This window comes from Nannobrachium achirus (genome assembly GCF_963921795.1).
Source record: "Nannobrachium achirus genome assembly, chromosome: 24".
NCBI classification, from domain to species: domain Eukaryota; kingdom Metazoa; phylum Chordata; class Actinopteri; order Myctophiformes; family Myctophidae; genus Nannobrachium; species Nannobrachium achirus.
The window spans coordinates 16,862,775-16,934,863 of NC_137831.1; the positions used below are offsets into that span (position 1 = coordinate 16,862,775).

The 72,089-nt window shown below is 42.0% G+C and overlaps 2 protein-coding genes across 2 annotated transcripts; both read right to left on the reverse strand.

Moving 5' to 3' along the window:
* Positions 1-11,933: 11,933 nt before the first annotated feature.
* Positions 11,934-19,082, reverse strand: pjvk (pejvakin; the record flags this gene model as incomplete). Its single annotated transcript, XM_080720893.1, has 6 exons — positions 11,934-12,238; positions 12,762-12,905; positions 14,653-14,773; positions 15,722-15,863; positions 17,163-17,358; positions 18,869-19,082. 6 exons carry the CDS (start codon positions 19,080-19,082, stop codon positions 11,934-11,936), a joined length of 1,122 nt encoding a protein of 373 aa, XP_080577019.1.
* Positions 19,083-34,705: 15,623 nt separating this feature from the next.
* On the reverse strand, positions 34,706-35,077 carry LOC308280103 (elongin-C-like; the record flags this gene model as incomplete). Its single annotated transcript, XM_080720366.1, has 1 exon — positions 34,706-35,077. The coding sequence occupies one exon, from the start codon at positions 35,075-35,077 to the stop codon at positions 34,706-34,708; it is 372 nt and encodes a 123-aa protein (XP_080576492.1).
* Between the last annotated feature and the right edge of the window lie 37,012 nt (positions 35,078-72,089).

Below are 72,089 nucleotides of genomic sequence, written 5' to 3' on the forward strand. Positions count from 1 at the left end.
CTATTTTAGATTACTGCTGTTCTTGAAACCAGTGCTTTGTTCCAGATGCACTGATAACAGACATGTTCTTGTATTCAATTGTCCAAAAGTTTAGAAAAATAAATCGAACTGAACTGAAAACTAAATCCTAAGAGTTTTCTGCTCTACATTTCAACACAAAGTTATTGAAATCATTTTAGTTAAAGGCTCCTCTGTGAATAATTCCCTCCTAACATTGATCACAACCTCTGGGTTTATGTACTGTACTTGTCTATTCTTATGTAAGATGGCTTCTAATAGTGCTGTTCTTCCTTACAATGCAACAACTGCTCATAGTTATACAGCTCACATTTATACACATCCTTTTGGTAATTATTACTTGAATAGTAGCCTATACATGATGAACTCAATAAACAGTAAAATTACATGCATATTACATGGCATTCAAGAGGTTGATACCCATTAAATGTGTAGCTTTAAAAGGAAGATTAATTTATTTTCACACATATGAAACATTAATTAAGTCCAATCCAACCAAACTCATCATCAGATACATTCATTCTCATTACATGATGCTGATCAATGGTGACAGTTCCCTGTCATACATATTGATCACCATTCTACTGCTGGTTCAGCTAAACCCATCCCTGTCATACATATTGATCACCATTCTACTGCTGGTTCAGTTAAACTCATCCCTGTCGTATACATATTGATCATGATCAGCTCAACCATCTCTCACTCCCAACTCGGTCCCCTTTCCGCAAAAATATCACACCTGCAGCCCATAATCTGGGTGGGATTTCTGACACAGACCTATCATTTAATAAACAAGTTACAACAGTTGTCCAATCCTGCTACTTCCAGTTCCAGCTGAGGAATATTGAAAAGATAAAGTCATTTCTGTCAACCACCGATCTCGAAAAGGTAATTCAGGCCCTCATATCATCACGTCTCGACTACTGCAACTCCCTTTACTCTGGTCTTAGCAAGAGAACATTATCCTGTCTACAACTAATATACAAAACTCTGCTGCCAGATTGCTCACAAACACAAAAAAATAGATCACATTGCCTGGTTATTTGCCATTAACCAGGCAAATACGGTCTGCCCTTCACTGGCTGCCTGTAAGCTCCAGATGCGACTTATAAATTCTGCTCTTCACTTACAGAGCCTTGCACGGGCTGGCCCAACCTATATTCTGGATAGCCTATATGAGTCAGGGTGCATCCTTATGTCCTCTCGAAGGGCTTAAATACAAACCTGGTTACCCGGGGCGAACGAGCCTTTGCCTCCCGAGCACCCAGATTGTGGAATGCACTGCTGGTGCACCTTAGGCTAGCTTCATCACTGACTCTGTTTAAGTCACTTCTTAAAACACACCTCTCTACACCAAATGTTTTTCATGAGTGTTTTGTCTTTGATGTGATAGAACACACTTTTTTGTTGATTTTAGTGAATCAAATTGAGTGTGTTGTTTGTAACCTTGTGTGTTTTACTGTGTTGTATGTTGGTTTTAACCTCGCTCTGTGCAGCACTTTGTAACTTTGTTTTGAAAGGTGAAATAAGATTCATTATCATCATCATCATCATTCGGCTGGTTCAGTTAAACTCATCCCTGTCATACTGATCTCATTGTTCTGACGGTGCAAAGTACAGTAGTGCAACATTAGCCTATAAGTTAGCAGATGTTATTGTTAATTTGAACTCCAATGTGACGTATATTTCTAAACAGCGATGGTGTTTTCTGGTTCTGTTCTGAATACATTGAGGCCAAATGATGCCAGAGAGATGGAAAGAGGAAGGACAATCATTTGAGCTGCTGCAGCACTTTGAGTGAGAGGCGGGGCTGCAACATGTGGGCAACAGAGTGTGTGTGTGTGTGTGTGTGTGTGTGTGTGTGTGTGTGTGTGTGTGTGTGTGTGTGTGTGTGTGTGTGTGTGCGTGTGCGTGCAGTGGAAAGTAACTACATAGATTTACTTAAAGGGGCACTCCATCACTTTTCAACCTATCTTCATATAATAGGTCCTCACTAATGTTCATGATAAAATATCAAAAAAAATATCCAAAAGAAGAAACTTCATAATTTCATACTTAATAATTCCATGACAATATTTTTGTTCAATAAGGTTTGGTTTTATAGATGGAAATGTGTCTGTTTGTTGTGTGTTTCCTTACTGTTTAGAACGGTCATGTAGTGCGTTACAAAATCATTGTCTAAACGCCAAAAGAGGGCCATCATTTTAATAGCTTGGACTTTTGTTTTTTTGCTGAGTATCTCCTGAGCCACATTAAGTTGAGTAGCCCTGCTGTAGCGTGTGTTGCATTCGTATCCGTTGATCTGTCATAGAACAGGGAGAGTCATATCAATAGCTACATATGATTATGAATACGATAATCAGGCTATAACATGTAGGTATTTGTGACAACACTACAACTATACTATAGTGTTGCTGCACACACTAAAGTGTGTGTTCATATCCCCTCCACTACACCAGTGGCTGTTGAATCTCTCAACACCTACTGTACGTACATAATGCACATTTTCAATAATAGCATGATTTTTCCATGTCAGGAGTATTAAATGTGGGAGTTTCTGATGGAGCCTTTATTGACCACTACTGTAATTGCACCTTCCCAGTCAGTCTGTCACGTCACATGTCACACTTTTCTCCCACTCATATCCGCCACCGTTGCCCCGATCCATGCCAAACTTTGCACACACACTCCCTTGGCTGCCAAACCACAACTCCTCATTTCTCACATGGCCCTCTTCTAGCGCCACCATGAGGCCGATTCTTGCAAGACACATTTTTGGACACTGCTCCTACAGATTTTGCCCTAAAATCACTTGATATGACTAAATGGCCGACCCCACCACGTCAATTAAAATGGTTTTGGACACATCAGGTTTCCACCCGACAACAACGATATTAACTGTTATTAACACTTGATTAGATCACCTCTGTGATCCTAGCTAATAGACACTGTATCCACATGATACTGTGAGATATTTATTACATAGATACTGTACAGAACCACATGACACTGTGAGATATTTATTACATAGATACTGTACAGAACCACATGAGACTGTGAGATATTTATTATATCAGTGGTTCTCAAACACTTTTGGCTCAGGTCACCCCTTTGAATATCTATTTCATCCTCGCCACCCCTGGATTCCATCGTTACTTAACAGTAGGCAGGCCTACCTTAAAGTTATGTCAAATATTTAAATCTTTCCCCCTAAGATACAGTTTAGGTCAGGAAGGGAACTTCAGAGAATATCTGTTTCCGATCTTCAAGCTCACAACGTGTCAGAACATGACACGTTGTGAGCTTGTAGATCTGCTATTTTTGGTGACAAGAGTTGGTGATACCAAGTCCAGTGCAACTCAGGTCAGTTTAAAGTGGTTCAACTGAAGTGATGTTGATGAATTCCAAATAATATCAAAGGATTCTGAGGCCCCCCTGGACCTGTGCCACGGCACCCTAGGGTGCCACATACGGCACCCACTCTGAAGAACCCTGTATTAAATGTCTTTGCTATTAAACATCTTTGTTTCATTGTTTTCTGCTGATCTTTACCTCTGTCTGAGAATATGTTTAGTGTTCAACCTGGCCTCCAATGTATAATGGAACCTCTAGTGAAATTACCTGGTTTAATGCATGATTAGCACACAAGCACACACGCACAAACACAAATGTGGCAAAGTTGCAGCCACAAGCAAGCTTCTTTTTATACCCTCACATCTCCTGCATGTAACTCTGGTGACATCTAGTGGCATTTAGCTGCAATGTAATTGAAAACTCCTGCATATTATTCAACTCAAGTCGATGTTGAGCTGATGTTGACAGAGTGAAGTGAAAGGGTTAAAACATTACCTCCAATTACAGTGGTTCAGGAGCTAGAGAAACTGAAAGAAAGTGCCCGGTTCCATCCCTAGCTACCTCTGATTCAGTGTGGAAGTGTCCTTGAGCAAGAAAGACACTGAACCCCTAACTGCTCCCGATGGGCAGGTTGGTGTCTTGGATATAGGCCTACTGTAGGCACAATAAAATGCACCGTTTACACATCCTTCTGTTCGTATTGCTCTTATGGGGTTAATATGTTTATTTAAAATACATAAATATATATAATAAACCACTAAATGTCTCTACATCTCCCTCCATTAGGCTGCTGTTTGGAAAACCTAACCTCTCTTCTGTCATCTTGTCTTCTGTTTAGGCCTCTGTAGTCTACTGTTAACGTCACTGATCATGATCATTATAGAATCTATAATGATGATTACAATCTATTATATTTATTGTAATAATGTTTACTGTAGTCTACTGTTAACATCATAATGATGTAATCCAATAAACTGTTTAACCAACTATTTTATACTTTGTTTGGTTATTAAAAACTTTGCATATATATAGCCCTAATATATATATATATATATATATTAGGGCTGTCAAATGATTAAAATTTTTAATCAGATTAATCACAGCTCAAAAATTAATTAATCATGATTAATCACGAATCGAACTATGTCCAAAATATGCAATTTCTTTATGTATATTGTTGCGGTAATGGCAAGCTAAAGGCAAAGATACATTTATCATAGAATATGTAGGCCTATATATATGTTTATTATCATTATTGTTATTATTACCCCTATTTATGCATTATTTTACCTTACCATTTATTGTGTAGCAATAGCAAATATTTATACAATAGGCCTATGGCTACACATGACTTTTCAGGCTGTGACCCCCCAAAATAATCATATTTGAACTGGGGAAAACAAGCGTTTGTAACAGCTGCCATTAATGTTGTGCTGTTGATTGCCTGTATAATTTATCTGGGTCAAATCGCGCATTTTCAACGAGGCGATCGATCGTTAAGCTAATGTCATGCCTGGCAGTGCCGTGCGTCTTTCATCTGATCCAAGTAAGTTTGGAGCACCCAGGCCAGCCCAGCACCCTAACAACATCGCGGATTTTAGGAACAGAGGTAGAAGTAGGCTAGACTATATATTTTTTAGATGTATTCTATTCTCGTATATTCTCTTCATAAACAACTCAACTTTAGAGCTGTTTTCATCATTACATGATGAAAAACAAATTTTGTTCTCTGGTGACAATGCTGTGGACATTTGTACGTGTTGTTTTCTTTAGCCGGTGGTTCTGCTACGGACGGCTCTGTTGCGTTTGCTCAGCAACAGGTGGCTACTCCTCCTGCCCAGAGACGCAGAGACGAGCCTGCAGTGTGCGTGTGCGCGTGCACACCGCATGTGCGTGCTCAAAGCGCGAGACAGCGGCCGCAGCATTGTGGGGCGGTAGGGCTTGAATAGCGCTTGAATAGTGACCATCGAATGCTCACTACAAATCCAAATGCATTGTGGGATACTTCAGTACACTATATTAGGGTACAAAAATGCTCACTATACATTCGGACACTAGTTCAAAATGGCGGAGCCCCCTTTTAGTATACTACATTAGAGAATAGGGTGGATTTCGGACGCAGCCCTGGTCTTCGTTTACTAAACGGGCCGTTACCGGTCGGGAGCGGAAGAGCTCCTAGGTTTTTCTGTAGTCCAAAACGGACTACACTTTGGCCGGAAACAACGACCGGAAACAGTTTCAACCCAGTTAGCGCATGCGCAAGTAGTTGTCACAAATACCTACAAGTACGGGTTAAAACTGTTTCCGGTCGTTGTTTCCGGCCAAAGTGTAGTCCGTTTTGGACTACAGAAAAACGTAGGAGCTCTTCCGCTCCCGACCGGATCAAAAGCCCGAAATTGGAAGCCAGCCCAGGCTAGTCATAGGTAGGCAGTAGCCTGGGACGGCTTCCAATTTCAGGAGAATTATATAGCACATCATCAGTCATTCAAAATTATACAGCAAGCCTAGTAGGCTAATCTAGCCCAGTGGTTCTCAATCTGTGGGTCAGGACCCTAAGTTATTTTGGGGGGTCCCCACTCCCCAGATGATTAGCTTTTAATGTGAAACATTGTTTTCCTCAATCAACAGTAAACAAACCAACATACAGTATAAGTGTATGAGGTATCTGCACATTTCTAAAGTGACAATTTAAGGACTTTTAAGACCCTTTTATAAAATAAAATAGCATTCTCCATATTGTCAAACATTAGAGGCAGACATTTTGAAAATAGCCCATCTACAGGTATATGTTGCGAGGCGTTGTGAGCATGTAGGTACGTAGATCTGCTGTTTTCACAATAGAACCGTGTTAAACAAAATGTAATGCCTCAAGTCTTACAACTCCAAGTGCTCGTCCAGGGTGGGGGGGGGGGGGGGGGTCCCCAGTTAGAATAATTATGCTTATTTTGGGGGTCACGGCCTGAAAAGGTTGAGAACCACTGGGCTAAAGAGAAGAAAAGCCACCGTTGGAGTAAAGTAACTAAGGCTCAATTAGCTACTGTACTTAAGTACAATTTTGAGTTATGTTTACTTTTCTGGAGTATTTTCAGTGATTTTACTTCTACAAATATTGCAAATATTATAGCCTACTTTTACTCCACTACAATTATTTGAAAACTTATAGGCCTACTGGGTTATTTTGTATAGATGGTTTATCTGTATTGCTGAACATACATTAACCAGTACCACTAAGGGCACGGTCACACATCACTTTTATTCTACCTATGAGGGCAGATTCTGCCAATGCATTTCAATGGAAATGGAGTGTTTACACTCCATTGCATAACACTGTTACGTGTGTTGGAGAAATCCGCAAATGGCAGCAAACCACTTCATTCCCTTTGAAATGCATGTCAGAATCCGCCCTCACAGGTAGGCCTAGAATAAAAGTGACAGTCTGAAAATAGCAGATCTACAAGCTCACAACGCATTGCGCTGCAACACGTTGTGAGCTTGTAGATCGACTATTTTGTCAAATCAGCGATTATGACGCCATCAAGGCCCGCCAAAATAGGTTACATTTTAGTCGACAAGATCAACTGCTAAAATCTTATGATATTTAGTCGACTAAAACTAAGACATTTCAGAAGACTAAAATATGACTAAAACTAAAATGAACATTGGCCTAGATTATTATAATAAGTACGGGTGTGATTTATTATGCCATAGAACTGGCATGTGAAATGCTTAGGTTTATGTGATAACCACAGGCCTTATTTTCTGCATATAACTCAAACACAAGCCCTGTGGGAGAAAGGTAATTTGGTGAGCCGCCAGGTGAGGGAATTCCCACTGCAATCTCACGCTGTCTCACCCTGCACCGTGGTTTTAGGTCTGCTAACAGACAGCCTGTCTAGACAAAACCTCTCTGTTCGCTGTATGTACGTCTAATTTCTCTTTTGGGTCTTGAGCTAAAGGTTTGGGAACCATGCATTGATGTACTGCAGGGGTTCCCAAACCTTTTTGTCTCAGGGTACCCCTTAAATATTTTGTTTAATCCGAGGCACCCCTACATTATCATTTTCACTCCCAGCACCTTATATTTATAGCATATCGTCGTGGTCCAAAAACGTTCGTTTTGTATTTATCATCTATAAAATGTACTAAATTAGTGAAAACAGCAGATCTACAAGCACACAACGGCTCACGAGGCGTTGTGTGCTTGTAGATCGGCTGTTTTCACTAGTTTTATGCGAGACAGTCTTGTATGATGAAGCAGCGCTTTGCTTTACCAAAAGACCTACACATTTGAAACTTGGAGATACAAGGTTTCTGCCCGACAGTGACGATATTTTAGTGATTATGTTGCGAGGAAAACGTTGAGATAATAGCCATTTTGGTTAGAACTGACTGACTGAAAATAACTTTGTACTTTTTGTCCAAATAAATTCCAAATATTATCAAATTATCTCGCGGCACCCCATTGTGCCCTGTCACCCACTTTGAAAACCCCTGATGTAGTGAATGCAGCATCAATACACTTAAAGCTGCACTATGTAAACTTCCTCTTCTACCCCGGATTTGAACCCTGTTTGTTTCCTGCTGAAAGTCTTACCATTGATTGAGCTAGTCAAGCCTGCATGCTTGCTCAGGGGACAGACTGAATCTTGACCATCAGGTCAACATTCGTGTTAGTTCCATGTGTCTAGGTGAGACATGACCTTTGACATGCACAATCTGTCTCAATCCACAGGTTTCCAACACAACACCCCATAGTGCATTGCGCAGACGTTGTACCAAGCTTCCGGCGCCGCAGCCGATTGTGATTTACAAGCTCACAACGGGCTGCATCTGCGACGCGACGTGAGCTTGTATGTCTGCTGTTAAACCGGAAGTGTGGTCCAAATAATCTCCAGTAAACTCCCGCGGAAACAGGTGGATAGAAGAGCAGGGAGACAAAAATAACGACCCACAATCGTATTATATTGTATTAACATACTCTACCTACCATACAGAATGGACAAAACTTTACATTTTATTCATTTAAAAAACAGTTACATAGTGAAGCAGGGCTCTAAGATCAGAAAACAGCAAACTAAAAACAATACTTCTTCCATAAGTGTTTTGTAAACGGACCGCTTACCAAAAATACATTTTACAGAAGATTTTAAAAACACTAACACTGCCACGTATTAATTAATTAACTTATCCATTCGCTGAGATGAGGTTTTCAATGTTAATTTCCTTTTTGTTTTGCTGGCAGCTGGAATGCACCATGTGACCAGTTATAAACAAAAACAAGTCAACCGGAGCAATGAATAATAGTGGACACACTCACACACTGTGCAGCAGGGGGAATCATCACATAGATAGATCCTCCCAAAACAAATCTTTCATTAGTTCCTCGTTCTAGTGTTGATTTTGACAACAATATTTGATTTAGTTTTAGTCATAGTCTTTTGAATGAATTCTGTTTAGTTTTAGTCGTATTTTAGTCACCTGAAATGTTTTACTATTAGTCTAGAGTTGATATATAGTCGACAAGAAATATTTTGGCAGGCCTTGATGGCTGATTTGACGCTTGGTTGAATGCTGAAAATAGCTGATCTATAAGCTCAAGCTATGAGCTTGTAGATCTGCTAGTTTCAGAGCGCAACCAAACATAGAATGACCTCTACTGAGTGAGTTCTACTGGATCTATTCTCCACTAGTCAGTCCCTACCTAACATTTTAGATTAGTTTTTATTTGTTGACGAAATTGTCAATATATTTAGTCTTATTGTCATCATAGCTTAGTTTTTGTTTATTTTTTATTTTGTTTTTGTCAGTGAAAAAAGGGTTAGGGTTAGGGTTAGGGTTAGGGTTACTATCAAAACCTCCACCGGCTGTCAGTCTGTCTGTCAGTCAGTCCGTCACACGTCACGTCACACTTTTGTCCTTCTCATATCTCCGCCACCGTTGCCCCTATCCATGCCAAACTTTGCACACACACTCCTTGGCGGCCAAACGAAAACCTCCACCCCTCATTTCTCACATGGCCCTCTTCTAGCGCCACCATGAGGCCGATTCTTGCAAAACTCATTTTTGGACACTGCTCCTACAGATTTTGCCCTAAAATCACGCACACACAGTATCTCTAAAGTCATGACATCAACATGGATCTGTCCAATTTTCCATATTCCCTCCTGATTGACTACCATTGCCTTCAAAAGTTTGTGTATGCGACCTGATGGGCTCTTATCTCCCAATTTAGGGAGTCTTACTGGGTTGTCATAGTTTCAGTCTGCGAATCAACACCTCGTTCCCTCTTGCCTCAGGGCTAAACAGACACCACAAACAGGACTCCAAACAAACGGGATTGAAAGGACGTGACACACTTGGAGGGCCACCAGCCTTCTTCCTCTGGTCAGTGCCTGGCCCTGGTGGCCTTTACTTGATCCTTTCTCCTCCATTTTTAATTCCCTCACTGAGTAATTCATGAACGCTCTTTGTGTTCGTGTGCACCTCTATAGCCCAGACACAAGCCAGTTCACGCGTGGAACTGTCCAACACAGCACAGCAGTGGTTCTCTTTTCAGGCCGCAATCCCCCAAAATAATCACATTTGAACTGGGGACCCCTCCCCAAGTGATCATATTTGAACTGATTACTTTCAATGCAGTAATGGCCTTTTCCTTTTCTTTCTTTCTTTCTTTTTTTAGGTATTAAAAAAGCGCTTAAAGTCCTTGAATTGTCAATTCACTGTCATCTGGGGATCCCCGCAAAATCATGTCGGGGCCTCCCTGGGGGTCCTGACCCACAGGTTGAGAACCACTGCTTTAAAGTACTGTAGGTGGTGGTTCTCAACCTGTGGGTCGGGACCCCCAGGGGGGTTCCCAAATTATCTGGGGGGGGGGTCCCCAGATGATTAACTAGATGTGCAACATTGTTTTCTCACTCGACAGTAAACAAACCAACATAAAGTTTAAGTGTATAGAGGGTACGTGTACATTTAAAAAGTGACAATTTAAGGACTTTTTAAATACCTCTAAAATTACAAATTAAACATTGTCCAAATTGTCAAATATTAGAGGCAGAAATTGTGAAAATAGCCGATCTACATGCTCACAACGCCTCGCAACGCTGCTATTTTAACAATAGAACCGTGTTGTACAAAATGTAACTGTTAGTGCTCGTCAGGTGAGGGGTCCCCAGTTAAAATCTGATTATTTTGGGGGTCACGGCCTGAAAAGGTTGAGAACCACTGCAGTAGCCTACAGTACATTAAAGTACAGTACAGGGGTTATACTGAAACCAGTGTCACACAGTATTGTATTTTATTGACACATTGTTTGAAAGCGTTGGCTGTTGCTGAGGAGTTGGCTTGACAGGATGAATGAAAATTATGCATTGTATTTACTGCTTGTAATTATTGGCTGTATAAGGTCCCACAGAGGAGGAACAATAAAAGCCCTAAAGTACTGTAATATAATTGACATTATTGTTTTAAAATATACAAACAACAGCAATGAAATGTGTTGGGAAATACTTTTCGTAATCCTGGAAATATATATTTTAGGTAGATTTTGGCTACACAAATATTGTCTCACATAGGATAATCCATTCCAAGATATAACATTTGAACTTGCTTCTATGAACCCATTTAGACCAGGAAAGCATCCTCGTCACTTTAGAGATTTACCTCGTCACAGCAGATTTACCAGCTCATAGCTATGAGCTTCTAGATCTGCAATTTTTGTGAAGATTTGTGCAAATCATTGAATATCTATATTTTTAAAGCAAACTTTTTTAACTCAAATCTTAGCCAATGGGGGTTCCTGGAACAACATATTTTGAGATGGGGGTCCGCGGCCAAATACATATAATTTTGTGGGTCCTTGACATGAAAAGGTGTGAGAACCACTGATCATAGAAGACGTTTGTAGAATCGGGTCCTCAGGTCTTAATGGGTCAGTGGGACATCCTCACATCACATACGGTTCAGTACGATCACCCACACAGGAAATGTTAGTTGTGAGAGAAAACGCAATACACGCGATATCCAGTGTCGCCAAAGGCCAACGGAACCATTGGCTTAAGTCTGAGTTTCCTCTTGCATTATAGATCCCCTCAGTTGACCTCTATAGGACCCATTCCTCCCTTTCCCCTTGTCGCCGCTCACGGTCCAGAGTGATTTTCAGTGAGACAGTGAGCAACGAGGTACAGTAGGTCAGCGGCGTTCAGTGTCACTCTTCACCTCACAACATGACATCGGACAAATTTACTTTGGGCCTACAGCTCGCATGTCGGGGGGTCTAGAGGTTTCGAGCCCGCAACCTTTTATCGAAGCAAGGCAGTGGTCTCTAACAGGCAAATGAACTGCCTCCCACTCCGCCCCAATGCCCTCCCTCCCTCCCTCCCTCTCGCACACTCACCCCCCTTCCTTCATTTTCACTATAGGGTTCCATAATGAAGTCCACATAACCAGCTCTGACAGTGCGGGGTTCCCGAAACGGTTCCAAACGTGACGGAAACCGATCCCCCGACGTTCCTCGACGTTGGACCACGGTCCCCTCCTGTTCCGGATCCCGATCCCGTCATTTTTCACCTAAGCGTTTTATGCCAGAGGTCGAAGCAAGGCACCACGTGCAGGCGCACGTACTTCTGGCCCCCGGACGTGCACTCCAGGCACCCGTAGACGGTCTCGCGCTTCAGGTTGCCCATGCCGCAGAGCGCGCAGGGCCCCTTGGGGATGTTGTGGTTGAGGAGGTTGACGCGCGCGTGCGAGCTGCTGTCCCGGCCGTAGGTGGAGGACAGGTCGGTCATGCTGGCCGCCTTCTCGTAGTAGTCAGTGACCACGTCGTCCATGTAGGTGTCGGAGTGGGTCAGCTCCTGGAACGTCTGGTCGTCTGGGGGAGAAGAGAAGGAACACAGCCGTTAGATTTTACAGTGATACAGTTTACAGTTTAGGCATTTAGCAGACGCTTTTAATCCAAAGCGACTTACATACAGATAAACAGGAACTTAGACCATGTGTTCTGAGGGCAGCATTAAGTCACATCTGCTTAATTGTTCTGAGGGCAGCATTAAGTCACATCTGCTTAATTTGCACTGTTCATTTGTTCTCATGTAAGCCCAAGCTGCAATAATGTTATTGTGGGAAATACCAATACATCTTTTTGTTATTTGCACCTGGAAAATGACCAGTGTCCACCTGTAACTGCACTGTTAATTTCATACAATACTTGGTTTCAATAAATGCACCCAGTACATACTGGGTTCAAACTGACACAAAATGTCGATTTATTCATTCTGATATTTTTGAAAAATAGGAATACAGGCCTTCCTTCTATACAAGCCTCCTTTCAATAAAAGCCTGTGCCCGCTACTCTTGAGACAAATTATAAGTTATAAGAAGATGCAGTACCATACCTGCCCTGAAGGGGTTGCCGTAGACGATCCCTGAGAAGAATCGGCGAAGGCGACCCATGGAGAATCGCCCAATGAAACCTCCTAGTTGCTTCCTGATCTGTTCCTTCTCAAAGCCTCCGCGCGACTCTGGGGCCACGCAGATGTCTGGACAAGGAACCCAAGGATGTATGGATCAATTAAGGCAAAAACTAATCAGCAAAGTATTCTACAGTATAGATATTATTATTCTGTCTGTATGTCGTCTGTCTATCTTACACTTCCGGGTTCTCATTCAGAGTTAAGTTAAGGGGGTCCTTGCAAATAAAATGTTTGAGAACCACAAGTACTGGACTCCTAATATGCCATAGTGTCGTAGTAAATCATGTCATACTGTACATATTCTAGAAGAAAACTTGAAGACTTGGCATTTTGTAATTGTGTCTCATGAGCAAAATAAAAACATTAACCCTAACACTAATGGTGTGTAGAAAATCTAAAATGTCCCACGGACAAGACCAAGTCATTGCCATAGACACATTTGTCCGTGTACGGACATATTGATGACCCATGTGACTATGGGTTGGGGTTATCAATGTATCAGTCTGATCAATGTATTGGGTCAATGTATTGGGTCAATGTATTGGGTCTGATCTTGATGATTATCAATTCATTATTACTAGTATGTATTATTATTTGTTGTACTTGATTATGTTTTAGACTAGCGTTAATCATTCATCATTTGCGGGCGTTAGCAATGCACTGCTGCACAGGTTATAGTGTTACACACCTGCCACCTGCCACCTGCACATAACCATCCGTGTGTGTGTGTGTGTGTGTGTGTGTGTGTGTGTGTGTGTGTGTGTGTGTGTGTGTGTGTGTGTGTGTGTGTTTGTTGGTGTGTCCGTGTGGGTGTGCATGTGCGTGCGTCAGTGTTATTTTGTTGACTAAGACTTTGAGATTTTGATATTTAGTCGACTAAGACTAGACTAGACAAAGACAACATCTTTGCTGTCAACATTAACACTGCATTAACTCTAAGACTAAGACTAAAATACTGAGATTTTGATAAAAACAATTTCAGAAGACTAAGACTAAAACTAAAAGAATTTGCTGTGAAAAATAACACTATGTGCTCAAAGTTTTCAGGCTGTGACCCCCTAAAATAAAACTGAACTAGCATTTGGCATGTTGTTGTTTGTTATAGTCATCAGGCGGCCGAAACACCGGTGCCGTGCACCTCCAAAATGATTCCCCTCGTATATAATTGGTAATTGTTTTGTTTCTTTGGGTTTCCTTTGGGTCATATTTTATTCTGACTCGTAGTGCGACTAGCGACACTAAACTAATTGATTCGCATTATGTGGGGAACAAAAACAATGCGACGCCAACCGGAAACCAACCACCGGAACCACTGTTTATTTATTTGTTTTCCTTTTCTCCAAACCGGATCACACGGCTAGTTTTTAAAACAATTACCAGGCTTTCCTCCGAGGTGACGCAAGGTTAACTGAGCCTGACTTATGCTTGGTGTTACATCACTGGAACACATGTCACTTTAGATTTGAACTGCTTTAACCATAATTTGTATACTTTAGCTATTCAAAAATAGCAGATCTACAAGCTCATAGTGTGGCACCGAGTGTCGCGCTATGAGCTTGTAGATCTGCTATTTTGGAAAAATCTTGTTAGCGCAAATCCTTGAATAGCCTATACATATTTTTTAAAGTGAACATTTGTAACTCAAATCTTTCTTTTCTTGGGGTCCCTGGAACAAAATATTTTGAGATGGGGGGGTCCGCGGTCAAATACATATAATTCTAGGGGTCCTTGACATTAAGGTTTGAGAATCACTGACATAGAAACATAAGTTTTTCAGAAAAACCCGTTTAGATTTAGCGAGACTGCAGCGTACCAAGTCGCCCGTCCATGCGTACGAACAGCTCACAGATGCTGAAGGCGATGGTGGTGTGGGCGGGGATGACGATGGCCTTGTCTCGGCCCCTGGGGTTGTTGCGTCCGTCGTCGATCTGAAACTGCAGAGAGAGCCAGTGTTAATTTTGACAGCAAATTTAGATTTGTTGCAGACATAGACTTTTGAATATACAGTATATATTTTTAGTCTAGGTTGAACTAACTCACAAAATTAACAGTAGTACAGATTTAATCGACTAAAATCTTGATATTTAGTTGACTAAATCGACTAAATGTAGTAGATTTTGTTGACAAAAATGTGTTTTGTCCGGCCTTGATGGCGTCGTAAATCGTAATGCCTGATTTTACACGTGGTTGCATGCTGAAAATAGCTGATCTACGAGCTCACAACATGTAGATCGTCTATTTGTATCGTCCACCTTTCTACCGTCAATTTGTAGATCTGTCAGACCATTTATATTATACTAGAGGTTTGTGCCTGCTCCGCCTGTTTTATAGTAAGATATGATGTCACGTAAAACCTGACCAATCACGGAGATTGGCCCATCTATAGTCTGGTTGGCTGAAATGCCCATGTGATTGGCTACGGGCAAGGTATGGCAGCTGCCATACCCTGGCAACAGAGGGAAAAAAAATGATGTACTAAATTCATCGTGCCTGTTGCTAAGGTATGGCAACATGACTGGTGTCTTGCACGCGCGTGAAGGCACGCATGCAAGACACCAGTCATGTTGCCATACCTTAGCTCTTGCTGAACTGAGGCCACTGGCGTGCGTGCGTACGTGTGTGTGTGCGTGCGTGTGCTCACCCTCATGGTGGTGTGCGTGTGCGTGTGCTTGTGTGTGTGGGCATGCGTGCGCTCACCCTCATGGTGGTGTGCGTGTGCGTGTCGTGTGCGTGTGTGTGTGGGCGTGCGTGCACTCACCCTCATGGTGGTGTGCGTGTGCGTGTCGTGTGCGTGTGTGTGTGTGGGCGTGCGTGCACTAACCCTCATGGTGGTGTGCGTGTGCGTGTCGTGTGCGTGTGTGTGTGGGCGTGCGTGCACTCACCCTCATGGTGGTCCCTCTCATCCCAGCGTGCACGGTGAGAGAGCACTGGCGCGTGGTTCGGATGCTCTCCATGACGACGCACAGGATGCTCCGCCCACTCTCCCTGGACTGACGAATCAGACAGTGATCCATGTCCACCTTTCTACCAAACAGGAAGTGGAAAGACGGGAAGGAAGAGGAAGAAGAAGCTTTTGAATGTTCTCAGCGTCTGGTGTAGTGGCATAGAAGTAAAAGTACTGAAAATTGGCAATCAACATTATACTTAAAGGAGCTATAGTCAACTTTTTCATTGCAGGGCCGACACTTTGTTTACATCCTAGTCTATAGACTAGACTAGAATGTAAACAAAGTGTCGGTCTGACGATGGCCAAAATGATTATTTTATCATTATTTTTGTGGTAATATTTGAACAGAAACACATATATGAAGCTTATTGTTTTATAAAATCTTTTCGAAACATTATTTTTATTTTAGCATCCGTTTTTCAAGAAAAAGTTGACTATAGCTCCTTTAAGTACTTGAGTAAAAGTACTTATAGTTACTTTACACCACTGTACATACTGTATGTCATTCATCTATTCCTGTATGAGACAAACTCATGGAAAGTGATGACACTGTCACTGTCTGCACCTTGACGTCCTTCTCGCCCATGACGATGAAATAAATAATTCATCAAAAAACAATAGATCATTTTTCTTTGATCATTAAAAAAACATCAGCACAGCACAGGACTGGCTGAGCCTACAGTTAGCCAATTAGCCTTAAGTAATGGAGGTACACTCTGGTACAGTACAGGCTACGCTGATCAGATGAACACCAGCGAGACGCAGCGGTCGTATATGGCCGATAAGACGAGCTTCAGATAATGCGTTGACAACGGTCATGTCTGCACCCAGTGCTGTGTTCTACCTGTAGCGCAGGTGTACAGAGTATGCTGTGAAGACATTTCTTTTTAAAAGCGTATGCCCTCGTCAACCTTTCAAAGTAACGTATCTGATAGGCATTCACTGGCGTATACCCTGGCCACACGAATAGCCGTATTCCCTCAGAAAAAGTCTAGAGCACACCACTGTCTGCACCAGTGTTGATTTTGACAGCAAATAGTCTTTGGAATAAAATTCCATTTAGTTTTAGTCATATTTTAGTCATCTGAAATGTTTTATAGTGTTAAGCCGTGTTCAGACTACAGCTATAAAGCTATACAAATAAGCAAACTAAAAAACCATGTAGCTTGGTAAAAACCATGCAGCTTTATTTTATCTATATCTAGTTTTAGTTGACTAAATATCATGAGATTTTAGGTGACTACAATGTGTCTTAGCTGGCCGTGATAGCGCCGTAATGACCTTATTTAGACTTAGCTGCAGATTAACACCCTACGACTTCATCATACTACAGCGTCATCCTGAAAGGATTCAGAATATACACGTATATATTGTACCTGGAGTTGAGCTCCCGCAGTAGGATGGGCACCTCCACCTCGTGCTTTGTGACGATACCGAAGGAGGCCTTGACCGCCACGGAGTCAGAGCCGTCGATGTTGAAGCCCACATCGTGGATGAGATGGTTCCCCAGTTTACCGTTGACGGCCACGTCCGATTTATCTTCATAGTTCAGGAGCTGGTAGGAGGACACCCCTGGTGTAGAAAACACATTGCAATGAAGTGTTGTAATAATTGCGACCGTATAGGTTGCAGTTTACTATCAGAACCGTCACAGCTTGACCGTATCCGACCGGACGGGTAACACCTGACACTGTAGTTCCCCTGACACATCACTGTGACATTACAGGTGACAGCATAGTGATGTCAGTAATCAGAGCAGGGATCTCCATATATGGGCATAAACAGGTGACTCACAGTGATGTCAGCTACTCAGGGCAGGGATCTCCATTTATGGGCATAAAAGGGATTCTGTTAGGGATCTTCATATATGGGCATAAAATGGATTGTATCCCAGATGATGCCCTGTTAGGAAAACTAACAGAATGCATATATGGCCAAGACAGATGGTGCGACCTCGCCCTTTAGGGCGAAGTCGCTTTTCGCCCTTAGGCATCTTACTGGTAATAATAATAACTTTATTTGCACTTTTCAAAACAAGGGTTACAAAGTGCAGAACAGCGATTGGAGCTTAAAATATATGAATAAAATAACGTGTCTGGTATAACCTGACACTGGTATAATCCACATAAAGTAGACTGACTCTGGTATAATCCATAAAGTAGACTGACACTGGTATCCACAGTAGACTGACACTGATATAATCCACATAAAGTAGATTGACACTGGTATAATCCACAGGGACTGAGCATTGGTTCAAGGGTCCGTTGGTCCGACCAGTTTAACATTCACCAGGTTAGCATTCACTAACGTCAGTTTTACTGAGGTTAGGGTTAGGGTTAAGGTTAAAGTTTAGGTGGTCGGCATACCGGCCCATCAGCATATTGACGTGCCAGACGTGGACACATAATCTGCAAGTATGCCCATGAAGAAGAGCAACGAAAAAAAGTCAAGTTACTTGTTATAAAGGTGAACCTTAAGATTAACATTAATGTTAACAGTCATTGTCAAATTATATCTGCTGCACCTGTGTAGCATAGTACTAGCCAAATTCTATCAATAACCACATCGTTATGTCACATTTCCACTGTATTGGCCATTGCTGTGTAGGCCTACCTGCAGCAGGGGTGTCGCACCAAATTCTGTGCCCTGGGTACTTGTGGTGCTGCGCTGCGAGCTTGTACATCTGCTATTTTTGAAAAATTGTGAAAATGTATCCAAGCCTTTGAATATTTCAAAACCTTCTAAGGTTTTTTATAAAACCCATGTTTCTATGTCAGTGGTGCTCAAACCTTTTCATGTGAAGGACCCCCAACATGTTGTGTATTTGGCCACGGACCCCCATCTCAAAATATTTAGTTCCAGGGACCCCACAGAAGCAAAATCTTAGTTTCAAATGTTTGCTTAAAAAAAATACATACGTATATTCAAAGATTTGCACATTCTCACGACTTTAAAAAAAATAGCCGCACTAGCATGTAGATTTTCAATAGCTAAAGTATAAAATAATTCCAGACCCCTCCACCTTGGGCCCTATAGTAAGTAACTCAGTCCCACTTTTCCCCTCCCTTGTGACGCCCCTGACCTGCGGTGATCTCCTTCTCGCCGACCAGGATGTCCTTCAGGGAGAAGGCGGTGGAGGCGTACTTGATCTTCTTCCAGAAGTGCCTCTTCCTCCTCCGCCTGGTGACCAGGCTGAGAGGCTGGTAGTGGTCGGCCTCGCTCAGGCTGGGCACGGGGATCAGCCGCCCCGTGTCGCCCACCTGCTTCACAAAGTTCTTAGTCGCCGCCGCAAACATTTCATTTGTAAGTGTGCGAGAGCTCAACTCCTCAACTCCTGCTTTTAAATACTGAATAAAACAAGTGAATACAGCTAAAAAACAAGTGAATAAAGCTAAAAAACAAGTGAATTAAGCTAAAAACAAGTGAATAAAGCTAACAAAAAGTCGCTCCTCGTGTCACACAGCTTGTTCCATCAGCAGTGCTGTACCTACTGCGTGTGTGTCTCCTCCCCCAATGGGTTACCCGTTTGCAAGGTACCTCTTTTTTTTTACTCGTACATGTTCAATAATGCATGTGCCGTAAGGTGATATGGTGCATGGTGTGTGTGGCTGCGTGCGCGCATGTGTGTGTGTGTGTGTGTGTGTGTATACGCGTGTGTGTATGTGCGTGCGTGTGAACCTGATCTCCCCTAGTCGTCCTTGTCCCTGTTCCAGCTGTCACACGGCAGCAATTACAGGTGAGTTTGTCAAACGTGTGACTTAATGTCTGTCTTAAGACTAGGACATGAGTTTCGCCAAAAGCTGCCTGCAATGGACTGTCAGTTAACAAGGCCTGAGGCCGGTTCTACAAATGCCTTCTAAATCGGTAGTCCTGCACTCTTTCATGGTTTTCTGAACGTGTTCGAAAATGTGCACGCTCGCATCGTGGCACAATTAAAATCTCAAGTAGGAATAGATTAATACATTATTTTCCAAAAGCTTCTTTGAGCTAAGGGCACCTAAAGAAGAAATCCTTTTCTGAAATTATTTTGGCATATGCAGGCAAAAATAATTCCAGTATTACTACTCATGTAAAACAGCACACATACACACACACACACACACACACACACACACACACACACACACACACACACACACACACACACACACACACACACACACACACACACTAGCTCTGGATGATTCTTGTAACTATATTCATAGTGCCCTCCGTAAAAGGCCTTTCTGATAAACTCCCTTGTTAAAATGAATGTTTTCTCATGTACTTGACCTGCATTTAGAAGCTTGTCATGAAGCTTTTTTCTTTTTCGTTTCGTGATACGTTGAACATCTGCTTCAGTTGTGAACTATTCTCTCAGGAACCGTACTGGAACCCTGGAAGTATTTTTTCCCCCTCTCGTTCTTTTTATCTCTGTGGTTGGAGTAGGCGGTTCTGTTGTCTTTAACCCATTTAGGCCTAGAATTATTGAATGCTTTAACCAGTGAAAAATAACAGATATACAAGCTCACAGCGCGGCACCGAGTGCCGCGCTGCGAGCTTGTAGATCTGCTATTTTTGGAAAAAGTCGTGAAAATGTGTGCAAATCTTTGAATATAATGTATTTTCAAAGCCAACGTTATGTAACTCAGATTTTGCTTCTGGGTGGTCCCTGGAACTAAATATTTTGAGATGGGGGTCCGTGGCCAAATAAATATAATTTTGGGGGTCCTTCACATGAAAAGGTTTGAGAACCACTGACATAGTAGTCTCTCAAGAACAGACTAACTGAGCTCCAGTTAAGTTAAAAGGACCTTTTCTTTGATGATGGCTGGCCAGATTGCTGACATAGAAACATAGGTTTTTTTTAAAAAAAAGGATTCAAAATACACTTATAGAATCCGGTCAAAATTCTAGTTTTCACGATTTTTCAAAAATAGCAGATCTACAAGCTCGCAGCGCGGCACTCGGTGCCGCGCTGTGAGCTTGTATATCTGCTATTTTTCAATAGTTAAAGCATTCAATAATTCTAGGCCCAAATGGGTTTTAAACAACCTTTATAGAGTTGGGTAATGTCCACCTTTTTTATTTTATTTACTCAAAAAGGAAGGTACAACACTGGTGGTGGAGCTCACCGATGGTGTAAAGTAACTAAGTAGGCTACAAATACTTCAGACAGTACAAGTAACATGTTTAGTTACCTTAACTTTACTGGAGTATTTCCAATTCTCACTTTTACTTCCATACTACATATCTCTGAGGAATATATTGTACTTTTAATCCACTCCAATCATTTGAAAACTTTAGTTAACTTACTTTGTAGATTTTGATTATTATTACAAAATAGACAGTAATCACTTCAGCCCTTATAATACATTTCGGCCAGCTGAAAATAGCCGATCCACAATATTCTATTTTCAAAATCATTGGATAAATTTTATTAATTTGAAAACGTGTTAAAAGGGATGATGAGTACTTTCTACGTTTGGTACTTTAAGGACATTTCGATACCAACACTTTTGTGCTTGTCTTTTACTCAAGTACATTTTGAATTCTGGAATTTTACTTGTAGGAGTCACCATGCACTTTAATTCTACCAATGAGGGTGGATTCTGCCAATGCATTTCAAAGGGAATGGAGCAGATTTCTGCCATTTGCGTATTTCTGCAAAACACAAACAAACCAACAAACAAAATAAAAAAACGCTCCATTCCCATTGAAATGTCAGAATCCGCCTCATACAGTAGGCAGAATAAAAGTGCGGTGTGACCAGGGACGTGCTGGCCATTGGGAAAAGCGGTACAACTCCCGAACGGCCGGTTTATTCCCGGCCGGTCCAGGCCGGCCATTAGTAAACAATTAAAAATAAAATGTCGTTCCATTTTGGGGGCTAGGCGGCCAACAAAGTAAATCGTCACTGTCGGGCAGAAACCTTGTAAATTTTTTCGCAAAGCAAAGCCCTGCTTCATCATACAAGGCCGTCGCACAAAGGTAGTGAAAACAGCAGATCTACAAGCACACAACGCCTCGCGCAGTTTAAATCATTTTTTAAATGATAAATACAAAACAAACGGTTTTGGACATACAAGGTTTCCACCCGACAACGATGAAATATAACTCATGTAATTGGCCCACTGGCTTGTCACTTGTCATGATCTGAAATGGCAAATCTTTGAGTAGCAGCAGCGCCATAGAGAGAGATCTCTCTCTATAGCGCGCAATGAGGGCCTCTCCAACTCTTTTTCCCGGGCTGAATCAGGGGCCCAGCACGTCCCTGGGTGTGACCGTGCCCTAACAGAGTATTTCCACGTTGCAGTATCGATACTTTTTTCCACCTCTGAAAAGGAAGCTATAGGACAGGTAGACCACCACTGGTGGTGGTCTTCTGAGGGGGAGGAGCTCACACATATAGGGCCATCTCCAGGGCAGAGCCTTCTTCTTGTGGCTCCAGCTGTGGCGTCTAGTCTGTGGGCTTCTGTAGCTCCAAAAATACTCCACGTTTGAGGGCTGTAGAGGGAAAAGCCACAAGTGGGAGGAGGCTTCCTCTCCAAAGGAAACTGCAGTTGCATAGAGACTGTGTTACCTTACTGTGCCCTTTTTCTCCTTGTAATTTAGCTTCTCTTTTTTTTTTTTGCCTGAGAAATGCCATGTAATCAGTTTGGAGCGCGGCACGAGGGACTGTCAAGAGTTCTTATGTCCAGTCTTTATTTGTCCTGTCCTGTCCTGTCCTGTCCTGTCCAGGGATGTGCAGAGAATGTTAGAGAGGCAGGGGATGACATCTCTAAAAGGACCTTTTGGTGGAAATATCGAAAATAGCAGACCTCCAAGCTAACAACGTGTCGCGCTGCGACGCGTTGTGAGCTTGGAGGTCGGCTATTTTTGGTGCTTGATACCACACTGCTAGTTCAGTGTGGTATAGTATAGAGGGTATGCAGACTATGCACGTCCACTGGGACCCGCCCCCCTAATATAGACTGAGTGGCAAAACACTGCAGCATGGAGCATTGGAGTTTGGAAGTGCTAGTTGCACCTGTTTCTAATTTGCACATAATGCAGGAGGCAGCAGGATGTTGTGTTGTTGAAAACGAGTGCTTCCAAACTCTGACACACAAAAATAAAAACCTGCACAGAATGTCTTTACACTAAGTAGCTCATAACATGCCTAAATGGTGGATTTTTATGAAACAAAAACTTTGCAGATAGAAAGAGGATAATTCAAGCTTTCAGAACAGCCGCAATGTTGGTGAGTTAACTTTGTTTAATACAATCAGATAGGACTTTTCTGTTTGGATGTATGGGCTGTCAATGGCAGAAATGTTTTTTTTTGCCACTCAGTAGGCATGTTCCCACATAACTTCCAGTTTTTGCTGTCAAAAACAACACTGAATCACATGAACCCTATAGCGTCCCTATTGGGTTGTGATAAAATCACATGGCACAGACTGGACTTGTATCGTGGCATGGCCTGTGGGTCAGGACCCCCAGGGAGGCCCCCACATCTTTTTTGGGGGTCCCCAGATGATTAACTTAATGTGAAACTTTATTTTCTCACTCAACAGTAAACAAACCAACACACAGTATAAATGTATAGAGGGCATCTGCACATTTCTAAATCGACAATTTAAGGATCGACTTTTAACTCTTTTACTGCCACAGAATTGAACAAAAAGCTCAATCCACTGCCAGCTAAATTGAGAATTGTCGCTCATCTTTGAAGGCCTACTGGAGAAATTTGGTTTTGACTATAAAGACAACAATTATATGGCAACGAAGAATAGAATGTCTACTTTGCAACAGAAAAAGATTTCGAGTTTTTATCTTGTTCTGTTCATTAGCTAGAAGCTGCAGAATGTGGCCTAAAAACAGCTCTTTGAGAACATAAAGCTGAGAAAAATGCATTTTTGTGAAGAATACATTTTCAGGCAGAAATCTCTCTTTAGCCTTTTATTGTTGGCTTCAGTAACATCACACCTATGATCAGTGGTTGTTTACAAACAAATTCAAAAAAATAAAAACAAGAAAAAGTGTCTTTTTACACACTTTTAGTGTGTAAGAGAAGTAAGAGCAGTAGTAAGAGCAGTGCAGAACATTGACACAGTGACATGAGCTTCAGCCTGAATCCTGCTTCAGCTTTCAGGGTTCTCTTTATCTCACTGTGACACTACTGTGACACTACATGTCTACAGTACAGAGTGTATATGTGTGTGTGCGTGCGTGCGTGCGTGCGTGCGTGCGTGCGTGCGTGCGTGCGTGTGTGTCATTCAGCCTGCACAGGGCCTGGGGCTCCATTCTGTTTCACTCCAGCCAGGCTCCTCCGGAAGGGCTCCACCGGGTCTGCTGAACTCGTACACGAGCCCATGGTCGATCTGTAAATTATACAAATACATAATTACTATAAAATACATGAAAAATAGTACACCTTCAAGCTCACAACGCGTCACAGCAGAATGCGTGGAGGTTGGGGGCCTACTATTTTCATCAAAAGGCCGTTTTAGAAATGTCAACCCCTGCCTCTCTAACATTCTATGCACTTCCTGCTTACCACACAAATATATATATATATATATATATATATATTATATATATATAGTAATTATGTAAAAACAGCATTCATGGTCTGGAGAGGGCACTTTTTACAGATGGATAAAAGGGCAGGGGCTCAAGCCCCCTTTGATGTCTATGTGAGCATGTGCATGGTGCTAAGTCTGATTTACAGAAAAAAGTTTGTTTTTTCTTTACCTATCCTTGTCCTTGGACGACCACGATGTGGAAATGAAGAAGTAGGCTCATCATCATCGTCGACTCATCATCTAAAATCATAGCCAGGAAAATATCAAATAGTTTATATCTAAACAAATCAATTTACAATTTTGACATTTAGCAAATGACTTACAATAAGTTCATATATAACATAAAATGCAGTTATAGTAAATAGTTACCATGCATTTACTGTCACAGTGAAATTCCCTTTATACCCTGTATACCTATATAAAATGTCACAATGCAACATAGCTCTGTTTACACAAAGCTGTACTCCCTCCAACTGTATATATGTTCCCCATTTTCAACAGTTTTTATTTGTAACACTTGCTTTGGCAATGTAAACGTATGTTTTCTCATGCCAATAAAGCTCCTTTGAATTGAACTGAAAAGCTACATCATCAGCTACTGATGATGATGATGATGATGACGATAAAAAGAAACCTCTCCCTCTCTCTCACACACACACGCATCGTACGCACGCACACACAAACTAAGCCAATAAATCCTAAATTCCCATCAAATAATCCTAGTAGGCTGTGCAGTGCACGTACACTACACGTGGTACGTGCACGCGCGTGATAGGAACTCCACGTGTGTCCTGAGTAGCGACAAAAACAAACCAAGCACGTGGATCCTAACTGCTTGGATCAAGTTACTGATCCGGTCCGGATACGGAAACATTTCTTGCATGTATGTGTACGTGTAAATAGCCGGATGCAGTAGGCGGGCTCTAGACCGGATCCCAATGTCGGAGTGGCAACACGTCGCAATGGAAAACCGTTACCCTATCTCACTGATCACTGACCATCCCCCCATCCCAGGCTTCCAGTTCCACACGGATGCTCTGTTATCACACAGTATACAACTATATACAGTATACAACTATACAATACATACATGCACTGGATTGGAAGTCTTACTTTGGACAGTAGAATCGTGGCCTCTGTTCTCCGAGGGGTCTCTACGCGGAAGCCATTCTTCATTGGCCAAATCGCCCAGTTCGTCTGTCTCTTCGCGGCGGTGGCGGCGGTACATGGGTCTCTGCTGCTGCGGCGATGTGAGCCCCCGGGCGGGGGGATCCATCCTACACGGGGGTCGAGCTCCGTCGGGATCGGTTTCCACAATATCACGAGGCTCTTGATCCACTTCTGGACCCCGGTTCTTCGCGACTGGCACCATCTTCAATCTTTTTATCTTCAATACCAACGGCTACAGTGATCTTTTTCTCTTCTTCATCATCATCATCATCATGATCATCATCACGACCACCACCACCATTCGTGGGCGCTGCCTGGTCCTGAGTCACCAACGCGGGTAGGTTTGTAATCCTAATTCTAACAAAGTTTGTTTCTATCCGTGGATCTGCTCTGCTGCTGGCTGCTGCTACTCGGCCAGGGGGGGTGGGTCGCACTTCGGCGGAATGATACCAGCAAGTTGAGGCTGAGTTGGCCTAATACATCTCAATATTCTAGTACTGCTAAATACTACTACCTACTACAATTACTATACTACTAATACTATAAAACAACTGATTTCCGACAAAATGATCGCTTTTACCAACGTTTCTCTCTCTCTTTCTCTACTAACAGCCCGATGCATAAAACAATATAGTCCCTCAAGGCTGCTAGCAGCTAGCAGTGGCGTCAGTTCAGAACAAGCTAAGGTATGGCAACATGACTGGTGTCTGGTGAAGACACCAGTCATGTTGCCATACCTTAGCAACAGGCACGATGAAAAGTACATTTTTATTATTTCCCCCTGTCAAGGTATGGCAGCTGCATACCCCTGCCATACCCAATTGACGCCCCTGGCAGCTAGGCAGGCGCAGAGTCGCTCTGGGCAGGCGGAGCCAGGATAGTCTGTTTACTTTTTTTTTTTATGAACGGTTTCCGGCTGTCCTCAAAACGACACCGACGACCAATTATGCATTCAAAAGTTGCGCAAGGACGTCTTTTATCATAATCCATAAAAAACATCAAACGAACGAACGGCCGTATTGGCCCTACTCGACCTCAAGAATTGGGGCGAACAGGAACGTTCAAAGCAGTATAAGAGTTAAGACCCTTTTAATATACCTCTAAAATAAACTAAATAATATTGGCCATATTGTCGGATATTAAAGGCAGAAATTGTGAAAATAGCAGATCTACATGCTCACAACGCCTCGCGACACGAGTCGTTGTGTGCATGTAGATCTGCTATTTTCACAATGGAACAGTTAGAGTCAAACTAAATGCAATGCCAACTCCTACAATTCCAAGTGCTTGTCAGATTGGGGTGGGGGGATAAAATATGATTATTTTGGGTTGGGGGTCGCGGCCAGATTTTGAGAACCACTACTCTAGGGGCGTATGTGGCTGTGTTTGGAGATCAGTGGTGTGGATCCCATAGGAAGAGAGCACATATGAGCAGGTGGTTCATATTGGACGGGGGGGTGGCAGTTGATGTTTCTCTCTCACACATGATGTGGCTGGAGGGCTTTTTTGTGGCCTTTCAAACACACTAGTTCAACCACCAGAGGGCCCCATATTGACCAAAGAAAGGAGTAGAGATTTTTACTACCTCAGCCTGCCTGAAAATGTAGAGACTCATTGACCTGATGCATTTGTCAGTGGTGCAAAGTAACTAACCTGAGTAGCCTTATTTCCAATTGCCAATAGACTACTTTTAGTTCTATAACCACTACATCTCGGAGGCAAATATTTGTACTTTAGTTACCATTTGAAACTCATTAACCGCTTAATAAGCCCTACTAGTATTTCGCCATTTGAAAATAGCCGATCTACAAGCTCACAATGTGTCATGATGTGACGCATTGTGAGCTTGTAGATGTGTTATTTTCAAATGTTATACTATATTTGGAAACTTGGAATAGGACTTTCGGCATAATGAGTACTTTCTATTTGTATGTACCACAGCTGAACATTTTCAAAAGAAATTCAAACGCACAAAAAAAAGTCAAACAATAAAATGAACTAAACTAGTTCACTTACTGTATCACACAACATGTTGCATGCACTGTGAGCTTGTAGTTCAGCTATTTTTGCTGTGACAATGTCACACAACAAAGTATAAAATAGGGAATCTATTTATGACTAATAAATAATTTGTCTAATAAAAAGATGAAATAGGGAAATAAAGCTTTCTGCCTGACAGTAACAGCTGTATTGTGTGCCGTTGTGTGTCGCTCTGTTAGCACTATATTTTAACAAATACTTGTTCACAGCTTAGAGGATAAGTTAAAGCCATACTGTGTAAGTTGCCCAACTAGTGGTCATTAGCCCTATAGCAAACCGCGGTCGCGTCCGCGTCTTTCGTCCGTTTTTCGTACCTTCAGACCCCCGCGTCTGCCTCCACCTCGCTGAGATCTATCTTTTAAGGGGTCCCTTGTTCCTGTGCGTTCAGTAATTCCAGAGATACGGACTCCTTCACCCTGCCTGGTAGGCGAAATTACCTAGAGAAGGGATGGTACAAACGGGCGACAACAAATATGGCTGCCATAGCGACCCCACTTCAAGATGCGCTGTGATTGGCCGGCAGTTGTATAACCCTCGCTGTGATTGGCCGGTAGTGTGATGACGCAATTTTCGCGCGAGATCCGGTCCACGGCAAGGATCTCAGTTTACATATAGAGAAGGCTTTACAGGCTGAAATTCACGGCGCGGATCTTCTAAAACTTTTGTGATTTAATAGTTAGGAGAATTTTAAGATTTGTTTTATAAAAAAAGTTACATAGTACAACTTTAAAGGAAACCTTTCTTTTCTTTCTTTTTTTTTTTTACAAGGGTTCATATCTTAGATTGGAGAAAAGAAAAGATGAATGTTCAAATGTTTTCAGTTACTTCTTTCTATCGTTTTAGCGATTTTAATTTCAGTGGGCGGGGGCATGCGTACAAGTGGCTAAATATGTCTTTTTAGATGTGTCCAAAAATACATTAAAATGGCTAAAATGATAGAAAGCAATAAATGAAAACATTTGAACACTAGTTAAAACCCTAGTTTCATAGTTACTTTACACCACTGGTTAGTGAAGGTGCTAGGTTTAAAATCCCACCCTCACATTATGACCTTGCATCTAGACAAGATGTAGCAACCACTGGATGCATATGTTGAACACTGCAGTCTGACAGTTACAAGAAGAATCACAAGACAAGCATGTGTTTTTGTTGCTTTCCAGGAGCTTGTATTTTTGTTGTACCACACTGTTGCTCTGGAAGAACCATCTGGCCTGGACAGACTCTCTCTGGGATGTTTTGTGCATTAAGGACGAGAGGTCGGACAGAGGAAGTCACCGTAGAGGAAGAGTCAGACTCTGCACGTGATTTGGAATGGAACAGTGGTTCTCAACCTGTGGGTCGGGTCCCCAGATTATTTTGGTACAAAAGTATTGGTATCAAAATGTACCTAAAGTACCAAAAGTAGACTGTAGGCTACTAGTCTAGTAATTCTAGGAAAAAAATCCACTCAGGTTGGAAAAAATTGTGTTATTTAGTTTCTCAACTGATTCTGACAGGAAATTAGGTCTACTAGCCAGGATAAAAAATCTACCATAATTGGGCTAAAAATGGCCCCAGAAATTGATGGTTTAGTGATGAAAAGTGATGAGTCATCACTTTTCATCAGTTTTGTGGGCGTTTTCTGGGGCCAATGAATGTTTTTTGTGCAAAAATGCTTGCAATGGATTCAGCATCATGACAAACCCCTAGTTAGACCCCTCACATCCTACTTAAAGCAGATTTTTTTTCTGGGTATTTTCCTCCTGTATAGAAAGTCGATGGGAGCCCAACTTGATTTGGCCACTGTGGGTATTTGCAGTGAGCAGATTATGGTAGATTTTTTTTCCTGGCTAGTAGACCTAATTTCCTGTCAGAATCAGTTGAAAAACTAAATAACACAATTTTTTCCAACCTCAGCTTTATTTTTACTTGACTATACATGTTATGCAGACTGTCCCACTTCACACGTTTTCAAATGTGTAAATTGTATAAGATTGTTTTGAAAATAGCAGATCTACAGCAGATCCACAATGCGTTGCGTTGCGATGCATTGTGAGCTATTAGCTCACAACTATTGAAAAATTGAAATACTCCTCGAAATACAGCACTTGAGTACTATTTATTTACTTTACACCACTATCTGCTTAGTGCTGCAACCTGTATGTGTAAAATCCCTGCATGAGTGTACAAATGTATCCAAATGGAGCCAGAAGGGTTAGATTTCGGATTAGATTTATTTTCTTCAGTTACTGAACTCACATTACATTTGTATGCTTCAGGCCTGTCTCTGTCTGTCTGTCTGTCTGTCTGTCTGGGTGTGTCTAGACAGCTGTTGGAGCTTATAGCTCCTTAGGAGCACTGCTCAAAAAGGTTGCCAAGACAGTCAGAACCCAGATGCAGTAGTTGAACGCAAAACTTAGTGTATTTAATTAATTCACAACTGAGGTACAAGCATCCTTGTACAAGGATCTATGCTTGTTACCAGCCTGATGGTGTGCAACATCAGGCTCTGTCTTCAATCCAGGTTGGAGCTTTACACAGAGTGCTGTCACAGCCAGGTTACAAAGCCAGATAGCCTCGGTACCCAGGCTTTTATTACTTGTGCCAGCAGAGCGTGCAAGTACTGCGTTCGGCTGTGTATTTATGTCGGTTTCTGCCCATGGTTAAGCCCGTAGCCCAATCAGGGACCAGCATTTCTGGCAAGATCATCATTAACAGACAATGGGGGACCAGCATTCCTGGTGATGCCAGTGGTGAGCGCTCCATGGGGCGCTCTGTTGGGGGTCCGCTCACTATCCCGCCGGGCCGCTGTTCCCACTAGCGTCGGCAGGTTAGTTACTGAGGTACGGTTACTGAGGTTAAGTTTAGGGGTAGAGTTAGGGTTAGTTTTAGTGTCGTAATAGCGACCCGTCGGCACATTGATGCGGACCCGCTCTGTTACACCAATTGGGCCAAGTAGGCCATACTTGGCCCAATTGTGCACATGGCGCAAGTTGGCACCTCCACAGAGGCTCAAAAAGAAAAGCCTGGGCTATATGTTGCTGAATCCTCTGGCATAGGAAGTGGGAGTCCATTTCCCCAATCAGAGTGCAGGGGGCGTAGCTCCAGATGTTGTGACGTCTGGGCTCTAAGCAGTGTGCTATGGGGAGCGGGGCATGGGGCGGATGCGCAGATCTGTGAACCAATAGGATCCAATGAAATGTTTTCAGAAGCATTTGAATCCCACCCCTCTAGACCAAAATCAGCCTGTGCTCACCTTGGCCACAATATGACTTCCGGTTGGTTCTAGCGGAAGTGGCGGAAGTGCTGTATTTAACGGAAGTTACATCATGCGTTGTAGTCTGCCGGTGAAGTTGAACAGTCTCTGCCTGACATTGTCAGCAGGCTTTTCTCTTCGCAGATGAGTAAGCCTGGCTACGCGAGGCTAGCCTGTGTTAGTGCAGGTTAAAAGCCAGGTGATTGCATGGAAGACAGCCAGGTAATTGTCAGCACACGCCTTGGCACAAGCCATGAAAAGTAAATACCAAAAAACATTTAACACCAACCACCAACCACCACAATCACCAAGAATGGTCAGGAGCAACCCCAACGTCATCAGCAGGTACTTGACACCCAGGAGCTGCTTGGCCTCTGAAGACGCGTCCCGGACCTGATGGAGGACGATGCCCACGACCAGGCAGTAGGCGCCCGCCACGAAGATCACAAACTGAAAGGCGAACACCATGTGCGCGAGGAGGAGCCCGAGGGCAGAGGCGACGCCTCGCAAGGGAGACGTGGCGTTTTCGAGGAGGAGCGCAACGAGTCCCGTCTGGTCTTGCAGCCCATAGATCTCCAGTTGATTGGAGCGCGCGACTTGGCCTTCCATCACCTCCAGGAGTTGCTCCGCTGGAGTTGCATCTTCTCCCGTGTGCATACCGTAAAGCTCCATTTGGCGCATTATTAGCTCCGGTTGATGGATAAACGTGTGAAGTGAGACCACAGCCCGTCTCAGTGGTAAGATCCTGGAAGACAGATAAATCTGTTCTGGTCATCAGTCTTTATACATGTAAATTTCATGTCTTATATGTGTAATTTGTGTGACGTCACCAGCATTGCCCAATATGGCAGTAGTTGTTCATCACATGACCAAAAAGTTCATGTGTACCGATTTGTGTGATATTTAGTTAAAATCTGAAGGACTAATATGTATATATTTTTAAATCTACCCCCTGGTTATAAAATGCATGCCAGACGTTTTTACTTGGGTTCTAGGGAGTGTGCACTTTGCATACACAGTTTTACACAGATCGGCGCAGATAGGTCAAGACCTGCCTCGGCCTGTTATTATCCTTATTCACCTGGCGGCCATGTTTGAAATTCGCATTGAAACCCGGTGGCAACTGGGGTGGCGACTGGGGGTGGCATTGTATTAACTTTAATAGCAAGATGGCCGCTGTGTGAATATGGTCAATTGAGCCACCATGAGGCATTTGGACATTTTCCACTGGCATTTCTTCCCCAGCCTAGTAGAAATGTGAGTGAACAGCCTTACGGCAATCGGACGCTGCGTTCATGATTTATCTTCTTTTTGTTGTTCAAAAACGTGCCACTCCTGCAAACTTTAGATATCAATCTTAGCCAACAATCAGGATGGAACATGAAAAAGAAAGGATATCTGTCTTGATCACATGACTATAGAGCATCGCAGCGGAAGTGGTTTACTGGTGCCACTTAAAAATCGTCATTCATTTTCCCCATAGACTTTTACAAAAATATTTATAATAATTATGTTAAGCCTAGAACCAAGCCATCCAGGATGGCAGTGAATCATGACCATAAAACCTTATTTGATCCTATGTGAAAATATATTTTAATATTAAATTATTTGATATACTACATTTAATAACAACTACCCTTTGTTTAGCGATTTTCAAAATGTTCTCTAATTTTTTCTAATGTTCAAAACAAAGGCTTAACATAATTGTTATGAATAGTTTTGTAAAAGTCTATGGGGAAAATGAATGACGATTTTTAAGTGGCACCAGTAAACCACTTCCGTTGCGATGCTCTATAGAGATCCCGATTTGCGTCAAATTGGGATCAAACCTGTCCAAAATTGGGCAGAGGTTCTGCTCTGGCACCCAGGGAGACTGCAAGTAGGCCATAACTTGTACACAGGACGCAAGTTGGCACCTCGACAGAGAGCAGCTCTAATTTATATTAATTTATTAGTGAATTAATTTTCTCCATTGACTTCAATGGGAAAATGCAAAAATTAAACTTTTCCCATAAATGGAGATGACTGACATCATAGACCAGACCATAGACCGACGTAGTCAGACCACATGAGACTGACACAGTACGTTCATATATGACATTCCAAGATATGGGCTTATAATATTGATGACATCAGGGATCTCCATATATGGACATAAAAGGGGCAAGGACTGACACAGAAATTCGGCCCTGGTGTGTAAAGACCTACTTAACTGTGGCAACCTTGGCGTTGACGCCCTGCAGTGACGTCGTCAAACTATGAACAACATGTCTCAACTTGCTCTTACAGGTAGGCAAATATGGACATAAATGGGAGTAGGACTGACATATACAGAGATCTCCATATATGGGCATATCAGTCGGATCTGCAGTGCAACGTAGTTGTGAGGGCTGACAAGCACTTATAATTATTAAAGTCTGGTGACGCGAGGTTAGTTGTCCCTTCCTGAGTCTTGGGACGGTAAAAGTACAATACTTGCCATTGAGATATACAGTAGTAATTATAGTACTGGTAAGACGCCTCAGGGCAACATAGGGCGAGGTCGCATGTCAACAATAGTTATGTCAACAATGTTATGTCAAAACACGCCCATATGGGCATTACCAAATATGGGCGCTCCCAGATATGTCCTTAATATTGATGACATTGGGACAGGGATCTCCATATATGGGCATAAAACGTATGTTAATTAGTAAAGCCAAGCATGCAGGGCCTTGACAAGTTAGGGCCTGGGTTTGATCTCCATATATGGGCATAAGGGGGTGCCCTAACAGGGCATCATCTGGGAATTCCCAGACTGTATATGGACATTTTATTTATTTTATCCTTTATTAATATATTCCATATACATATATGGACTTAATATTAACGGGGAAGGTACTGTATAGGGTGTAAATCATAGTAAAGCAGGATCTTGGGCCAGTTAGGGCCTGGGATTGATGACATCAGAAATCTCCATATATGGGCATAAAAGGGATTTTGTTTCAGGGATGACCATTTATGGATGGTTTATTTTATTTTATCCTTTATTAATAATAATATGTATCCATATACCGTACATACAATATATTTTATGCCCATACATGGAGATCCCTATCTGAACCAGCCACACAGATATGGGCCATGACTTTGCCATCTGGCCAGTGATATATATCGATGACATCAGGGTTCTTCATATATGGGCATAAAAGGGATACCCATAGGCCTATATGGACTTTTACATACGACCTGTGAATCACAGGTGATATGAAAGGTGACATCACCTACACGTGACATCACCTGACATCACGTGACATCACCTCATCAATGTCACTGTGACATCACAGGCTGTGATGTCACAGTGACATTGATGAGGTGATGTCACGTGACAACACTTCCTGTACGCACAGAGCGCACTTCCGGTACGGACGGACAAGCTGCGACATTTCTCATGCTATACCGCAACCTTCGTTCGCAAAAAGCTATGAAAATTACCAGAGCCCTCTTAGTCAGCTTTAGCTGCTTCCACCTCTCACGACGAGGACGTAGGGTTGGATTTTGAGAGGCATACACCTTGCAAAAGTATCCAGACCAAGGGGATATGTTTTTTTTTTTTTTTTCAGTACTTTTGCAAGGTATATAGCGGATATACAAGCTCATAACATATCACATCTGTGACTCGTTGTGAATTTGTATATCAGCTGGCTATTTAGGGGAGCATAAATAAGGCTTTGTTCTCCAACAGTCCCATGCTCCCTTTTTGACTGTGGTGTCAGCAGCAGTTATGCAAGTACATTTTTGTTTGTTTTTGTCTTTCTTTCTCCCCCTTAGGTCTTTATTTAATTTTTTATTATATTGTTTCACCAAACAAACCTTTTTAGATTTGAGGCGATGTTTCTGGGGTAACAGTCCTTTCGATGTTCATCTCTTTGTATCTTTTCTTTTTTTAAACATCCAAGAAGTTCGCAGCCAAGAGCAATGATTTCGCATCGCACTCTGCGATTACAAATTCCGGAACGTCATCCATCTGGCTGGTGTAGGCGTTCTTGTAGAACAGGTACTTGCAGACGTTAACCAGGTCTCTAGAGGGGATGTCCCGGAGGATCGCCACCGCTTCGGTTTCATCAGGCTCCGTGTAGCACGGGTAACCCAGCATGCTCTCAATGATCTTGGATTCCAATGCGAGTTCTCGTTTAATGATTAACTCGTGGCCGTCCGAAGCGATGAGCTTCACATACATGGAGCCTGACCCTTCGCAGCCACCATAGACTTTCTCTGCTAGACTCATAGAGTTATAATAAGAGGCTAGACTGTCCATTTCGTGTTTGAGTATTCTGTTTGTTGTTCAACACTGCTAGAAGTTCTTGTGGTATCACCTGTCGGTTTGCGGTTATGTAAGTTGTGATGTCTGGGGGCTGCTATTTATACAGGTAATTTGTGATGTGGCGTGACATCACCTGCCAATGCTGCCATGGACCCATCGTGCTCATTTGTGATGTGGCGTGACATCACCTGCCATGGACCAATCGTGCTCATTTGTGATGTGGCGTGACATCACCTGCCATGGACCCATCGTGCTCTATGGCTGTATATGAAGATCTGATGTCAACACAATGTTGTTAGGCAACCGTTTCTGTTGTGAATGATGTCACATGCCCATAATAATATTATGGGCATCTCCATATTATGGAGATCCCCAGCGACATTGTTAGGCAAAAATTGTCATGCCCATATATGGATCGAGTGCCTGTATTATGCCCAAATATGGACATGCCCAATGAGGAGTGGACGTTTAAACTTTTTGCTTGATACCTGCCTTGATGTGCACACAATCATTGAACAATAATGAGTAGAGCATTAATATCATCATTAATATCACATCACTGACAACCCAGAATAGAACCGGTACTCGATGTCACCCGTAACACTTGTCTTTTTTGTTGATTGACTCTCTCACGCTCTGACATCACTGTGATCTGATGTCAGGGGAAATCCCTTTTATGCCCTTATATGGAGATTCCTGTGATGCCAGGGAACCAAATCCCTTTTATGCCCATATATGGAAATACCTATGTGCAGCTGACTACCATCACTTCATTTAGTTGGGACCATAGGTCGCAGTTTATCAGAACCGTCACATATTGACCGTATATGTCTGTCTGTCTGTCTGTCTGTCTGTCTGTCTGTCTGTCTGTCTGTCTGTCTGTCTGTCTGTCTGTCTGTCTGTCTGTCTGTCTGTCTGTCTGTCTGTCTGTCTGTCTGTCTGTCTGTCTGTTTGTATGTATGGGTAACACTTGTCTTTTTTGTTGATTGACTCACTCTCACTCTGACATCGCTGACGTCATGGGAACCAAATCCTTTTTTTGCCATATATGGATATCCCTGTGATGCCAGGGGAACCAAATCCCTTTTTATGCCCATATATAGAGATATGGAGATCCCTGTGATGCCAGGGAACCAAATCCCTTTTATGCCCATATATGGAGATCCCTGTGATGCCAGGGGAACCAAATCACTTTGGCCAGATGGTCAAGACATGGCAAGGTCGCTTTTTTCTTACTGGTATCAAAACCGTCACATCTTGTCCGTGCCTGTACGGGAAACGCCTGTCTTTTTTGTTGATTGACTCTCGCGCTCTGACATCATGCTTTGACATCACTGTGATGTCAGGGGAACCAAATCCCTTTTATGCCCACATATGGAGATCCTTGTGATGCCAGGGGAACCAAATCTCTTTTATGCCCATATATGGAGATGCAGTATGGAGATCTCTGTGATGCCAGGGGAACCAATCCCTTTTATGCCCATATATGGAGATCCTTTTGATGCCAGGGGAACCAAATCCCTTTTATGCCCATATATGGAGATATGGAGATCTCCATATATGGGCTTGTCTTTTTTGTTGATTGACTCTCACGCTCTGACATCACTGTGATGTCAGGGGAACAAATCCCTTTTATGCCCATATATGGAGATCCCTGCGATGCCAAGGGACCAAATCCCTTTTATGCCCATATATGGAGATCCCTATGTGGACCTGACTACCATTGCCTGGATCTCATATATGTAAAAGTCCATATATGGGTATTCCCCAGAAGCCCTTTTATGCCCATATATGGAGATCCCTGATGTCATCAACATTAATATGGTCCGATATACATCACTGGCCAGATGGACAAGACATCCCCCCCGGGTGTGGTCGCTTTTCGCCCTTAGGCGTGTTACTGGTATTATATATTGTGATGTCAAGTGAAGCATGACCAAAAGCTTCACTTATCTGTTGTGCAAAGGTTAACAAAAAGCAAGTTCACTTTGCTGGCAAACAGGTTTGGACCGAGAATAGTGTGTTGCCTATAGAAAAAGTAAAACGCACAGGATAACCACCAGCTTTCATGAATCACAGTCAAAAACAGAAGATTTACGACCAATCCAGGTGATGATGATGAACTCCGGAAACTCTTTTTGAGCTCGTTTTGAGCTTGTAGATCTGCTATTTTTACAATTTTAGCATTGGAATCCTGAATTATTTTTTGGCTATTTTTGAATTAGAATCCAGATTATTATTATTTTTTTTCCATCTCTGTATCTGTTCATTTCATGAAGCGTGCCGCAAAGCTTGGCCGATGCCACATAAAGCCAGATGTAGGAGTGGTTAGCAGTGCTCAAAAGGTTACACTGGCACACAGGCAGATACAGAGATCTCCATATATGGGCATTAAAGGGACACAGACAGACAGATGCATACAACAGAACAACGGGTACAACGGGCAGTGCATAATCGGGTGGTGGAGGATTCCATGTTTGCATTGTTGACGAATCCGACCAATATGGATATGCCCATATTAAAGGCATACAGTATGAAGATCCAGTTGTCCAGAACCACCAATCCGACAGATATACCCATATATGGGTATACCCATATATGGGTATACCCATATATGGGCATTTACTGATGACATCAGGGATCTCCATATATGGGTATAAAAGGGATGCAGGCAGACAGATACACACATCTCCATATATGGGCATAAAGTGGACACAGACATTCTTACAAAACCAGGTGGTCACAACTTGAACTTCCATTGTTCCTGACTTATGTTCCTGAGTAGGCTAATAAATTAATGGCCATATATTGGGATCTCTGTTTCAGTCCATGTCCCTTTTATACCCATATATGGAGATCCCTGGTGTCATCAATATTAAGCAATATTAAGCCCATTAAGCCCATATCTTGGAATGCCCATATATGAACATACTGTGTCAATGATCTCAAATGATGTCCTCTATAATGTCCGTCATCTCCATATTTGGGAAACGTTAGTTTAGTTATATGTATGCTGCGCATATATGGAGATCCCTCCTTGTCCCTTTTATGTCCATGTATGGATATGTCTGTATGTGGAGATCCCTGATGTCATCACTATATGTCCATATGGGAATGCCCTTATATGGATATTTTGTTGCATTCTGCTTAATGAAGTAGGCCTACCTTTACTTGAAGTACATTTTGATACCCAACACTTTTGTACTTTTACTCAAGTACATTTTCTATTCTGGACTTTTACTTGTAACAGAGTATTTCTACAGTACAGTATATTACAGTATTGATGCATACTGTACTTAAGTAAAACATTTGAGTACTTTTTCCACCACTGCTGCATGCTGGAGCCTGTGAGGCTATATACAGATGTAGGTCAAGTGTTTTTGCAGCCAGGAACACAGGTACAGGACAAGAGGAAGTGGTTCATGAACTCTCTGGTGATGTTGTGGCGAGTGACAAGTCAGACCCTTCCGTGCATGTGCTTGCTGTTGTTGTTGTTGTTGTTTGTTGTTTTCGTTGTTGTTATTGCTATTGTTGATAATGATGGGGGGCTTCTGTCTGGCTCCCACCAAGAATATGATATGAAACTTAAGCGTACCATAATCACAGTAATCCTTAATCATTTTCAATCAAATTCAAGGGCTTTTGGAGAGAAATGATACCGATCACCAATCAACTGGAATCAGTATCTGCCGACACCGATATTCCCGATCACAGCGTAAATTCTTCTATTTATTGTGTTACTGTAGCAGCATTTATAGGCTATATTTAATGATTCTTCTTAAAAGACATTGACATTGTATATTAAGTATAAACATTAGGAGATTGCAGGCTGAGGGCCTTTAGTATCCAATTCAACTTGTAGGAGTTGAAGCTGAGGTTACATTCAGTCCCACAGATAAATATTGTGAAAATAGCTGATCTAGCTTGTAGATCGGCAAAGTCGATAGATGCAAAGCCGATACCGATCAAAGCCGATAGAGGCATTATCGGCCAATCGCGATCACTCACTGATCAATCGGCACATCTCTATCTCAGAGGCAAATGTTCTACCTTTAATCCACTACTTTTATTTGAAAACTTTAGTTACTAGTTACTTAGTAGATTTTGATTATTATTACAAAACATACATTAACCACTTCAGCTATAGGCTACATTCGGCCATTTGAAAATAGCCGATCTACAAGTTCACAATTGTGAGCTTGAAGATCTGCTATTTTTCAAAAAGAATGTTGTATTCATTTGAAAAATTGAAATAGGACATTCTGTATATTCAGTACCTTTGCTTTTGGCACTTTAAGTGTATTTTGATGGCAATACTTTTGTACTGTAATTTTGAATTGTTGATTTGTAACCGAGTAGTTCTACATTGCACAGTTCTGATGTCTGATCCACAATCTTTCATGTTCTGTACTGAAGTATGGCAGTCTGTAATCAGTAGCTCTCAGCCTCCCTCTCTCTCTCTCTCTCTCTCTCTCTCTCTCTCTCTCTCTCTCTCTCTCTCTCTCTCTCTCTCTCTCTCTCTCTGGGGAGGCTGGCCCTGGAGGAGGGAGGCCAGAAAGTTGAGAGAAGAAGGCAGAGAGACATATAGACAGACTTGGATGTAGAAAGAGAGAGAGGGGGGTGGGGGGTAGACAGACTGGGGGAGGGAGCAAGAGAGAGAGACTCTTGGATGGAGAGAGGCAGAAAGTGAGTGAGTGTGTGAGAGAGAGAGACAGAGAGAGAGAGAGAGAGAGAGAGAGAGAGAGAGAGAGAGAGAGAGAGCGCAAAGAAGGGCAGAGAGAGAGGAGACAGTAGTGTGCAACAGTGTGTAATCACTCATCCAGGAGACCTGCGCCGTTTCCTCCCTGGGATTTCATTTTTTTCCTTCTTCCTTTTGGAGATTCTTTCTCAGATCTGGATGTCTAAGTCTTGAGGCCGTGCACGCTCGCTCGCTCTCTCTCTCGTCCACCTCTCTGCCCCTGTGTGTGTGTGGTGTGTGTGTGTGTGTGTGTGTAAAGTGCATGAGGAGCCTCCTGCCTGTCTGGCAGGCAGACGTGACGGGCCCCTCCGCCATCATCATGCGCTCTAGGATTATCGTCTGTGTGGCCCTCGTCGCCCTGGCTCAGGTGGTGACCTGCCAAGATGTCACCGAGAAAGGTGAGCCAACTGAACTCTCTCCGCAGAGTGCATTATGACAGCAGGCAGGGGTCTTAAAGCAGGGATCACCTCTGGATTTTGTATGAAATTGTGCTGCAGATTTTCATGGATTTCACAGATGGATACTTAGGCTGGTTTGACAGCACTGTCATCAGTCTATGTTGGATTCATGTTAATGTATTCTCCCCCCCCCCCCCCCCCCCCCCCCCAGACGTTTAACCACTTAAATTGTTGATTCAGTACCTTAGGCCTATTTGACCTTTCACTCTGTACATGGTCTACTCTTTTTTTTTTTTTTTTTTTACCTCTACACCAAACCAATTTGCTAAAAGTAGCCGATCTACAAGCTCTCCTCAGAATAGGGATGCAACGTTTCAGGTTGTTCTGTATTTCTTCTTGCCATGGAAAACTGTGTAGGGATCTTTAAGGTTTTCAGGCCCAAGGACCCTTTAGCTGAGAAAGATACATATTGTATAACAAGTGTGTTGCCGATTTAAAATGTTCTTGATATCTTAGGCAGATTCATACACGTGTGACAGCACTGTATGTTGGATTAACATGTATTTTCAGACGTTTAACCACTCAAACCGTCAATACATAGGACTGCTCTTTTTTCCCCCTCTACACCAAACCTCTTTACCAAAAAGATAGCCGTTCTACAAGCTTGCAAGCTTGTATATCTGCTATGTTTGGCTAATGTTCTACTCAGAATAGGTATAAGGATTTGGTGGCCCCCCGTGTAGTAACTCTGAGGACCCCCTAGGGATCCTAGACCCCCTGTTGAAGACACCTGGGCCTGGGTCTGGGTGTATACAATTCTTTGGTTTCCACAATATGTTTTTTTTTTTCTTCTTCTGTTTTTTCTCCCTTTTTTCTGGTTTCTTTACAGTATGTAATGTAGTCACTGACTGTATGGATTACACGTTGGCTACGTTAGCCTTTAACTATACAGTATGTGCCATATACTGTAGGCTACTGTAAATGAGAGGTCATCACATAAGGCCAGCTGAATGCTTCATTAGAAGTTTGCATAGGAAAAAGTACAGGACAGTAGAGTCCAGATACAAGGTCTACCAAAAGGATTTAAACCAAAAGAATGCACAATGACATTTTGCATTGTGGTCCTTTTGTAAGCCTAAAAAAAGGCCTCCACAGTTTATATCGACTTTGACATGAATGCGTGATCACCTGAACAATTATAACAAATTATAACAATCCACACTGTTGTGTAGATTAAAAGTGAGGATGCTTGAATTTACTGGCAAGAAAATCCACAATAATTATGGTCACACAAGGTATAGACTGTGTGCGTGCTGCCCTCTAGTGGTACAGATGATGTGTTTCTCAGCATTACTATTTGATTACTGTTTATTTAATGGATCCCCATTAGCTGACACCAGAGCAACTAATCTCCCTGGGGTCATATAAGATACATGTATATAATAGACCAAGGGTTTTTAACGTTTTCAGGCCAAGGACCCCTTAGTTGAGAGAAAGATGAAGCAGGGACCCCCACAACCTGTTCATAGATTCCATATAGTTTCTTTGTTTGGCAGCACAATCATCAGTGTATTTTGGATTCATGTCCCTTTGTGTTTTCAGATATTTAACCACTTGAACCGTCAATACAACTTGACCTTTCATTCTGTGCTTAGTCGGCTCTTTTTGCCCTCTACACCAAACCTCTTTGACGAAAATAGCCGATCTACAAGCTTGTAGATCGGCTATTTTTGGCTAAAGTTCTCAGGAATATGGACACTAGGGTTCAAGTGGTTGATACAAAAAGAGAAAAAAAGTATCTATCAAACAAATATTTGAAGGACCCCCTGTAGTAACTATGAGGACCCCCTAGGGGTCCCGGACCCCCTGTTGAAGACCCCTGGCTGTAATAGACATTGGGGAGCTGACATGCATTACAAATCTGGGGACATATTCCAACCAATCAAGTTCACTATCATTTGACAACCATGTTGAATTATCAAATCATAGTTTTTGTCATGCGTGAGTGACGCAACAGCATGACACAATATTCAGGTGACAACAACTGTTGTCTGCAGCACTACTGTGGTCATCTTTTGGCTTCTTTCTTATAACCTTTCTGCGATCAGGGGTGCGCTACATAACAAAGTATAAAATAGCCTACTATAGGCTATATACCGGAAACCGGAAACCACCCCGTGAAAAGTTGTTTGAATGTTATTTTGGTCTTTTTAGGGAGAAAACCTTCATTGAACACATAATTTCACTCTTCCTCTTGAAGGAAGATATTTTTTCCTCTCTCGTGTTGTTTTTACCTTTCTATTGTTAGACCTTTTTTATGACAGTTCCGTGTTTGTCAAAGATGTGGTGGAGAAAGTCTCTCATCCTCAACGTAACCCATGTTTCTGCTTATGCTTTATTCTTACCATGCCACCCAGACAGACGTTGGACCACGTAGGCCTTGTGGTTTGAGAGTGGGAGAGCTAAAAATAACAGTGAAAGATCACACCCAAAAAGTCTAACTTATCACACCTCTAACTCGTGTTATTTTATAGATTTATTTTTGAACAGTTGTGTATTGATTTTAGTGCATAGGAAAATATACTGTAGGCTGCTACATCATGGGTAAACAGCCAAACAAGCAACTTGACAGACTAAGCAAAACAGCACAAAAAGGAAAAGAGAAGGATAGAAAGAGGTACTACAGCAGGGGGAACATAAAAGACAGAAGGAACAGAAAAAAGTGTTCTTTTTTTTTTGTCTGAAAAAAGACAAGAAGAAATGTGGGGAAAGAAATCATGCCCCAGAGAGAGAGAGGGAATGTCATCGTTGTCAGGTGGAAACCTTGTATGTCCAAAACCATTCGTTTTGTATTTATCATTTTAAAAATGCGAGGCGTTTTGTGCTTGTCGATCTGCTATTTTCACTACTTTTGTGCGACGTTCTTGTATGATGAAGCAGGGCTTTACTTTATGAAAAAAACGTACAAATTTGAAACTTGGAGATACAAGGTTTCTGCCTGACAGTGACGATATGGACCTGAATTAAAAATGACATTCCTCCCAGGACAGTCTGCTTCAAGCGGCCGTGCTAAAGTGGACTGGGCTGGACGGGTGCTATTTTCGGTGCGAGGTCGAGGCAGAAATGAAGGGGTTCTGGAGGCCTATAATGATGTGGCCTGGTGGATGGATGCGACGGCCCAAAAGAAGGAACCACTCATTTTGGTCAGACCTCGTGGGCCAAGAGCGAGCAGACGAGAGGAGGCACGCCCAGCGTGAGATAAAGCTGTGTATATACAGTATAGGAAATATGCACACGTTCGCTTTTATCGTGTCCAATAGAGAGGTATTTTAGACTACAGTTACGGTGGTTGAGTGAGCAGGAGGAGGGGGTTTCAGTGTACTACAATAGTGGTTCTCAACCTTTTCAGGCCGTGTCCCCCCAAAATAACCATATTTGAACTGGGGGACCCCCCACCCTGACAAGTAGCCACTTGGAATTGAGTTGAGGCATTGCATTTCGTTTGACTGACTCGGTTCCACAGATAAATACAACACTTCGCAAAGCAATTTACGTTTCTGATGTTATTTGACCCGCACCTGCACAATGATAACGTTTTACCCATAGTACCCGTTGTCATTGTACTCTATCGTAACAGTACCCATTATCATGATACTTGGAGGCCAGTCTATGATGTCATATCGATGACATCATGGGATCACTCCATGGGGATTTGTAGAGGTTTATAGATATTTTAGGAGTACCACTGATCCGACCGACGTTACAACGGGCACCGCACTCCCTTAGGTCATCTGTGAAACGCGTGCTGATCGAGCTTTATGTCGATCGGTCGGACGGGTTCTTAACAATGCCAAGTGCCAAAATGGCTCCAAGGTAGATGTGCCACGATTTTGTATGTTTTTCTTTACTATGCAATGAAAAAAAATGTTTTTTTTCACACAGAAACAGACACAGTTGTTGTGATTCAGTGGCAAAAAGAATTTTGTCAATCAGACAAATGGTTCCAGAGATAGAGCTGTTTGAATGAAAACATGTGTCCATCCACTAGAATGGACACACATTTTCTCAATCAGCTAAACGAGGGAGCCAACACACAAACAGAGAAAACCATCTCTCTGATCTCAGGTCATTTTGACATCTTTAAAAAAAAAAAAAAAAAAAAAAATGTTTTTTTTTTTCCCCCATACAAAAAACACAAAAGACGTCAAAGACGTAATTGGCACTGAGGCCCATTGAAAAAAAGACGTCAAGAGACGTCATTGGCACTGAATACAGTATGGACATGTTACACACGCAGGCATGCCATGCAGAGATCTTTGTGCATTTATCGTTCATGATTACTTGTAGGGCATGTCTGCTGAATGATAGCTGAAATAAAAATGATAAGAAAGATAGAGCTGTGTGACTGATGTGTCACGTTGGTCTGTGTCTGTGTGATGAGTCACCAAATGGCTGGCTGTGGAATCTGGGCTTCAATTACGGACTGTCAGAAAGCACTAGGGATGAGCCCACTCCCTGCTGCCAGCCCTCCGCTTAAAACCCTACTTCTTGTAAGACAAATAGGGAAAATAACAGATCTACAAGCTCACAACGTGTCACAAATCAATGCGTAGATTCGCCCTTTTCCCTTCAATTTTGAAACTTTTGGAAACATTTTGAACAATGTTTTTGCTGTGATTCACAATGATGTTATACGTGTGGGAGTTAGACATGTTAATTAAAGGTTACAGGATAAAAGTTTCTGTGTGAAATGTTGGACTGATATCATATCGCTGGCAGACAGAACATATACTAGCAGACAAGTTGTGATTTTGTGCCACCTCCAAACAGACAAGACCTCACAGTGAGCTTGTAGATCTGTCTTTGTTGCAAATTGTTTGCCTCTTATTATAACAATATGAAAGGCTCAGATACAGGGATGCAAGGGTTCATGTTTTTATTTTTGTCAAGTCAAAAGGTTAATTAGACGCCTAACTTCATTCACAAGGAAACAATATCATAATTTTAAAAAAGTGTGTGCAAGTGTGGTTACACTGACACGAGTCATGGAATCCAATGGGAAATGAATTCAGTTTTTCCATTTATATTATATATTATGATGTCAAGTGAAGCATGATCAATCCTGTCTGAATGGACTAGTCCAAGATATCTGGACTTACAATCCATAACTTCAGTTAAAAGGTTGAAGGGGAGATTTCACCCCTGAGACAACCAGATCTATTCTTAATTTTGAATTAGTTTTGGCAACACTGCATGTGTGCTTGTGTGCACGCTTGTGTGTTTGACAGCGATATACCGGTAGTGTATAGCAGGGGTCTTCAACGTTTTCAGGGCAAGGACCCCTTAGTTGAGAGAGAGGCAGGGACGCCCACAATCTTTTTCAGTTTCCATAAAGTTTCATCGTTTGACAGCACAATCATCAGGTATTTTGGATTCATGTCAATTTGTGTTTTCAGATATTTAACCACTTGAACTGTCAAAACTTAATAAAGTTAACCTTTCTCTCTGTACTTAGTCTGCTCTTTTTCCCCTCTACACCAAAGCTTTTTGCCGAAATAGCGGAAATATTGCCGAAATAGCAGAAATGAGCTTGTAGATCTCTATTTTTGGCTAAAGTTCTAATCACTTAAAGATTTGTAGGACCCCCTGTTGTAACTCTGTCTCTGAGGACCCCCTAGGGGTCCCGGACCCCCTGTTGAAGACCCATGGTGTAGTTCAGGGTCTCTCTAGTCTAGGTCGTCCTCAGACGAGCCCTCCATCATCACGGCTTCCTGTCATCCCGGTTACCCATACAGTACATATGGCCAGTTCGTTGGTAGTACTTTGTGCCCCTGCATCATTCTTGCGTACATCCACATGTGTTAGTGTGTGACGTCCTCGTGACCGATGGCCATGTATTGGTTCCCACAGCACCAGTCTGCTGGCTGGGAGTTCTTGATGAGGAATAAAGATGGTACATGATTGAATAGGTGGAAGGCTCATCATCCAGTCTTCTTCATCTGGAGACCAGAGGGCTGTGGTGAACTGTGACCTTTATACCCTTTTATTTTGGGCAGGGAGTTTCTCCCCTTAAAAAAAGGAGGATACAATGCTGCTCTGACATGTACTGTATACTGTATGAGTCATAAGCAACCACATCAGAATGGACTTGATGATGGTGGTCCGACACCACCTGACACTACCCTTGGTTGTACTGCACATTGCACATACAAATATACTTTGTGTATAAAACAAAAATAAATAATTGTTTTGTTATTAGATGCCTTGAGATATCTAACGTTGTAATATCGAGAAGTAAAAAGTGCCCTCTCAAGACCACGGTCCACGAATGCAGTTTTATTCTCTCGACACGTCCCTGCAGACTAGTATAATATATGAACACTGCCATTTTTTCTTTAGCGCATTCTTTAGCTGCATTTACCAATTATTGTGACCATTATATCTTGTGAGGCCTACCTAAATACAACAGGGAGTTGAATCATGAAGTGCAAACATCTACAGTAGCCGTTTATTCATGCTGACAGCTATATAAACCGAATTATGTTTAATATCATGTACACTGAACAAATACATTGCCTTGATGTGGTGGTACCGTACGGTGTACAGTACCACCACATCAAGACAATGTATTTGATAATAAGTGCAGGCATTCGAGGCCTACTACTACTACAGTATCACGTACCAGCTGGAACACATGGGCAGGGGCGTCACAAGGGGGGGAAAAGTGGGACTGAGTTGCTAGCGGCCAAGGTGGAGGGGCCTTAATTATTTTATACTTTAGCTATTGAAAAATAGCAGATATACAAGCTCACAGCGCGGCACCGAGTGCCCCACTGCAAGCTTGTAGATCTGCTATTTTTGAAAAGTCGTGAAAATGTGTGCAAATCTTTGAATATATGTATTTTTTTTAAGCGAACATTTGTAACTCAAATTTTGCTTCTGGGGGGTCCCTGGAACTAAATATTTTGAGATGGGGGTCCGTGGCCAAATACATATAATTTTGGGGGTCCTTCGCATGAAAAGGTTTTAGCACCACTGACATACTGTAGAAACATGGATTTTTCAAAAAACCTTCAACCACCTTTTTTCACGATTTTTCAAAAATAGCAGATACAAGCTCATAGTTAAAGCACAAAATAACACAGTGAATCCTTGTACCCCCAGGGCCCAGCATTTTGGTGCGACACCCCTGCACACGGGGAAGCATTTCCATTTTCATAGCGGCATGATGGTTGCTCTGGGTGTGGCACCTCTGCACTCTCCCCAAATAAAGGCAAACCCACGGGGCCTCGCCAAGCCCTAACGTATAATAACCGCTTGCGGTTTCCCCTGAAATAACTCTTGCTTTTGAAAACGAGCCTCGCTCGCGGGGAGAGGCCCCGCCACATAATGACTACTTTAGAGGACGTCACTAAATTGCCTGGATTAAAATATGCTCGTGAACCCGGCGCTGTGGCAGGCAGCAACAGGTGGTTAGGGTTGACTTCTTTTTTTAGTTTTTTTCTTTTTTTAATCCACTTATGGCTGCTTTTTAGACAAGTGGTGGAAGAAGTACTCTGATATTTTTTTACTTGAGTGAAAGTAGCAATAGCTCAGTCTGGAAAGTAACTAACTACTTTATTCAAATATTTTACAAGTATAAAAAATTGGAAATGCTCCCGTAAAGTAAAACTGTACCTCAAATTCTTACTGGAGTACATGTACAGTATTAATCTGCAATCTACATTACAGGTGGTCAGATTTGACTTTTTAAAAACTGCTTTATATTTGTATACTTTATATTTGTATCTGTATTTATTTATACTTTGTCGCATAGCAGTGTTGCGGCACAGAAATAGCAGATACAAGCCTGCAACGCCCAGCATTTTCTAAAAATGTGTGGCTTTAACGGCATGCCCATAATATGGACTCCACCAGGGTTCATGTGATCAGGCACGCACACATAGGCATCAAAGGGGGCTCGAACCCGTATCCGTCTATAAAAAGTGCCCTCTACAGACCATGAATGTAGTTTTTACTACTATATACGGTGAAAAAAATCTAAATTCCCTCAGCATTCAAGAGAACTGCCTTGTCCAAACTCTCCCTCTCTGACCTCTCTATGTAGAAATCCATACCGTACACCACATCCCCAGTATTGACCCACAATAGCCCACAAAAAGCTTGGAGGTCTGCTATTTTCGGTGCCCTTTTATACATTTCAGCCCCTGTCTCTCTAACATTCTCTAGATAGATATAGATAGATACCTTTATTATCCCAAGGGTAGTCTCGCGTGGCCAGACTGTTGCCTCCGCGATTTGGTCAAATGCTCCCAGCATACAGTCTGGCAGACGGAAATAGAAACGGTGAGTGCGAGATGAAGCGGAAGTGAAGCCCCCACGTCACTTCCGTTTCAGTCTCACATCACACATATTTATCATTATATAAATAAAAATCATACAAGCATGTTTAGCTTGCTGCTTAGCAGAAATTACATTTTAAAATATATTTTTTTGAACGTTAATGCCCGTTTTCGATACTCGCCGTTAGGGAGCTGCTGTTCCAGACTCTATATAGCATTCAGAGATTGTGGAATAGTTGTCTGGCTACGCGAGACTATCCCAAGGGGGAAATTTAGTAATTTGTAATGCACGTTCCTGCATGTGATTACATTTCCGTGGCATCAAAACTCTAACCTCATCAGCAAAATGGCCATGTCAACGTTTGCTGAGCAATGGTGTAAAGTAACTAAGTACATTTACTTAAGTACTTTACTTAAGAAAAACTTTTAAGTATTTGTAATTTACTTGAGTATTTCCAATTTCCAATACTTTTACTTCTGCTCCACTCCATCTCGGATCCAAATATTGTATTTTTACTCCACCAGGCTACTAGTAACTTTGTAGATTGATTATTATTATAAACAAAACATACATTAAACACTTCAACCCTATATACATTTCAGCCATTTGAAAGTAGCCGATCTACAACCTTGCAATGCGTCGCAACACGACACATTGTGAGCTTGGCGATCTGCTATTTTCAGAAGATTTTTATAATGTAAAATTGAAATGGGACATTCTACACTTTTGGTGCTTTCAACGCTGAATGTCTATCCTTTCATTGCTGAATTGAGATTTCTTTCTTCAACAGGGGGTCCGGGATCCCTAGGGGGTCCTCAGTGTTACTACGGGGGGTCCTCCAAATCTTTGAGTGATAGAAACTTTTTTTTCTGCTTTTTTATATTAACCACTTGAACCCTATGCCTATAACGTCCATATTCTGAGAACTTTACGCAAAAATAGCAGCTCTACAAGCTCACAACGCCTCACAGCGCGAGGCGTTGTGAGCTTGTAGATCAGCTATTTTCGGGAAAGAGCTTTGGTGTAGAGGGGAAAAGAGCAGACTAAGTACAGAGTGAAAATCAGAGTGAAAATTCTATTTTTTTTTAAGTATTGACGGTTCAAGTGGTTAAATATCTGAAAACACAAATTGACATGATTCCCAAATGCACTGATGATTGTGCTGTCAAACAATTAAACTATATGGAAACAGCTTGTGGGGGGTCCCTGCTTCATCTCTCTCTCGACTAAGGGGTCCTTGTCCTGAAAACATTGAAGACCCCTGGTTTAAAGGAGCTATAGTCAACTTTTTCATTGTAGGGCCGACACTTTGTTTACATCCTAGTCTATAGACTAGAATGTAAACAAAGTGTCGGTCTGACAATGGCCAAAATGATTATTTTATCATTATTTTACGCTTTTTGTGGTCATTTTTGAATGGAAACACATACATGAAGCTTATTTTTTTATAATATATTTTCGAAAAATTATTTTTATTTTAGCATCCGTTGAAAGAAAAAGTTAACTATAGCTCCTTTAAACTATCTCTAATCAAACGAGGGTGTCTCAACTTGCCACATGTTGCCCACCGGTGTGGCGATGTGACGTGTTGCTAGCTTGTACGTAGATCAGTTCTTTTTGGCAAGCCACACTGTCATTTTGCATTCACCGGCGCCTGGAAAAAAAAGAAATGACAGCGACAAACTGTGATGTATAGTTTCTGATGTGTTAATTCTGTGAGGTTTCTGTCACATGGGAAGTGACGCTTGGCATGGGAACACTGTGATTATGAAGCAGGGTGTTGCTTTATAGGTAGGCTACTCGGTGCATTTCATAGGCGTTCCTCATAATGTTGGAGGACCATTTCAGTTCCCAGCTAAACCACAGAGCACTGACTGACTGCATATTAGTGACACCGGCAACAACGGGGACAAGGTTTACTGTGTGTACATGTACTGTACTGTACGTCACTGGTTCCCAAACCTTTTAGCTTGAGACCCAAAAGAGCGATTTCTTGTGTCCCCACAGGATCCAAGCTAGTGAAAATAGCCTATCAAGCTCACAACGGCCTCAAAATCAATAGATCGGCTATTTTTACCACTTCTTTAAACATTTTCTAATTTATGGGATTTCTTTGATTAGTGCAGACTAGTTGTCCGACTTTAGTGATTTTCCTCCATCCATCTTTCTTTCTTTCTTTCTTTCTTTCTTTCTTTCTTTCTTTCTTTCTTTCCTTCCCTGATAAACTTTTTTGCGCTACTCCTCCCACAGTTTTGGTGGCACGCACTTGGGCCATATGTCAAATCTACCGGCTTCATTTGCTCAGAGATATAGTTTAATTTATATAAATGTATTCTTGAATACGCTGTGAGCTTGTATATCTGCTATTTTTCAATAGTTAAAGCACAAAATAACGCAGTGAATCCTTGTACCCAGGGCCCAGAATTTGGTGTGACACCCCTGACTGTGAACAGTTAATCAGTTCCTCCTGGGTCAATGATAAACCTTTCTTTCAGAATATTGTGGCGGCATGTTGAGTTAGCATGTCCTTCATTGGCCCATGGTGTCGGGGTGCAACTCAGGAGATATGGGACCCAAATGCAGAAGACATATACTGAGAACACTAGGACACACACACACACACACACACACACACACACACACACACACACACACACACACACACACACACACACACAGCTTCTTTTGACAAGCTCCCTGATGAAAAGGGACATTTGTTGTTATGACCTGTGGTGTGATGAGGTTATGAAATAGTTTAGCAACGATATGGTTTCCATATTGCCAGTAAACAACAGGGGGAAAAAGTTACCTTGTTTTGAGTTTGGAGTTTCTCACACATACTGTGAGACTGAGAAACCGATGCTCTGCCACAAACCAAACACATACTGTACAGTTATCCTGCTATAAAATGTGTCCAGTAGTTCCCAGACCTCTGCCATGGTGGCAAGTTGTCTACTGTATAAGGTAGGGCTGGGAACCCATAGATTAGAACCAATAACAGACTTAATCTAGATGATTGAATTGACAAAGAATTTGAATGCATTTATTTTCCTCCTTGATATGAATTTCAATTACTGTCTATACAGTGAATTGTGAGGGCTGTTTATTATACTATTAAAAATTATACTATTACTATTGTCATTCACTTACACACTAATTGCTTGGCTTATAGGCCTAATACATTTACAGTAGCCTCGCGTAGCCAGGCTTTACTCATCTGCGAAGAGAAAAGCCTGGTGACAATATAAGGCAGAAAGCCTTATAAACGCAACACTTCCGCTAGAAATCCTGGAACCAACCGGAAGGCATATTGTCCACAGGGTGCATTTACAGTAGATAAGCTTAAGTAGCCTATGCTGATTGAGCCATGATGTTCTGAGCTGTAGCCTACTGTATTTGGGGATGTGTTCATTCACTGTGTCTGTTTTCTCTACATTTTGTACAATGTTGACACATACAATGTTAATGCCTTGCTGTACTAGAATGAGACTCACCTTAGCCCATAGCACTTACCCCAGCCTCGGCGAACCCGCAGGCTTATGCAAAGGTTACATTTAGATAGCATGTTGTGTAGACAGACGCTAGGTTAATTTGTTGGCCAGGCATGCTTGTATAGCTTCAATGTACAGTACATCTTTTTCTACAGTTAGACTGATGATTTCCTACCTATGATCCATATGATACATGTGATACTATTACTATGCATTTGATGTACGGTATTACCCTGTGACCTTGCAAATGCTTACTGTACATCTCTCTGGATTAAGAGTGTCTGCCTAAATTCCGTGGTCATCACCAGTTTGGCTTGTGGTGGACTCAAAATATTTTTTTTTGCCATGGACAAACAAAATGTGCGAAAAATACCATTACCAGCAACACATTAAGTTCGTTCTAACCCTGAATGACTCTAAGAGAGTTCATTTGTACACTCTCAGGTAAGGGGGGCGGGGGGGGGGTCTTTTGTAAACAAAACATTTGAGAACCATTAGTACTAATGGACTCCTAATATGCCATTAGTGTCATAGTAAATATGTTTCATACATATCCTGAAGAAAACCCAGGGACTTCACTTGACAATCTGTAATTGGACAAAATAAGACAGTCTTTGCCAGGGGCACATTGTCTGTGTACGGACATGACCCCTGCCTAAATTTTAAATTGTAGGAGAACATGTAACCTGCACACATTTGGATCAAAGTTTCTGCAGGTTTAAATGGAAGACGCATCTATAGGCACGCGGCCACCAGCGCTGATCTTGACAGCAAATCTTGATGTAGTTTTCTTGAATTTAAATTCATTTTAGTTTTAGTCATATTTTAGTTGTATTATTTTTTTCTTTTAGTCTAGTTTTAGTCGACTAAATATCATACGATTTTTAGTCGACTAAATCTACAGTTATTTTTGTCGACAAAAAAATATTTTGGCAGGACTTGATGGTGATTTTACACTTGGTTGCATGCTGAAAATAGCCGATAGCAACTCACAAGCTATCATATATTGTGTCAATATTGAGATATTTGGCATAAATACAGAGATATGAATTCTTGTCCATATCATATTGTCTAGCCCAATTAACCATACCTGTTCACACATTTCTCTGTCAGTGCATCGTGTCATTATGGGGTTTACAATCACAGACTGTCCATTTCTATGCTGCATTGTACGTATGGCAGTATGAGACAAACACATGCGTTGTCTGACATTGTGGTCATAAATAATTAATAAATCACTTATGGCCACTTAGTTTCTTTAAGAGATTTCTGTTTCATTGGTCCAGAGACAGGAATAGATTTAGAAACACTCCTATAGCGTACATGCTATGTACATTCTGATGGGTCGTTCTATTGTCTTGGCCGTGGCATGTCTCTAGTTAAGGGATCATAAGCCTGTGAACATCTCTCTTCCTGTGACAGAGTATAGGGAGTGACATGAGAGTCAGCAGCATGCATGCTACCGGTATATAGAGAACGGAGGGAGAAAGCATGGCCCTCTCAGCAGTGGCCGAGAGGTCTCCCTGAGCCACAAGTTTGCGATGCATTCAGAATCACACGATTCTCTGCAGAATTCATGAGGTGGGCTGCTGTGTTCTGCTGAGCTGCATTATTGTCTAAAACATGCGAGACAAAATATCCCTTGTCTCTCTGAGAAATGTGCTGTGACTGTAGCCAGTGGCGTCAGTTCAGCAAAAACTAAGGCATGGCAACATGCTTGTGTCTTGCACGCGCACGAAGGCACGCGTGCAAGACACCAGTCATGTTGCCATACTTTAGCAACAGGCATGATGCATTTATTTTAAGAAGTACATTTTATTTTTTTCCCCTGTAGCCAAGCTATATGGCAGCTGCCATGCCTTGCCATACCCAACTGACGCTGACTGTAGCATGCAGTCGAGAGTCGAGTCCTGATGCTGTATGAGATCTGCAGTGTGAGGTGAAATAGAATCGGTCTTAGGTTTAATGGGTAATTTACTTAGTTACTAGCTGGGTTGCACCTGGAAAAAGGCAATCTACATGCTCACAACGTGTTGTCCTGCGGTGCTTTGTGAGCTTGTAAATCTGTCATTTGTTAGGGGTGTGTGACACCAGTACGCAACCAAGTATAATGGGCCTCTAAGCCTGTGTGTGCAAGGCTGGATAGCTGTTGAGGCCTCCTGTCCTGTTGTGTCCGTGCATGAGTGCGTGTGGCAATTTAGAGGCCTGCGGTGCAAAGGAATGTTTTGGAGAGTTTTTTATACCAGTGGTTACAAAGAACAAGTTCCATGTTGGAAGAGCGACAAGTCTAAATTCATCACTCTTATCTCCTTCAGGGGTTGACTGGGCAATTGGCATACCCGGTGGGCCGACCAGTAGTTGACCAGTGGGCCAAAAAAGGAATAAATAAACGTGTGTGTGTGCGTGCGTGTGTGCGTGCGTGCGTGCGTGCGTGCGTGTATGTAATATATGTCTATCATCTGAATAACGGCCTTGTAGGCCAATCACAGGCTACTGTGGCCCAAGAGTCACACCCAAACATAACAGCTGATACATGCCCACAACGCGTCGCTGACTTGACGCGCTGTGGACTTGCAGATCTTTGCTGTTTGTGGTGTCGGCCTGGGCCAAGATGTCGGGCCGAATTTATGTCCCAGTCCAACCCTGATATTCACAAAGGGGTCTCTCTATTTGCTGTGACTCTTCCAACATGGCCGCATGCCCCTGACAGCTTTGTGCAAATGTGTGACTTCACCGCTATGGGTGTCAGTAGAATGGTAATCCCCTTGATGATGATGATGATGTGTGATACACTTAATTTCCAGTAAAAATGCAATGATGATAACGTTACCTTGCCAAAGGACCTAACAGGCACAAGTGTTGGATTCCTTTTCTCACAGCAAGCTTCAAGTCTCTGCAAGTGGGTTTTAATTACCATGGTGAAAAGATTGCAATCCACTGAATTGTTTTCGTTTTGCAGCTCAAAGAAGCCACTGTCTGCTTGGGAAAACGTTCAGCAGTAATGTGCGCCAAATTATGTCGCACACCAAACAACAGCTCCTCTACAGTGCCGCGCTGCGAGCTTGTAGAGCTGCTATTTTTGAAAAATGCTCAAACCTTTTCATGTGAAGGACCCCCAAAATGATATGTATTTGGCCACGGACCCACAACTCAAAACCTTTAGTTCCAGGGACCCCCCAGAAGCAAAATTTTTGTTACAAAATGTTCGCTTAAAACATACACATATTCAAAGATTTGCACACATTTTCACGACTTAAAAAAATAGCAGATCTACAAGCTCGCAGCGTGGCACCGAGTGCCGCGCTGCAAGCTTGTATACTGTATCTGCTATTTTTTCAATAGTTAAAGTTATACCATGTAACTTTTTTTATAAAACAAATCATAAAATTGTCCTAACTGTTAAATCGCTAAAGTTTTAGAACACCAACTCCGTTAATTTCATCCCCTAAAGCCTTCTGTAAATATGTTTTCTATGATTCTGACCGGGGACCGGATTTCGCGGCAAAATTACGTCATCACACTACCGGCCAATCACAGCGAGGGTTATACACTGCCGGCCAATCACAGCGCATCTTGAAGTGGGGTCGCTATGGCGGCCATATTTGTAGTCGCCCGTGTGTCTCTATACTCAAAAGGTAATCTCGCCTACCAGGCAATTCAATTCAATTCAATTCAATTCAATTCAATTCAATTCAATTCAATTCAATTCAGGCAGGGTGAAGGAGTCCGTTTCTCCGGAATGCCTGAACGCACAGGAACCAGGGACCCCTCTAAAGATAGCTCTCGGCGAGGTGGAGGCAGACGCGGGGGTGTGAAGGTACGAAAAACGGCCGAAAGACGCGAACGCGACCGCGGTTTGCTATAGGGCTACTGACCACTAGTTGAGCATCTTACACAGTATAGCTTTAAAGCATAAAATAATAAAGGCCCCTCCACCTTGGGCTCTAGTAACTTAGTCCCACTCCCCCCCAGTCCCACCCCCCCCTTGTGACGCCCCTGGGAAAACAACACAAACCAACCCTTTGATACTGCATTTATATCTCTCTGCCGGTTCTGTTTCGTGAAAGATTCCTGCCGGGACGGCGGGCGGGTCTACCCCAACAACGACATGTGGAGCCCGGAGCCGTGCAAGGTGTGCGTGTGCGACATGGGCACGCCGGTTTGCGAGGAGGTCATGTGCGAGGACACAAGCTACTGCCAGAGCACCGTGACCCCGGAGGGGGAGTGTTGTCCCGTGTGCTCGGCCGCGGCCCACGGTCCCGGCCAGCACCCCGTAACTGGTAAAATAACGGCATGACTGAGCTTACGACACAGGCTGGAACGTGAATGGCTGACCCTCAGCATTGGTTTTGACCGCACGCTTTGATTTTGTTTCATTGGTAGTCATCTGAATGAAATTCAATTTCAGTCATATTATTGTCGTCTGAGATGTTTTAGTTTTAATCTAGTTTTAGTCGACTGAATATCGTGAGATTTTAGTCGACGATATGTGCAGTTGATTTTGTTGACTAAAATGTGTTTTGCCGGGCCGGACTGAGTGTTGTCGACACTTAAATTCACTTAAATAGTTCACACAATTTTTATTTTTATTTTTATCGATTACTCAACCCTTGGAGACTGGAATTCATGGATATCTATATCTCTATATCTGTCTGTCTGTCTGTCTGTCTGTCTGTCTGTCTGTCTGTCTGTCTGTCTGTCTGTCTGTCTGTCTGTCTGTCTGTCTGTCTATATCTATCTATCTATCTATCTATCTCACACACACACACACACACACACACACACACACACACACACACACACACACACACACACACACACACACACACACTGTATATGACCAGCACTGGTTCCATATGGAGACACAAAGGACCTCCTTTGTTCCCTATGGAGACACAAAGCGCCTCCTCAAGTTATTGGCTTAGGAATGCGACAAAAACCAAAACACATTCATGAATTCAAGTCTGCATGGCGTAAGTAATCGATAGGAAAAAAAGGCGTTGTAGTGAACTGTCCCTTTAAAGCAAAATGTACCTTTGCATTGCATTTGACATGGACGCTGTTTCAGTCCGGTTGTTCCCTTGCAGTCTGATCATGCTTTCGTGTCAATTAAAGTTGTAAGTGATTTTTTTTAAGATGAAGTTAAAACTTTTATATGCCCATAGTAATAATTTCTATGGAGTGTTTGTTCAGTAACAGGGGGTCCCCCTGTCTCTCCAGCTCTTTAGTAAAGACAAAATACATTTCAGGTGGAACACCAGTTTTAATCCTGTCAGGAGAGTGTTCCCGACAGTTCTGAATTTGTGTGCTAATGTTTGCGTTTCGTGACTTCCAACTTGAAATGCTCATCTTGTATTCGGATTCTCTTGTCTGATTGGATGAAATGATTCTATTTACTCAAGAGTTGGAGCTGGAACAAACACTACATATGAATGAAAACAATGGGAATTAAAAAGAAAATAATATTGATCACTTATGCCACTTTTAGGCATTTTTATATTCTTTTTAAGACTTTGCCCTCTTGTCTTCTGACTTGTCCTTCACACTCAACTGTGGACTGCAGTTTTAGTGATTGTGTTTTTTTTATCTTCCATCATGGCCAGTAGAGTCCATCTCTTCAATCCCACTCTCTCACACCGAGAGAGTCATACTGTACCTGCTCTGCACCAAACACGTTCTCTGTTGTCGATGTACATCCAGTTCTCAAAGAAATACGCCAACTTGTGCTGATAGAAAAATGTGCTTTTGTATTTCACATGGATGCTGTTTCAGTACGGTTGCTCTTCTTATCCTGCTTTTGTGTCAATTTTTATTGTTTGTGCTTTTTTCACTATCCTGGAATAGAACAATCCTTACTAGCCATTTCAGGACTTTCAGGTCTTTTTTTGCACTTCTTCCGTCATGGTCTGAGTTCAGGCCTCTTCAAGCCACTCTTTGCCTTCCGCCGTCATTCTTGCGCTGTATCGACTGTGCTCATGTTTTCACTTTCAACTGTCATGTCTTTAAAGACTTTGCACCAAATGCAGTCGCCGATCAACACGTTGCAGTTTGATGAGAAGCATGGGTCGAGTTCCACCTTTGTATGTTTTATGTGGTTCGGTAACTACAGGTATATGTCTACATTAGTATCGTACAGTATGTCAATATAGTATGTTCTAGCCTTGCAACAAAGCACACACAGACACACTTGGACACAGACTTGAAACCACTCTTCTTGGAACACGGTTGACTTTATTTAACGTCAGCATTGGCTGATTAAGCCTGAGTTATATTTTGTTGTGCACGCTCCTCGGGCACGTGCACACATAGACATCAAAGGGGGCTTGAGCCCCTGCCCTTTTATCCTTCTGTAAAAAGTGCCCTCTCCAGAACATGAATGCAGTTTTTACTTTGGAGAAAGAAATGCAAATGCCCCTCTTTCCATGCCATACCCGAAGGTAGCATTCAAGAGAATGTCCTTGTTCAAACTCTCCTGAACTTGAATGCAGCATCTTATGTTGAAAGAATTGCCCTCACTGTGTAGTAATCCGTGGCCGTTACGCCACATCTCCAGTATTGCCTATGCTTACTTTAGTGTATGGAAAATAGCCGTCCTCCACGCTCACAACGCATCGCAGTGCAACGCGTTGTGAGCTTGGAGGTCGGCTATTTTCGGTATTTTCACCAAAAGGCCCTTTTAGAAATGTCAGCCCCTTGTGTTTCATAAAGAATACTCCTGTACTGACGCCGGCAAGGTCTACCTGGACAATGAGATGTGGAGCCCCACGCCATGTAAAGTGTGTGTGTGTGACTTGGGGACGGTGGTTTGTGAGGACGTGAGGTGTGAGGACACACGGGGCTGCCGCAGAACCGAGGTCCAGCACGGGGAGTGCTGTCCGGTGTGTGTGGAGGAAGAGGAGGAACCGTGGGCGTGGCCCGGTAAAGACCCAAACCCCAAACTGGTAAAACGGCATGGCGGCCCCCCCTCGCGAGACCCGCTGTCCCTCTGAGACAGGAAAGGGCATTGTCCAAAATGTCCTCTTGCATTTTGATTGGATGAGTTTGATATGCCAGTCTGTCTTTTTTGTCTTTTGTTTACCTATGTGTTTACCTACTGTGAATGTGTTGAGTGTGTTTGTTTTTTATTTTCAACCACTTAAATCCTATTTTATGGGGAAAATAGCCGATCGACAAGCTCATGTTTCACGATGCAAACGCATCATAGGTTTGTAGATCAGCTGTTTTCACTATTTTATTTATTTATTCATAATTTTTTAATGTTCATATATCGTCGTTGTCGGGTGGAAACCTTGTATCTCCAAAACCGTTTGTTTTGTATAATTATCATTTTTAAAGTGAAAACAGCCGAACAACAAGCACACAGTGTCTTTACTACATTTACAAATTAGAAACTTGACAAGATTTCTGCCCGACAGTGACAATATAATGAATGACATGCCCAAAATAGGGATACCAGGTTGAAAGTGGTTTTAAGCACAGCTGGATCGGTCCTCACACCGGGACCGGGGACTTCAGGCTACACCTTATCCTCACCGACCGAAGGAAGACCTCCTGTCATTCTTTGGGTTTTTGATGGTGTTTTTCTTGGTTGTCGCTCTGTCAAAGAAATACGCCAGCCTTTTAGCAGATCAACTCCTTCATCAACTCGCCTGATCTCTTGTCCGAAGACGCGGCGAGTTGACGAGAGAGCTTATTTGCCTAAAAGTCGGTGCATTACTATAAAAGGTTCCTACTTCTTCTTCTTTACCCTAGCCTTTGACTGATGAATGCAAGGCAGCGACAGCCTTCCTCCGAAGTTGCACCCCTCCTCCTCTCCACGATGGTGTAGCCCAGTGTTTCTCAAACTTTTAAATTTCAAGGTCTCCCCTTAACTCTGAGGCCGCAATCAGACATACGCGCGAGACATCTTCTCCGTATCGTCTGAGAATGAAGGGGGGAGGGGAAGTCCAATTCATTTTCTATCTAAGTCACGTGGTTTCATGTCGTTGCCGTGTCTCTTGCTCAACCGAAGGCTGTCTTTTGGCCAAGAGATTTGCAAGAGACAAAAAAGCACGCAACCTCAATTGAGAATGAATTGGACCCACCCTCCTCCCCTCATTCTCAGACTACACGAACACGGACACGATAGCTCTCGCAACTGTTTGTAGCGCGCCTGACAGTATACAAATGGAACCAAATGGACCCTAAAGGGTTCACTTGGTTCCATTTGTCCACTATCAGAGTTACAGAATTGTATGGGTCAATTTATATCCTCCTAAAGGAACCCACAGAGTCCCTGGAATCCACTTTGAGAACCACTGGTGTATACCACGCCACAAAATAGCCGATCTGCAATCTCGCACTACATCACGACAAGTTGTGAGTTTGTGGTTCGGCTATTTTGTTCCAATTTCTTATTTTACACAATGCTCATCGTCTGCTTTCTGTTGGGCGCAGACACCTGCACGGTAGACGGCAAGCTCTACGCCAACAACGAGCAGTGGAGCCCAGAGGCGTGCCGGATCTGCGTGTGCGACGCGGGGACGGTGATCTGTGACGACGTGGTGTGCGAGGACCTCGCCGGCTGCCAGGAGCAAGTGACCCCGCAGGGAGAGTGCTGCCCCGTGTGTGTGGCCCCAGGGCCAGCACCCGACACGGACTCTGGTAAATAAAATAATGAGTGGTCCTATGAACGTTACCTAACCTTATTCCTAAATGTAACCGCAGTAAAACTGTGCCTAAAACTAACCTTATTCCCAGAGTTGGGATCCGTTACTCCAAAAAGTAGTGCACTACATATTACATATTACCTCTGAAAAAAGTAGTGCCTTACACTACTTCATTACTTCCTGGAGAAAGTAACTCGTTACACTACTCGTTACACTACTTTTGCGTTACTCCATAAAAAAGCCTGAGATGCATTGCCAACATATATTAGATGTATTAAATATTTATTATATATTATTATAATATCTAATACAATACAGTTATGTTGTTCAATGAAGTGAGCAGGGCTCACTGGTGGTCATTTGAATGAGTCTAATAATAATAATAATATTAATAATACGAAGTTATAATAATTAATCAAAATTATAATAATTAAATTATTTCTGAGCCCCTGTGGCCTTATTTAGCTCACATATGAGTTTATTCATTTATTTATGGACATACATGGTTTCCACCTGACATTATAGCCTATAGTTCTGTATCCATATGTCAGTCAGTTTAAGCAGATTTCATTCCATTTGGCTCCTATGAATTTTCCAGTCCAGGGGTGGACATGACCTGGCGGAGATTCTCCCCCCACAGAGCGCAGCAGGTCATATAGTAATTATTATAATTTGTATTAGTAAGTAGGTAGTTCTGTAGTCAAATACAGCTGGGGGGCTTATTACCCCAGGGGGGGCCTATTCCCCCACTCTACCCTACTGTAGCAGGCGAAAGTGATGGAACTACAATGAGATGACTCCGTGTGCAGCAGAAGCACTAAAACAATGTCAAACTAATTCTAGCAGCGGAAAACTTCCCATTTGCTTAAAAAAGCAACATGCAGCGATGGTTTTGCATAAGGAATTATTAATTGTCCGTCATCATCAGCTCATGTCAGAGTCTCAGAGCAAAGGTGAGGTGCTCTTTTTCCCTCTCTCTCTCAGCCTACCGTACATTTCCAGTAGGCTAATTCATTCTTGTGGCTCGCTGGATATTTAATACTCACTATTTGGGGGTTTTAATGTATCTTGTCACGTGTAGGATATTAATCTAGGCTGTGATTCAAACGTCGGCTTTGCGCACCTCGTGATGCGCTGCCGTGCCACTCTTTTTTTCTCTTTTCTCTCTCTCTCTCCCTTTCTCTCATGGGCAAAAGGTAACTCATTTCTTTGCTTGATATTATAAATATCCGTATTTGGGGGGTTTGCTGTTTTTAGTCCCTTGTATTAATCTATATGCGATGGTTATCAAATGTCGGGTGGCTGCTGGCTGCGGCTTGATTGCCACAGTGTCACCGTGACCTGCTGCTGCGCTGACAATCAAATGTGTTATCAAATGTGTTTGATTACCTCTTCTTTGGTTAGTTATTTTAGATAAATGGCAGTTCCAATGTTTTAAAAGACAAGTGATGATGTTTACAATCGGTTCCTGCTGAAGGCAGAAGCAGAAACTGCAGGCACGAAAGTAGCGAGTAGCGAGTAACGCGACCAGGCAGTATTTGTAGTGTTATTATTATTTCGGAGGAGTAGTACCGTTACACTACTCGTTACCGAAAAAAGTAGTATTATTACAGTAACGCGTTACTTTGTAACGCGTTACACCCAACTCTGCTTATTCCTAAATGTAACCTCTGAAAAAGTATGCCTAAACATCACATTATTCCTAACATAAACTTAGTAAAACTATTCCTAAACCAGAACGTTTGAGAGCCACTGATTTAGAAGAAGGATATAGAATATCTACAAGCTTGCAGTGAGCTTAAGCTTGTATACTGTATCTGCTATGTTTTAATAGTTAACGTATAAAATAATGGTTCATTTGATAAGTAAGGGATAACATCTTGAGTGATAGGTTAGGTACCGACAGGTTGATATGCCACCTCCGTTCCGCGTCGGTGGCATACCGACCTGAAGGTCTCTTATATCACTCGATAATGACCGCTGAGCGAGATGTTATCCCGCTTATTGCACGGTTACTTACAAAATAAATTAACACATTGACCCGAGTAGAAAAACGACTACACATTTCCTTGCTTACACTAGTGAAAGTGTTGCACTGGCCGTCCACAACGTCGCCTCGACGCAAACAAGGAAGAGAGCAACGTTTAGTTCTAAATGTCGCTGTGTGTTTGTTTACATGGCTGACATGTTGGATACAGCACAAGATTCACGCAGTGCAGCCTCAGTGCAGCAGGTGCTCTGAGCCTTTGATTAGGCAGCGGTCTGTTATCAGGCGGAGCGGTCTGTTATCCAGAAATATCAGACCTCTGATTTCAGCGATTGACCAATCAGAATCAAGCATTCAAACCAGCCGTGCAATAATGCGTAGTAATGCGCTCCAGGTCTTAATGTATTAAAAGGATTGTAAATACTGTAATCTGTGTATTTCTGCGTTGCAGAGGTGGAGGCGAGACCAGAGGTGAGACCGGCAGGCTCCTGCTCGTACAACGGAAAGGACTACGTCAACCAGGACATCTGGAAGCCGGAGGCGTGCCTCCTGTGCGTCTGCGACAACGGCGTGGCCATCTGCGACGAGGTGCGCTGCCAGGCCATCGGGAACTGCGAGAAGGCCTTCATCCCCGAGGGAGAGTGCTGTCCCGTGTGCGACTCCTTCTCCAGCGCCGCCCGGAGGATAGGTGAGCGAACAGCAGCAGGGGGAGAGATGGGACTCCCTGTATTTCACTGCACAGTAAAAATAAATCCTCTGTTAATTTAGTGTACACATGTAACCAAATGAGGGTACATTTGTACACTTGAACATTTGAGTTACAGGACGGTAAATTTCAGAAGTGTACATATGTATTCAAGTAATGACCTCACATAACATTGATCAATCGATTGATTGATTGATTGACTACTTTTATTAGTCAGAAATATAAACAGCATAAGGTAAAATACATTAAAGGCTAAAAAACAATCCTACAGTAGCCTATATGTATTCTATATACAGTACGTTGCAAAACATGATAAAAAAATAAGCAGTTTTCTCAATTTCATTCCATGAGATTTGGAAATAGACTTGTTTTTTTTTTCAGGAGATAAATGAATGATCAAATAAGTAGCTTTTAGGTAATTTACAAATGGTGTATTTATGTAGTGCCCTTATCCAAGGCGCTTTACAATTTGCATTTCACACTCACACAAAGTAACAACGCCTTCGCCATATTTGGCGACTACTGATAGTAGAAGAGATTGCTCAGAATTCTGCAAGCTGTTTAGCTGCTTTTTTGGCATCCCAAGTTGTTTAAAGCCTCTTACAATCAGCCTATGTACAGTACATGTCCCAGTACATGCCAACAACAATCTATACAATCTATGTATTAGCAGAGAGATGTGCAAAGATTTCTGGATTTTCAGTACAGAGGTGAAACATTGAAGGTTTGACACAGGACTGTTCATTCTCACATTGCCGTCTAAATATATATTCTATTATAGTCTATTATAGTCTAATTTATTTGCTATTTGAGTCAGGGCTTTGATGCTCTGCAATGTTCCTTAACATTTTCCCACGAAGGAAATGAGCAAAGTACCAAATTGCCAGTAATTATTATTAATAATGAGGGGAGAAACGGTCAGATCGCCTTTTTTGCATTTCTTGGTTTAAATGTATTTTTATGTCTTATTATGTAAAGCACTTTGCATTGATGTTCTATATTTGTCCTACACTGTATAAATAAACGTGCCTTACCTTGAATGTGAATAACCCTTGAGTTAAACTTCTTTCTTTCTTTCTTTCTTTCTTTCTTTCTTTCTTTCTTTCTTTCTTTCTTTCTTTCTTTCTTTCTTTCTTTCTTTCTTTTTCAATTTACCTTCCCAGAATACCTGGCCTTCAAGGTAAGCTATTAATATCTAATGTGGACATCATCATTACATTCCATTACAGTGGTTTTCTCTTTCCAGCTAAACATGTCCATCCGTTTGATTTTCAGGGACAGAAAGGCGAACCAGGTGACATCCCATATGTAAGTCAAACTTGTCCCCGTCTGTCCAACTGTCCCCAACTGTCCCCCAGCTGCAGTGTTGATTTTGACAGCAAATTTTGATGTAATTGTAGTCATAGTCTTTTGAATAAATATTTATTTCGTTTTAGTCACATTTCAGTCAATGTTTTAGCGTCATGAGATTTTAGTCGACTATAGCCTATCCTAGATTTACTAATTGATTTTGTCGACCTTGATGGTGAGCTCACAACGCGTCGCAGTGCAATGCTCTGTGAACTTATAGATCTACTATTATTATTATTACAGAGGGATACGATTTAATTCTACTGGATCTCTTCTCCAATAGTCCCTAGTGGAGAAGTACAATTATTATTATTAGTTTAATGTGCTAGTGTTGAGGGGGTTCTGGAGTATTGATAGGAACCAAATTCACCCTTTCTGGACTTTAATGTACACACATTCTCAAGCTCAAGGCCCAAAAGAGAAATTAGACGTTTGCTCGGAAAATTATTGCGACCGTAGGTCGCACTACAACCTCCAAGGACCCCCCCAGCCCCAGGGACCCCCAGGTGCGTCCGGGAGAGCCGGGGCCGGTACCTATTCGTCCGCCAAGGCAACGCGGAGACCCCACCCCTCATTTCTCACATGGCCCTATTCTAGCGCCACCTTCAGGCCGATTTTTAAAACACATTTTTGGACACTGCTCCTACAGTTTTTGCCCTAAAATCACGAATATCACTACACAGCATGTCTACACTCATGTCATCAACATGGATCAGGAAGATTTGGGAAAAACACATTTTTGCCCTATTTGTGGAGATAAGCCACCTACGGTCGCTTATCTCCCGATTAGGGAGTCTTACTGGTATATTTTTCAATTCATGGCATTTATTAGATGTGTTTGTCTGTTTGTTTGTTTTTAAAACGGAGCATTGTATGTTTGTGGCCTAAAGCAGTGGTTTTGGGTCTGAGAGGCTAAATCTCATCAAATGGTGGTCAAATGCTCAAATGCCAAATAAATCACGGACCTTGATTATGAAAAGGGTTGAAAACCTAATGCATACAAAAATGAGGCGTCCTTTGAAAGTTCAACAGTTTGAGAACCAACTGGCATAATGCAGCCCCACGACCAAGACAAGATGGAGGATGTTCTCACCAGATGTTCTGTCACTGAATTTACACTCTAACTCTGTTGTTATTCTTCTCAGGTGGTTGGAACCCCAGGCCGACCAGGACCCATGGTAGGTTGGAAATAATTATCACTGGGTGAAAAGAGAGATTATCTGACATATACTGGTAGAGTATATGACAGTTTATTTACAGATATACTGGGCATATACCGACATTATTGGGTATATACCTTTTTAGGGATATTCTGGCATATTCCTCTGTATTCAGTGATAATCAGTGATATACTGCCCCCAGCTAGACAAAGGCACACCAGGGGGTCTGGTTCATTCCTTTGACCTACAAATTGACTATTTGTTTAAAGAAAGGGGAGGAGGGCAAACAGCCCCCCTCCCAAAAAGACAAATTTTAGTTTGCCTTGTATAAAGGGCTTAATTTGCCTTAACTCACATTTTCAAGTAATTACAATGTTGTAAAAAGTAGAAACTTGCAATCTCATGTACTATAATGACATTCAATGATGACTAATTAGAAACAGTTGTATGATACAATACGTCTTTATTTTTGAACATCATAAGAGATACAGTATAGTATTGTACAGTATTGTATAGTACAGGAATGGCATGCAAATTGACTGGAACCTCATTTGGTCTAAGTCAGGGGTCTTCAACGTTCTTCGCGCCTATAAATGCCTTCGAAGCGTCCCTGTTGCGTTATTTAACCACTTGAACCGTCAATACTTAATAAATTTGACCTTATACTCTGTACTTAGTTTGTTCTTTTTCTCCTCTACAACACACCTCTTTGCTGAAAATAGCCGATCTACAAGCTCACAATGTGTTGCATCATGACGCATTGTGAGCTTGTAGATCGGCTATTTATTTCAAAGTCTACTGTACATAAAACAGAAGCTGTTTCTGATCTGGGTTCAGACAACACCATGACCAACACCAAGTACAGTAGCTCAGACCAGGCAGTTCCTTTATTCTGTCTTAACCAATCACGTTCCTTATCAGTGTGAAAATGTGACCAATCAGGTTTCTTGCTTCAACCTTTTGAATTCAAACTGTCTTGCAGTCTGGCTCTCGGGCAGACAGTAGTAGCCTAACTGCTTGCTGAAGAAGACAGAGAGGAGAAGTGTTACCTAAATTAATGGATAATTTTCAAACTGTTTGGTAAGTTGCAACAAATATAATTCTATGTAAGTAGTCTATTATATGTTAGAGACAGGTAATAGTAGAGACATGTAACCATTTCTCAAAGCATAGCAGCTAACTAAAAAAGGGGTTTGTTTTGTTTAAGGGGGACAAACATTGTTGATTAGATTAGATTAAATTAGGTTGTATTGCTTGTTCTCAACATCATATTGTCTGTATTTATCTAGTGACCATTTCTTTCAAACCGTGGACTGGCCTTTTTAACAACTTTTATGGGTTTTAACCACTTAAACATTGCATTGCATGTGGGTAAATTTTTTATTGTGTCTCTGCAAGAAGAAAGTTAAGAACTTATTGGTGAATGAGGCCCATTGAGAGTAAGTTAAAAGGAACTGTTTGTTATTGTGTTCCTGTAATAATTCTAATTTAACAAATTGTTTAACTCACTTAAGCTCTTTTAGACAGTTAGCAGATAGTGACCGTCCCCTTTGTCACTGTAAATGTAAATGGCCACTGCTAGGTGGGGGTGGGGGGACTTTACTGGGCCAGTCAACTAACATTGTTCTCATTAACAGTGTCTGTCTGTTCTCCATATGACCTGTATGTGTCCACCAAATGCGAGGAGGCCTTTATGCTTAACTAACTTTGTGAATCATTCTCTTTGTTAAAGGAATCTGTAAGACGTTTGCCCAACTCGGAAAACAACAAACACAAACTATCCCCACAAGAAAGGTAACAATTTGTTCTATGTTGTTCTTTGCTGTATCACATATTGTAGTAAAAAGACACATTAGCTAGGTACATAGGATATTTGAATTGGGTGATAACACCTTTGAACTTTAAATAGATTGTGTTTGTAGATAAACAACGAAATAAATCCTAATTGCATTTTCCTTGTATTTTAAGCTGCCTGAAGGACCCATTTTGAGTCTTTGAAAAGGAGCCATCGACTGGACCAGCCAGAAAATGCTCTCCGCAAAAAGAAATTGACTATGTCAATGAATCACCGACAGAGAAAGACCAGGGTAAGTTTGGAACTGTTTGTTTTTTGCTGTTGTTATTATGTTTTACATGTTGTATCAATGTAATAATGGTAATTAAATACATACAATTAATTGCTATTCTATGTTTTACAGTTGCTGACCACCAGGATTGCATATCTGGAGACAGATGAAGAAAGAGCTGTGTGGTCGCATGCATGCTGGGAGCTGATGTCAGACGAGGAGGATGCTGAAGTTGACTGGCGCGCGGTGTGGATCGTCTCACCTCCTCCGGAAAGAGATGCTCAACTCTCCGGTCTCTGCAACGTGCTCCAGGAGAGGAAAAAGAGTGACCCGCAATGGCTTCATCAACACCACCGCATGCACCGAGACGCACTGGGAGAGCACCGCCCATTCATGGCTCTCTTAAACAGTACCATGACTTAAATGGTTATGTTGTCCAGTTTGGACGGAGAGGAAATGGGGAGCGATATCAGCCAGCGATACACTGCACAGAACTGCTCATTTTTGTAATTATTGTCCCCTTTGTGGGAGCAGAACTGTTGTCAGTTCCCTTTTTTTTTTTTTACAATTTGTTGTTTCTTCTACAAATGTTTTCTGAATGCTGCATACTGTGAAGTTGAATATTAATCTGTTGCACATAGAACACACTGTGAAGATGTTTACAAAAGTTAAGTACAGTAGCCTACAGTACAGTAGCAACTACTGGAAAAAATATGCTGTTGGCGTATAGAATATGTCAAACTGTTTGCACATATACATCTGAGGATGCTCTTTTCTTTTCCTGTTGCTCTTTTGCCTTTTGCACTCCTTTATTTATTACGTCTTACTACTATTTACTATTTACACCTTTTTAGATTATTATTATTTTTAGATGTGGTTTGCTGTTATTATTTTGTTTTTTGATATACATGCGTTTTCATGTCAAGGATCCCCACAATTGTAATTGAAAACTGACACCATGTATGCACCATTTAAATATTTTGTAACGTTATGCTTTTCTGTTGTGTTTCTCTCAATAAAAACAATTTACCTGACTGATGCCTATTCGTTCATAAATTAATTCTATGTGACACAGTGCAACACATTTTGAGCTTGTAGATCTGCTATTTTGCTATTTATTTTTAATTGGAATACTGAATAATGATTAACTAGAATATCACTTTGAGCTTGTAGATCTGCTATTTTGCTATTTTTTTTTTTTTATTGGAATACTGAATAATGATTAACTAGAATATAAATATACAATAATATACAATATATATAATATATAATGGACCCAATGTGGAAGGGGGGTCCACGAATACCCCCCCCCCCCCCCCCCATTAACCCCCCCCCCAATGTGGAAGGGGGGTCCACGAATACCCCCCCCAATAAACCCCCCCCCCCCCCCCCCCCCAGTGTGGAGAGGTCACAGATCACAACCAATCACAGCTGGCTCAGTGCACATGCTCAGTGAAAATGCAGGTACAGGGAGGGGGAAAAAATCCCTCCCACCAGTGAGAAATCCTGGGACTAGAGAGGTGTGATTTCTGACAGCAGCCACAGCAGGGGTTCACGCATACTTAAGTAGTGGTACAAAACGGCTATATACCGAACTGAATACTCCTGAATATCTGGCTGATTACCTCTGATTATGCCGGTTTATTTACTGAATATACTGTCATAGAATGTAGTATACTGGCCCGATAATCTATCTTTTCACCCAGTGTATAGAGTCTATCTACGCCTACAGTATGTGACCACTAGATGGCGGAAAAAAACACAACCAAATTTCATTGTTCTATTACTACTGTATATTCGAAAAGAACTGAATGTGAGAAAGATGAGATTTTTGTTGTTGGTTAAGAAAAATCCTTTTAAAATTCCAAAATTAAAGAGAATCCACTCCTTCTGAATTTGCACAGCCAATGTCTAGTACTGTATTTTGGAATAGTATTATAGCCTACATTTAATTATTACTACTATTATATTACATAGCCTACTATTATTATGTTATTATGTTTTTTGGCACAGCCAGTGTCTGGCTGTAAAGCCTGGATAGCTGAGCAGCTTTACAAGCTCACAACGTGCTGCGGTGCGGCGAGCTTGTAGATCTGCTATTTTCCTGGCACAAAACCAACGTGCACACTAAATGAAGCATTATGCTCTGGTAGATTGGCGGTGATACATTATAGCATTGGGTCGTCAATAGGCGCATCCCTATTCTGGGGGGAACATTAGCCGTAAATAGCCGATCTACAAGCAGACAACGCATCGCGCTGCGAGGCGTGGTGTGCTTGTAGATTGGCTATCTTTGGCAAATGGATTAGGCTAGAGGGGAAAAAGAGCAGACCAGGTACATAGCCACATTTCAAGTTTACAAGTATTGGTTATAGCATGTTATGTAGACCAGTGGTTCTCAACCTTTTCTGGCCACAACCCCCCAAAAATCCTATTTTAACATAACTTAAACTTTATGTTGGTCGGTTTACAGTTGAGTGAGAAAACAATGTTGCACATTCAGTTAATCATCTGGGGATCCCCCAAAATAATTTGGTTGAGAACCATGTGTGTATAGCTTCAGTGTACAGATTATCGATTTCTTGGTTATTCTACTGTTAGACTGATGTTTACCAACATATTATATACTATTTCTATGCATTTGATGTGTTACCTTGTGCTGTCCTTGCTTATTGTAAGTCGCTCTGGATTAAGAGCGATCTGCTAAATCAGTGGTTTTCAACCGGTGGTCCTTGAGGGGCTTCCAAGTGGTCCCCAGCAAAATGGAGAGTTGGTAACAAAATACCAACCCTTTATAGAGCTTTAACTCTTGAGAACCCTCTCAAGAATTAAATTATTGTAAAAAATAGTAATGCACAATTAGTCTACACACTTACAGAATGTAGAAGAATTGTTATTTTGATCAACATTTGCCCGTTGTCTCCTATGGCACCACAAGACCATCTCAATGGTAATCCGTGACTCAAATGCATACATAAATAATGGACCTTGATATGAAAAAAGTTTGAAAACCACTGTGCTAAATGCCGAAATTGTACATTTTCTCTATGTCTCGGTGGCACCGAACTTTAGCATAAAGTTTAACCCATTTAGAACGGGTACACATTATTGTGTATCATTATTTTATGCTTTAATTATTGAAAAATAGCAGATATACAAGCTCACAGCTGCGAGCTTGTAGATCTGCTATTTTTGACCCGATTCTATAAGTCTTTTGAATCCTTCTAAGATTTTTTGAAGCCATCGTCAAAGAAAAGGTCCTTTTCACTTAACTGGAGCTCAGTTAGTCTGTTCTGACTACTATGTCAATGGTTCTCAAAACTTTTCATGTGAAGGACCCCCAAATTTAGTTCCAGGGACCCCCCCCCCCCCCCCCCCCCAGAAGCAAAATTTGAGTTACAAACGATCGCTTTGAAAATACATAATATTCAAAGATTTGCACACATTTTCATGACTTTTTCAAAAATAGCAGATCTACAAGCTCGCAGCGCGGCACTCGGTGCCGCGCTGTGAGCTTGTACATCTGCTATTTTTCACTGGTTAAAGCATTCAATAATTCTAGGCCTAACTATCCTTGCTATATCCCGACGGCAGTTCACGTGACTGATTTGTAATGTGTGTTTGTATGTTCACCCAGGGACCCCCAGGAGCCCAGGGAGCCAGGGGCCTCACCGGCTTCAGAGGCAGACGGGTATGACAGACTACCACACCAAAAACACACAGGCAAACGGCATGAAAGACCACCACAGTGTCCATTTTGACAGCACATCTTGACTTAGTTTTAGTCATAGTCCTTTGAATAACATTTCCAATAGTTTTAGCCACGCTTTAGTTTTAGTCTAGTTTCAGTCGCCAAATATCATGAGATTTTGTCGACAAAAAATGTATTTTGGCGGACCTTGATGGCATCGTAATTAAGCAATATTACACGAGAGGGTGTGCATATAACACGGTTATCCTGCACGACAGCCTTACCGCAGGAACGAGCCGACAGGCGAGTTCCGTAGGTAGGGCTGGAGATTATACAACTGTTGCCCTTAAAAAAAAAACACGTCAACTTTATTTCATTGTAATTAAGATATTCGATAGGAATTTGTAATTTTTTAATGCCACATTTAG